This window comes from Cryptomeria japonica, chromosome 11 (genome assembly GCF_030272615.1).
Source record: "Cryptomeria japonica chromosome 11, Sugi_1.0, whole genome shotgun sequence".
Classification (NCBI taxonomy): domain Eukaryota; kingdom Viridiplantae; phylum Streptophyta; class Pinopsida; order Cupressales; family Cupressaceae; genus Cryptomeria; species Cryptomeria japonica.
In genome coordinates this window covers 213,536,207-213,608,295 of record NC_081415.1, presented here as the reverse complement: position 1 = coordinate 213,608,295, position 72,089 = coordinate 213,536,207, and the positions used below count along the sequence as shown (strand labels likewise).

Sequence of the window (72,089 nt, the reverse complement as noted above, 5' to 3'; positions counted from 1 at the left end):
AAACATAGCATTTCACATTCATTTTGCAGTTTTCTGAATTATGACCAATTTTGTTGCATTTGGAACATTGACCGGTGGGTGAGTTCATATTCTGATTATTTATAAATCTACACTGATTTTCTTTATGACCAAACTTATTGCAATTGAAACATTTTCCATTAAATTTATAAGCATTGGGTTGTCTTACCGGTTTGTTCTAATCTTGATTGTTTGCAGTACCAAAATTTTCTCTAACTTCAAATCCAATTCCATTAGCATCTCCATTATGTTTCTGACTTTTTAGCATGTCATCAAGCTCCTCTGAACTTTTCTTGAATTTGTCTTTGTGTTTATTTGTAGTAGCCAACTCATTTTCCAGAATTCCAACTTGTCTCATAAGCTCAATTTTATCATGTTGCATGTGAATCAAGTTTGTCTTCAACATATCATTTTCATGACTAGGTCTTAGATTTTCATTTCCAACATCATTAAGTCTCCTAGTCAAGTCTTCTTCATTCTTCTTCATGTCTTCAATATCTTTACATAACCTCCTAGTCATATCTTGCATTTCATTCTTCATATTATAGTTTTCTTGTCTCAACTTGTTTGCAATGTCTTTAAGAGTTTCTTTTTCATCATCATCATTCTGCATCTTCTCATGAAGTTCTTTTATTTTATTTTGTGATATAGCAAAGTTCTCCTAGAGTCCTTTAATGAATTCTTGTGCAATCCTTAGATCATCTTCAAGTTTGATATTCTTCAATTTCTCTGCATCAAAATCTCAACATCTTCAAGAGCTCCTTCCAACTCTTTTCTTAAGTTCTCCATCTGTATCGGTGTCAGAATCTTCCTCAAGCTGTTAGACTTTTAAAAAAAGAGGCCTAGTCTCTAATACCAATTGTTAGATTTAATGACAATCCCAAAGACACTGAGAGAGGGGAGGGGGAGGGGTGTGGGTGAATCAGTGTCTAACCGGTTAGCAGAATATTTAAACTTATTAATAACTATGCATCCCAAAATAGTGTACCGGTATATAAGAATTAATGCAGCAAATAAGAACAATAGAGATAGCATAGAAAACACACCATAACACAATATATTTAATGAGGAAACCCGGTGTGGGAAAAACCTCGATGGGATTTGTGACCCACAATATTTACTCACTAGCCAATGAATAAATACTACTTACAATGAGGTGCATGTACATGCAGGGAGGCCAATAGCCTAGAGCTCACTGCTCAATCACAAAATAGGAGTCACACTGACTACAAAATACATTATCAAATCCAATACATGTATTGCTCAAAACAGCATCTCATATGCCAGGTTTAGTACCAGTTGTCGATGTCAGTGAAGTGCCTGCCGGTGTATGTAGAAATCTATTGCCGGTGCCGGTATCTACCAGTTGGTTGCCATAAATGACAACTTCAACTATTCTCATAAGAGTATAGAATGCCAACAGACTCAGCACATATCAAATCATCTTATCCTCAAACTTAGGCATCTCCAGAATGTCGGTGAAACCTTGATCCTTCAGAATTTGAAATTTTGATTTAGGCAATCCATCCTTCTTCAGCAAAGTAGATAGATACATTGATTTAATTTCTTATGAACCCAAATCCTCCAGAGTGCAATGTATATATATGCTCTCACATCTTCAACATAAACAATTCTGTTGGGAACCCTAGAAAATGCGCTGATAGAGTCCTCGACCTTTACAATTTGAGGGCATTGTTTGAATTCTGGATGTGGATGATCCTTAATATCCACCACAACAGGGACATCCACATCTGCCAGAGCAGGAGCAGATCCAAAAGCCATTCTGATTTCAAAAAAGTAGCTTAAAAACAAGGAAAATACCTCACAACCAAAGCCAATGAAAACCTTTGATAAATCCACACAGAGAATACTGCAAATAGCTGGAAAATGCTCTTAATCACCTTGATCACCTTAAACTCGCTCTACTTCGCTTTGAGTGATGTGTGATTAGAAATGAAGCAACTTATCCTTTTTATTCTGTGAAACCCTAATTCCCATTGACATTATTGAATACCGACATATGATACCGGAAACAAAATCCATTATCTCAGAGCCGATGAATCTCTAGACTGTCTTCACCAAGATCTTAAACAAGCTTTTAGACCACTAACGGGGGCAATGTAGGATCTGACATTAATTTACCTCCCCCTAAGCCCAAAGCCTTGGTTACTGGACAAGTTTCCTGTCGGTGCAGGAACATTCTGCTCTGCTTGTTGGGTAACCAAATAATTTACCTCTATCGATTGACCTTCAAACATCCTAATCCATTGTTTAGCATGAGCTTGGCGGATCTCATCAACCTTTTTCTTTCCTTTCTCATTTGATGTGCCATTCCCTTCTGGTGCATTCTTGCTTCTGCAATATTTGGCAATATGTCCTATTTTATTGCATGCATAGCAAGTAACATTGTTCTTTTGAATTGCCTTATTGAGTCCTTGACCATTCCTCGACCTACATTGATTAGCCATATGTTCAAACTTTCCACATGCATGACATCTCACATTCATTCTATAATCTTTTGTCCTATGACCATACTTATTACACTTTGAACACTAACCAGGAACAACATTATTCTGATATGCTCTATTTCTGCATTGACTTGCTCTATGACCAAACTTATTACAAACAAAGAATCTACCATTAAATTTATGTGCATTGGGTTGCCTTACCGATGATTTCTGATTCCGATTGTCTAGTGGATGCCCTTGATTTGCAGTACTAGAGATTTCTCCATGCTCAAATCCAAGACCTCTAGTGTCTCCAATGTCTCTTTGATCCTTTAAAATTCATCAAGCCTTGGAGAGCTGACCTTGAACTTTTCTTTGTATTCATTTGCAGCATCCATATCACTTCTTAGGATTGACATCATTCTTTCCAACTCTTGCTCATTGTTTTGTGATTGCACCAACTCAGTTCTCAACACATCATTCTCATGCACCAACCTAATGCATTCCTCAGATCTATCTTTCAAATATATAACAAGATTTTCTTCATTCTTCTGATGGTATTCAATCTCCTTGGGACATCCTCACGGTCATGGCTTGAATTTCATTCTTCATGACACCATTCTCCCGACTCAGCTTTTGACAAAATTCCTTAAGGGCATTCTTCTCTTCATCATTTGGATTTTATAAAATTTCATTCCTTTTAGCTTGAGAAGATGATAACCTCTCCTGCAAGGTAATAATGAATTCCTTTGTAGAATTCAACTCATCTTGCAGCTTCAAGTTCTTCAACCTTTCAACATCATAGTCCTCAAGTACTACTTTAAGTTCCTTCTATAGACTCATCTCCATGGATTCCGGATTCAAGATCTTCCTCAAGCTATTAGACTTAATCTGAGGCACAAGGCTCTCATACCAATTGTTGGAATCCAAGAACACCAAGAGGGGAGGGGTGAATCGGTGTTCTATCGGATAGAGTGATTTTAACCTTATTAATAAATCCATTTATTAAACAGTATGCATAAAAGAAAGTAACAACAAGTAATATCAATGCAACCACATGAGTCAACACCATAACATAGATATTTATACAAGGAAAACCTCAAAGAGAAAAAACCATGGTGGGATTGATGACCCACAATATCTATCCACTAGCCAAATGAATAAATATTACAAGAGGGGCCTACACATGCGGGAAGGCACACTACCTAGAGCACACTGCTCATCACAAAAGGAGCCTCACTGAATACAGATCCAAATACTGTATTACAAATAAAAACTTAACTTAGAATGTGCATCTGCTATGCTGGATGAGTTGTGGTTAAAGCACTATCTGTACTGGTTAAACTGTAACCTCCCTTACCGATATCTTAGATCACTTCCCAATTTTGTAGACCAATAATCAAGACCGATTGCATATCTTTACATTCAAATTCTATCAATCAGGATAACATCATAAAACCTTTCGCATCACTTATCTCCCATATATCCACATCATTATTTAATGACCTAACCCGGACTGACTTATATACCCATTTACATGAATAAACACAAATACCTTATGTCGGCTTACAAACATATCACAAATGATAAGAAACATGTTGGCCTAGATAAAATATAAACATAAAACAATATGACTGTTGTCACTTCCATGCTTGCCGAATCAATCTCCTATGTCGGCCTTAGAATACTGGTTCCAAGTTTGTCGGTTCCCTAACTATCGGTGAAGTGAATGTTGGTTACCTTGATTGTCAGATCTCCCATGAAGTGTGTTGCCATCAATGACAACTATTAGCAATTGACACTCTATTGGTTGGTTTCACTATGTTGTCATTGATGGTAACATGATTTTGGGTTTCAACTTCATATGGTGTACCAGCAGGCACTTTAGAGATTCTACACTGGCACCGACACTGGTAGGATAGAAAGATTTATTTGGTCATCGGAAATGGAAGCCGACATGGTATAGTAAAGGTTATCGATATTGGAGGCCAACTTATCTTGGATTCAGCATCGACAACTTGTTTTAATGTTTATTCATTTATGTTATTTGGCTGACATGTAATCTGATATTGTGTATATCTTTGTAAGCCAACATAAGGCATAAATTTGTATAGGGTATATAGGGCAGATTGATTAGATCATTTTGATAAGGATAGAGACATGGTGATGGATATATAAATGTAATATGATACGAAATATATCGGAGAGATTATGTATGTGAGGAATTTATTGTAAGGGTTATTCTGGTAAAGGATTTTAGGGTTTCAACTAGAACAGATAGAGCTTAAACTGGAACTTTATTCTGGCATAGAAGATGCTATCTTAGTAGTTCACACTTCTCCGGATTGTTGTCTAGAATTTTATGTAGTCAGTGAGGCTCCTATTATGATTGAGCAGTGTGCTCTAGGCTGTAAGCCTTCCTGCAAGTGCAGGCCCATCATATAATGTAATATCTCTTCATATGGCTAGTTGATTGATATTGTGGATCACAAATCTCACCATGTTTTTTCCTCATTGAGGTTTTCCATGTATAAATCTATGTGTTATGGTTCTCATTTATGTGTTTGGCTTATTGGTTGCTTTACTTCTTTCAATTCTATTTATACCGGTATACCGATTGGTGTATGAATGTTTTGTTAAGGCTAAAATATACTATTCTTGTATAACACTAATTAACCCCCCCCCCCCCCCCCCTCTCAATGTTATTGGTTTCCAACAATTGGTATCAAAGCCTTGTGCCTCAGAGGAAGTTTAACAACTTGAGGAAGATACTGAAACCGGAATCATTGAATATGGCTTTGGAGAAGCAGCTTGAGATGGCACTTGAAGATTATGTTGCTGAAAGATTGAAGAACTTAAAGCTACAAGGTGAGTTGAATTCTACTAAGGAATTCATTCTCGTCCTACAAGAGAGGCTATCATTTGTTCAAGCTAGGAAGAAGGACATTTTGCAAAATCAAGATGATGAAGAGAAAAAATGCACTTAAGGAACATTGTCAGAAATTGAATCAGTAGAACATGGCTATGAAGAATGAAATGCAAGTTATAACTATGAGGATGTCTAAGGAGATTGAGGATAGAAAGAAAAAGGAAGAAAATCTTGTTGTATCCCTGAAGAACAAGTTTGAAGAATGTGGTAGGTTGGCTCAAGAAAATGATATGTTGAGAACTGATTTGGTACAATCCCATAGCAATGAGAAAGAGCTTGAGAGACAAATGATAATACTAAGAGAAGATTTAACTACTGCAAGTGAGTACAAAGAAAAATTCAAGATCAGCTCAGCACAACTTGATGAATTATTGAAGAGACAGAGGCAGATTGGAGATTCCAGTGGACTTGAGCAAGGACAGAGTTTTGGTACTGCTAATGAAGATCAAAACCATAAGGCACCGGTAAGACAATTCAATGCTTATAAATTCAATGGTAGATATTTTGTTTGCAATAGATTTGGTCACATGGCTAGGCAATGTAGAAACAGAGCAAATCAGAACCCTGATTCTGCTCCCAGTAAATGTTCTAAATGCAATAAAATTGGTCATAAGACAAAAGATTGTAGAATGAATGTAAAATGCTATGCTTGTAGAAAAATTGGAAATATGGCTAATTAGTGCAGGTCAAGCAATTTCACTAGTCTTAGCAAAGCAATTCATATGTAATGAAATTGGACATATTGCTAAGTTCTGTAGAAGCAAAAATCCACCAGTTAGTAATGGAGGATCAAATGAAAAAGAAAAAGAGAAGGTTAATGAAATCCGACAAGATCATACCCAAAGATGGGTTAGGAAGACTGAAGAGCAATCATTAGATGGGAATATCCTGGTTACCTATCTGGCAGAAGAGGCTACTCCAACACCGACAGTGAGCTCATCTGGTAACTAAGGCAGATGCTTTAGGGGTAGGAAAAATTCATGAAGATGTTGCATATGCCCTAAGAAGAGGTTCTAGAAGAGGTTCCAGATATTGGAGAGGATTATCCAACATGGATATATTATGAGCAAGATCTGATATCTTTCACTGACAGTCATTTATGTCAATGGAAGATTAGGGTTTTTGTCGAAGGGTAAAAGGTTGAATACACTTCATTGTTAATCACCATGCATTCAGAGCAATTTCAGAGCGATTCAGAGTTATTCAGAGTGACTAAGTGCAATCAGAGGCAATCAGATTTCCTCTTGACCGATCACATCGGCATCTAGAAGAATTTGTTGGAGGTTTCTACCGAGAGCGAGAAAAAGGTATTTTTCTTGAAACATGGAAGCAGGACCATCTTCTATTCCTATTTTTATTGCAAATCCAGCTGTAGTGGAGGTTAAGGACCACCCCAGGCCAATTTTCAAATGGTATCCACATGTGGCTACCAAGGAAGATTTGGTTGGAGCGTTTTCTCGCATTTCGAAGGGAGTGGTGTATGTAGAAGATGTTAGGGCATACATTCACTGTCATATAGAGGACTTAGGAACTTCAGAGATCAAGGGGATGTATATGAATGAACTAAGGGGAGAATATGGAAAGATTAAACCGACATATCTACACATTGAATATCTAGGGTTTACAGATATTTTGGATATTCAAGAGTTTGAGGCTGAAATAATCAGATATGTACTAAGAAGAGTACATGGGGAATTCATATGGTTGGACAGACCTTATAAAATCACTAAGGAAGCCATCTGGGCAATTACTGGTTTGCCATTGATAGGGCAACATCTGGATAAGAAAGTGTCAAATGACTTTGTGAGGCAGATCACCAGCACCACATCTGACAAGAGATCGATGAAAGTGAGCACTATCATTGACATTGACATCAAGTTAGGAAGCATGGTTATAGGATACAAGGTAACTCAGTCAAACCGACTAAATTATGTTTCCAGCTCATGTATTTTGGCTGCATATATGATGATGAGAGAAAATGTAAAGTTAGATCTTTGTGGTTGGATTCTTGAAGAATTATTGATCAACTTACGAAAGATTAAAGGTGAGAAGAAGGGCACCTTCCGGTATGGAAATTTGTTATTTTGCTTAATGTTATACTTTCTGAATGATACACCCAGTTCTGGTAGGAAGCAATGGGCTTTTGATATTCTAGTAGGAAGACAGTTGAAACAATAAATTGTTGCATTAGGAAGTCAAAGAGATGATAAGATATGGGGTTATTTCAAGGCTTTTCAAAAATCTATGAGGTCTAAAATAAGAATACCTAAGCATATAGTAGAGAAATACTCTACCGACATATGTTTTATGGTTAAGAAGGATGTGACTCTCATGGAGGCAGTCAAGACTCAAAAGATTTGGATAGAGGAAATGGGCTATGAGGTAGATGCATTAATCCTTGATGCCTATGCAAAATTTTTAATTGATGTAGAAATTGATGAGGCTGAGAAGCCCTATTGAATTGCATAGCAAAAGACTCTATAGGTTGAAACAAAGTTCAACCAGAAGAGAAGGGAAAAAAAAGAAGGAAAGCAAATTTGTATAGGAGATCTCAAAGGACATAAAGACACTTATTGATGTTGTCCTAGAGAAAGGGAGAAAGAGGAAGGATCTGGTAGTTCACATTGAACCTGTAACTACAGATTCTGAATCAGAGGATAACACAACATTAGCCTTCAAGAGGGTTATTAGGAAGAAACTGGAAGAACCTAAGGTAGAAGCAAAGAAGCAACCCATTAGAAAGGTCACAATCAAGTTACTGACTCAGAAGCAAGCACCTAAGGCTACACCTACAACTACATCTAGTACTGTCAAGAGGAATAAGAAGGATGACACTGATTCTGGTAAGGTTACACCTAAAACTTGTGCAAAGATTGTTGATGAAATAACTAAAGATGGCATGTTGAAGAATGCTAATTTTTATTATGACAAATTTGAGGCCGATGAGCAAAGAGAGGTAGAGGAAGGAGTCTCGTTATACTTGGATATTTATAAGAAAGAATTAATAGAGATAGAAAATCAAATGCCAGTTGAGTTATATAACATGTTAGATGCTAGAAGATTATCTACTATGCAAGAGGATAAACACATTAAAATGCAAGAAATTTTAGCTATCTGTGTTAGTATAACTCCAGAAGAAATGGATAAGACAATTGAAGTTGCAGATAGAAAGGTTTTCAATAGCAAACATAGGATAACTAATCTGATGCTAGGAAGAATGAATGAAGTAATAAAGGAAACTTAGAAAGCTTGGATCAAATTTTTGGGAGAACACAGAGGATTCTTTACTTCATCGCAAACCAAAACCAGCATTGTAGATACCCCAATTGAAGGGAAAGGAAAGGGGATCATGGGTACTCCACCCTCAATTTTGAAAAATATCAAGATAGTGGAAATTGAGCCATCGATAAACACAAATGTACAGACAAATACTGAAACACTGGTTAATACTAAGAACATTGTACATGATGCTAACATTGAGGACAATTATCCTCCAGATACTAATGTGTTCGCATTTTTGATGTTCATATTGTGATTGTCATTGATGGACACACACTTGCATTAAGATCCTCTTCATATGTGTGAGTTAGAGCACAACCGGTATTTGTTCCAACCGGTATGTTGTATTATAGTCTTTAGACTATTGATGTTTTGCAGAATGTGTTTACCGGTCTGAAGCGGCATGTTGACCTCAAGCGGTTCGTGGATACCAAGCGGTACGAGGGATTAAAGCGGCATAACACATTTTTACTAGTCTTCATTTTGACAAACCGGCAACCGGTATTTTGTATGAACCAGTAATACTCTGTGATGAGTTACCAATCGGCATTTTGTGATGAGTTACCATCCACTGATCGTTTGATGGTGCTTTTTGTGTCATGTTACCAGATATGTCTAGATGCATTTAACCTAGGAAATTGTATTGTAATCCTATTGGACCTACATGAAATCAGATTCCTTTATAAGGACATCATGTCTAGGGTTCTAAGGTTGTTGTTGTTGTTGAGGTTGATGTTGTTTCTAGGGTTCAAGGTAACTGAAGAGTTAGAGAGAGTATGAATGTGTAGAAGACTAAAGTAATGCTGTAATGCATTAAGATTGAGCTATCAAGGATCTAACCAAGCAATCTGTGCTATTTGCTAGATCACTCACTTGTTGATTACTCACATCTTCGACAAGTCTATAGCCCTTAACTGGGTAGGCCCAAAAGCCTCTTCTAAATCCTCTAACAAGGTGGTTCACATCTGTGGATCTAAAATCCTCCAGCAAGGTAGTCTTTAATCAGACTTATCTCCTAATAGAGATTGAGATTCCTGACAGGATCTGTTCTGGTAAAGAACGTTGTAAGACCTTAATCGGTCTGACCTTAACCGATCTAGTTTCTATTCTGCAGATAGTTACTTGTGAGTCCCATCTCACCGTGGTTTTTCCCATTTGGGTTTCCATGTCAAAATCTCTTGTGTTATGGTGTTTGTGCTTTTGTGGGTGAATGCATTATTAGCTATTTGGTTTGCATTTTTGTTAACCAGTTTGTCTGCTAAATTGTTCTACCAGTTTACTGTTAGTCTTTCAAAGTGTTTAAGTGCAAATATTTTTGGTATACTAATTCACCCACCCCTCCCCCCTCTTAGTATTCATCATAATGTACAAGTTGAGGATACTATTCCTAGAGAGGAACCGGTAGTTACATAGATTGCACCAAGTGGCAAAGCCACCGATGCAAGTGAGGAGGTAATAAAAGATAAATCATCAAAGAAAACAGGGGAATCTGAAAAGGAACTAGTTGTTGGCACATCATTATTGATAATTGACACTTCTCTAGTAGAAAATAAAACCATCACAGAGATGAGTCCCACTAAACTAATGATGATGGCTGCTCAGAAATTGATGGAGGGAACCACATATAAGGGGATTATAGATCAATCAATCACTGTTCTACACAGATTGGTCCCGGAGTGTAAGATTAAAAATGAAGCAAGCCCTTCCAGCAAGCTTAAGGTAATCATTGAGCACATATCAAAAGACTTTCAATCCTTACAACAGATCTCAAACTGGCAAGCACTTGAAAGATTCACTCAGGCTAAGAGAGTTGCTTTTGATCATATCATTGAGAGAGAGAAGAAAAAGATTAAGGAGAAATTAATTCTAATTGAAAATTTTGTGAAACAATGTACAAACATATATAGGGTATGTTGCAATACTGATATACTTACAACAAATGTAGATAAAAAGATAAAAGAGATACAACTGAAAAATTACTGGTATTGCTAACTCTTTTGATGGATTAATTTCATTGACAACATCAATTGATGGTCAAATTTTGACTTTGGAGGACCAAATTTATGCTCTTGAAAAGGAAAGAGATTAAATCATTTGAAGAGATAGAAGTCTGAGAGGTTTAGTGAGTCCAATATTGGATTCACTTTGTGTACATAAGAAAGAATGCATGGATATGCTGGGAAAGCCCACACCAATAGAGGTAAATGAGAAAGAATCTTTTTCATATTTATTGAGTGGACTTGTATCTATCTCTGGCACATTCAAAACTGGCTAGGATACTTATGTGGAATTATTGGAGAAATCTTATCCAAAAATATTGAAACTAGTCAAGCTTCAGTAAGACACTTTTGGAGGTAATTAGTGTACAGTACTTATTCTTTGACATTCTATTTTTTTGTGCATTGATGTCAAAGGGGGAGTAGTATAGATGTGAAAAAGGATAAAAGGGTTGCATACATTAGGGGGAGTTACAGATTTTTTGGAATTTTGGAGATATGGAGTATTTTGCATATTCAGCTAAGGGGGAGCAGGGCAGGATGAAACCGGCATATGAAACCATGACCATTTTTCACATGAGTGTTGCCATCAATGCCAAAGGGGGAGATTGTTGGCAATTGACACTCTATTAGTTGGTTTCACTATGTTGTCATTGATGGCAACATGATTTTGGGTTTTGGCTTCATATGGTGTATCGATAGGCACTTCATAGATTCTACACCGGCACCAACACCGGCAGGACATAAAGATTTCTTTGGTCACCAACAATGTAGGCCGACATGGTATAGTAAAGGTTATCGGTATTGGAGGCCGACTTATCTTGGATCCAACATCGACAACTTGTTTTAATGTTTATTCATTTATGTTATTTGGCCAACATGTAATATGATATTGTGTATATCTTTGTAAGCCGACATAAGGCATAAATTTGTATAGGGTATATAGGGTAGATTGATTAGATTATTTTGATAAGGATAGAGACATGGTGATGGATATATAAATGTAATATGATGTGAAATATATCAAAGAGATTATGTATGTGAGGAATTTATTGTAAGGGTTATTTTGGTAAAGGAGTTTAAGGTTTCAACCAGAACTGTATTATGGCATAGAAGATACTATCTTAGTAGTTCACACTTCTCCGGATTGTTATCTAGAATTTTATATAGTCAATGAGGCTCCTATTGTGATTGAGCAGTGTGCTCTAGGCTGTAAGCCTTCCTGCAAGTGTAGGCCCATCATATATTGTAATATCTCTTCATATGGCCAGTTGATTGATATTGTGGGTCACAAATCCCACTGTGGTTTTTCCTCATTGAGGTTTTCCACATATAAATCTATGTGTTATGGTTCTCATTTATGTTTTTGGCTTATTGGTTGCTTTACTTCTTTCAATTATGTTTATACCGGTTGGTGTATGAATGTTTTGTTAAGGCTAAAATCTAGTATTTCAGTATAACATTGATTCACCCCCCCTCCCTAAACACTAAGGAACTATCTTTCCCATCTTCTTCATTGAATTTTTGAATTCTATGGTGACCATGTTCATTGAGAAGTTTGTTGAAATGCAAAAATTATATTTTCCATTGTTAGCAGCAATCAAGAAGGAAGACTGAGAGGGTGGGGTGAATTAGCCTTCACCGGATCACAGCAAATTAAACTTCAAAACATAAACTAATAGACTGCATCAATAACATATAAGCAAATTAACAACACACCACACAACACCAAGATTTTTGACGTGGAAAACCCGGTTAAGGGAAAAACCACGGTGGGAACCTACCCACTGTAAGATGATACTCTGCAGTAGTATGTGAAAATATTACAATAGGGAATGCACATCCATTTATGCACACTTCCTAGAGCTCATTGCTCAAAATATATATTCCTAGAATGCTACAACCCTCAAGGAAGTCTCACTGACATACAATATGATTTGAACTACAATTCAAAAGGAATGAACTGTAATGATAGCATCTACAAATACCTAATGACAATTTCGGTTAAGCACAATTGTCCGCTCTGCAACACCAACCTCACCTCAATACTTCACCAAATGATAGCTCTCTTTTTCGCACAATCACCTCTCTCTAATAATGTAGACATGATACCAACACCTAAATTACATAAGCATCTCACCTATATATACAAATCATGAACCTTGATAACAAGGTCGGATAAACCCTCAACTCACAATTATAAAAATTACATTTCATGATACAAAGATCGACCACTAGACCAATATTATTATTTACATTACATAGCATGGACCTTATTCAAATTCTCAAATGATACATCCACCGAAAATATCACCAAGATCAATCGCAACACGCTACACCACCAGAAATACCACATAACACAAAAATCATCACCGAATCATAGTAATCACCAAAAAATCACACAAGGATCAATGCGGATTGCCAAAACAAATATGACACGACTAGGAAATACCAACAAGAATGTTAGAATCATCCAGAACAGCTGCACCAACACCTCTTTTCAAATCTTCATCGATCAACATCTCAAAGTTCAAGAACACAACCAATCAACAAGTGTCATGAGGAAAGATAACTTGCGGGGCACCAAATCATGAACCATCTAAAATAAAGATACACAAGATCATCTCAAACAATAATCCAAAGTCCCAGCACAAGATCTGATCACACCGAAATATATCGGATTCTGCAAAATAGTGATTAGCAAAACCAAACTACAAAACTGGATCAGGAACTCTTCCCAAAATCACCGAAATAGACCATAGGAGTATGTTGACATCAATGGAAACAACATATCCTAGCAGCAACAATGATCAACCAAATCCAACAACCACCATACAATGCTAAAGTGGTTTCATTCTAAAATCAAAGCTTGTCTCAAAAAATTCCTTATTGACTAAGAAAGTTGATGGTAAGGATATTATCTTAACAAAAATAAAGAATTTCAAGTGCAACCACTAGGATCTCTTGGAGGAAAATAATCATTTGAAAGCAAATATCACTGTGCAAAGGCTAATTCAAGAAAGGTGGCTGATATGAGTAGAACCATTGTGCAAAATTAGTTTATGTAATTTAAATTTTATGGTCATGCATGACAAAACATCAATTCAAGAACCCTTATAGATATGAATATAATTAATTACAAGAACCATATTCAAGAATACCACAATGAAGCCAACTAAGATAACCAATACACTACTATTTGTATATTAGACCAAGATCACGTCAAGAAGACATATTATCAACATGGAAAAAAATCAACTCTATAACCACACCTCATGATAGAATATACTTAATAATGCTAGCATTATAAATATGATAAATTACATATATAATTTTTCAATATTTATTTCCATATTAGGAATACACCATACTATAGTAAAATTACTAGAACAATCTTAGAATTCATCTAATTAGTAGCATAATAACAAAGAATACACTTGGGGACCTATTCATAACCCCCAAAATTAGAATTTTTAATGCAATACTTTTTCTTTCACATGCTAACATGCATAATTTGAATGATGACAAATATATGCTCTCAACAACACAATGCAAAATTTTAGTGTATATGATGCAGACAAGATTGGGGGGTCCTATCAAACTACCCGATCTTGTAGCCTTAACATTCCAAGCAATCCACTATGTGGGAATAAAAACTGAAACATATATTTATTTTAAACTTAATATATACATTCATACAATAAAATTCCTCAAGAAAAATAACATCTATGAAGGATTTCAATGATAAACATAATTAAGAAATTTTACAAAGTTTTCTAGACACATCTTGCCTACAAGTCTTCGAATCCTCGTGTCTTCACACCTTCTTGAAATGTGATTTTACCCTTCATGTTACAGCTCTCATGACTACCTTTAATACCTACAACACACCTGAAAATTCCTCTTTCTCTTCTTTTATTCTTCTCCTCTTGGCAAGCTGATTTCTTACACTATTTCTTATGCAATTCTTTAGAATAACTTGCAAGTTCTTTCTCTAACATTTATGTTGTTGAGTTTTTATTCTTAACACAATTAAAGGCCACATTTTATAGAGTTTAAAACATTTTAGATACAGAAAAAAGAGGCACCCAAATCTTCTCTTTCATTTCCCATAACTTGACCCTTGAAATTCCTTAAAAAAGAATGGAATAAAAACATAGTTTTTCTTCCAAAATGGGCTGTCAATGTTGTTTCACTATATACAACGTCTTGATACTATATTTGAATATGAAAAATGAATAAAATACTAAACCAAGTCTTTCTTCTTTGGTAATTGAAGAGTTATTGATTTTTTTTCCAAATTTCACTTGTTTTTCCCTCCATTTTGGCAAGGAATTTAAAGAATAAGGAAAGAATGGAATGTCAAAAGTCACTTCTCTTATGAAAACTTATCTAGATATCAAAATTGATAAAATAAATATAAATTCATGTTTACAAGTTTCTTCAAACATACCAACAGACCCTTCAATCCTTCAAACCTTGAAAATATTCGATACAATAATTCTAAAATCACATAAACACCCTATTTTCATTTTATTTTTTAAACGGGAGCCAAGTATTGTTGTGATTACAAAACTCTACAAGATTCTCTTGAAGTACGAACCTACACTAAAAATACAAAAATTAAACATGCAAAGTTTTTTGTTTTTTTTTGTGATGCATGATTTCACGTGAGCCTGTATGCTCCATCATCAATATACAAAGCATTCTAAGGTATATCTTGATCATGTAAATCTTCTAGATGCAATTTTTTTAATATAAAATAAGAGTGTCTACAATGTTTTCATAAGTAATGCATGTAATATAATCAATATGAGACCTCATTAATTATTCAATATGTAGAATCAACATTAATGTAGATAAGCTATTACTCAATATTTAAAATCTAATACATAATCTATCTATGTTAGAGGTATTCAAGGAAGTACTATCTAAGTAAACATGCGAGGATTTAATCTTATAGTAGTTATTATTTTATGAGTGTATTGTCAAAGTAGTTATGCTAAAGTATTCATGGTCACACAAAGGCCACTCAATCGCTTACACATATAAAGCATTCTTCTCAAGAAACCAAGGCATACAAAAGAAACACCATTCTCTTGAGATAACATAATTTTAAGGAAGCTAAGGTCAAGTATGTTGATTCATATGCACTAAACCTTGAGAGGAGAATATGTAAATCTCTAAAAATTGATTTTAAATTGCTAAAAAAATAATGTAGAAACACACACACACACACACACACAAAATTGAAATAACAAATATACCACAACATAATGACTTATGTGGGTAAACCCTTTCGAGAGAAAAGTTTCATGCACTCTAAAGCAACTCAATATTTTAATGAATAATTCTCAATGTTACAATATATTTACAAAGAAAGCCTTCATAAGAGTATTCACCAATGCACAATTCAAGGGAATTTTGATAACATTCTAGCAGAGCTTCAGTATCCACATATTCAACATAATAATGTCTCCATCTCAAGCCCTCAATATAGAGGCTCATGGAGGCTCAAAATACCACCATAAAGCATTATCATGGGCCCAAATGAGGTTCCAAAATATCATGGTAAAAATCCATTCAAACCCTACATACTAAAATAGTTTCTTACAACTTGTCATAATTTTATTATAGTTGGCCATCTAATTTGGACACACATGTTTGCTAAAATAGACAATCTAAAATGAGTCCCTTATAGATTTCTTGTGCATCTTACAACTAGTAATCACATCCAAAGTAACCTCCCCTATTTTAGCCCTTATAGTTGTCATAGAATCTATCATAGCATCCCTTAGAATAGACCTTCCATAATACCACTAAGTGGGAATCTTTTGACAACTAATAACTCATTTTTCAAGGCATTGACATGTGACAAAAGTGTCAACTCAAATTCTCATGCCCCTTTTCGGGAGCATAAATATTTAATAATATGCATACTAAATAATATTAAATAGTTACGAGAAAATATTAAATAATAAATAAATAAATTTAGGAATTGTCAAAGTTGAGACACCTTAATTCTCAACAATAATAACGATAATGGGCCAATATTTCCCACACTATTTACCTCCACGTCCAACATACAACCACATGTATCACATAAGAGTACACAACTAAAGATCTACCTAACACATACACACTCAAAGCACCTAGTGTTGCTACCTTGGCTAAGTGAGTTTTGAAAAACTATTATAACCTCACTACTCACTTTTTCATTTTGTTGAAATTAGTTATTTGTACATGTTGATAAACTATTGCCATTGAGTTAAAGTGTTGATTTCTTCATATGATTTATGATTTGAGATATCATTGTTAATGCCTTATGTGGTGGATTTCTTAACTCACATTGATTTTGTAATTAATTTCAGGGCTCAACTATCTTTCTAAAAAAGGTTCTTGTTTATTGATCTAGGAGTTGGCCTATAAATTGTTGAATCTCCCTCGATTTATTAGGCTTACTATTAGTTTCAAACCCTACTTTACCATGTCTTATTGATATAATTTATAGGTTTGTTGCTGAGAAAATTCTTCCATCATTTATGGCACTGTGATGAATAGTGGTAAGGAATTATAAATGTGTGATTTTATATGTGTGAAAGTTAGGTCTAATGTAAATTCTATTTTAGAATTCTCTTTTGAGTCTTGTGTGGACCTTATATGGGTTCTTGTATTGGTGAAAACCCTTGCGGATACTATTAGTGAATGCATTTGTAATATAGACCCATGACTCCTCTCTATGACATGAGGATGCCTAGAGTAGCATGGAGCTACCACATGCACTAGATGATGATATTATAGTTGGGTGGTAGCTAACTTACCACATCTTCAACTTTGGAGCATGATGATGTTTTTAGTTTATTCTTTATCATGTGGATCTTGGTAAAAGATTCTTGAATTATTAATTTATATATACTTTTAGCTATAGTACTGATGTATATCTATTTTAGTATGCATTTTATTTCAATATGGTGACCTATCACCTCTTAATTATGTTCGATTCTTGAACCTATGAATAATATACTTATAAATATTAATTCAAGAACCCCTATGTTATAATCCAATTATTAATAAGTAGATTTATATTTGGAATTAAAATTTCATAAATATAGGATGTTGATTGCATGCTTCCTCATTTAATCTTAATTTGATTTATGCCAGTATTCCACATAAAACCACTCATTCACAATAGCAAATCTTTTTAAAATATTTATGAGTTTAATTACCTTTAATTTTATTTTAGCTTTCCATATCATTTTAAAATAACAATTTCATTATGTGCATTTGTTATCTCACATAACTCATTTTGTAGATTGACATTGTATAATTATGTTGATCTTTTTCATAAATCCAATTAACAATATTTAATAGATTATTATAATGTTTGAGATTCAAAATTAATTATATGTTTTTGCAAAAGCCATGAAATATTTAAGAAAAAAATAATATGAAATAATAGATGCCTTACATCAAGCTAGATTAAACACTCTCTCTCTCTCTCTCTCTCTCTCTCTCTCTCTCTCTCTCTCCTAATTTTTTAGTACTTGTTACTTAAAGCAAATAATTACTTTTTTATAAATATGGTAGATTAGTGTTGTAAGGAATCTTGATCATTAATGTGTGGATGAAAAAATATTTCTTTATAATATCTTTAATCTCTTAAGTGATATAATGATAGTTATGTATGAAATTATTTATTAATATATTGTCCTATGTTAAATGATCTATATGTAAATGACAAGTCTAATGAATATATTTTCATGGTACCTCTTCCTTCTCTGTGATATCACTTTAGTAATTAGAATATGGTCAATATGGTTGATATCGTGTCACTTGCAATAACATGACTAACTCTATTCATGTGAGACCTTTAGACGATAAAAATGAACTTTCCATTGCATCATACTATGTCAAGAAATGTTTTATATGCTCATTCTTGCTTCGTAGTTTGGGTTAATATAATAAATGTTGAATGCAATTTCCTATTAACATATTCTTGTATCATGCAAGTGGATGCTTTAGTATCTCAATGATTCACATTACTGCACCTTCTTATTATGACATTTACTTATTGTTATTAAAAGCATTTAGATAGGTTGTATTATGTAATTTTTCTTTCACACCTGTGTGAATTTCATCAATGGGTAGAAAGAAAATGAATAAACCTTATTGTGATAGGTAGTTAATTCTCTCTTATTTTTGTTAATGGTTCCAAAAATTAATGGAACTAGGGAGAAATAATAGTTATTGACTCCTATTGTTGGTTAATTAAAAGTTACACATGCCTTCTTTTATTATTGTTATCCACTTGTGTTTGTAACAATTCAAAATCTACATGCACTAGCTATTGTCTAATTCCAAAATTGATAGGTGTGCTTGAGTTTATACAATGTTCCTTGAAAGAAAACTATGTGCATATTATTCTTGTACCCTTGCTGAGAGGTTTATGATTTAGGTATCATGTGAGTTGCTAGTAGAGGTAATGGATTAATAGTTGTATTAAATATATGATTGTTTGGTCTCCTTATTCTAATTTTATAAAATGGAATAGAATTACACTATTTCAAGTTGAACACCAATCCATATTTTTATTGCAATTAATGGATCGAAGAAAAGAATTGGTTGTTGTCATCTTTTTATACTAAGTCTTCCCCTATTAGAGGTGGTTCGCCATAGAGTGAATGTATGTTGCCTAGTAGATGGAGTTGATATATACTTGTTTATGTGGTTTTCCATATTGTGAATCCACTTTGGATAGTATCTTACCTTGGTTGATTGCCACTCTTGCCTTGTGGGAGAATATGGTCTCCTTGTGATGATGTGCCACCTATATTCTTATTACACATGTAACATTGCTTTTGCTAGTGTTGTCAAGTAATTGACAACACTTATGCATGTTGTGTGCAAGGTAAATGTTTCATTGTTGTGATTGTTAAAAAAAAAAAATTATTAGCTATTTTTCCACATGATCATGTTCAGTGTTAAGTTGGGCATCACATGCTCAGAATGTTTGTTCTACTATTAGACTAAATTTGTGCTTGTAATTTGGTCCTCTTAGTATGATTTTGTACTTTTCTATTCTACTTTTCATAAGATGAGCACTCGTGTCTCTAAATATGAGTGGTGCTAAGAAGCACCTTGAGGAGACTACTAGTGTGTAGAGGGGAAGTATGAAACTTCCTTGGTAACTAATTAGTCCTTAGTGCTAATAAACAAGATCAAATACATGCCACATAGAAATGCAAGATGTTTGGGAAATGAGTCAATTATATAGTATCCACATATGTAAATGTTAATGCAATGAATGCAAGATCATAATGCTCTTTTATCCAATGTTTTTGTGATCTATTGATGATTTACAATAACCAAGGCTTGTCTTTAAATATAAGATCCTTGGTGCTTAAGTTGAAGTATTTAGTGTGCAAGCCGATAAAGTAATAGTTAAGACATTTAAAAGGCCCAACTTTAGAACAATTAGAGGATAAGGCTATAATGACCATTTTGTCTTCACGATAGATTTGCACTTCGATTGTATTTTAAAGAATGATGATGGATATAAGATTGGTCTGTATCATTTGAAATTGGTATAGATCAATAGATGTCAAGTTTGAATCAAATTATACAACAAAAAAGAACAAATTAAATATTAAAATATAACTCAAAAAAAAATATAAAACAACAAATAAAAACAAAATATACATCTTTATCTTGTACAAAAAAAATGAAATTAGGTAGACAGAGATGTCTCTTCTTCATGATCCTTTTGTACTTATTCGATTTACTGGTTATTGATGGGTCCTGTAAGCTGTTCGACCTCGTGAACATCATTAAAAACATTCATTCATTCCTGAAATTATTCAAATAATATTCTAAATGCATCTACCATGATGTTGTTGAATATCATCTTTTGAACATATTTTGACTGTAAAAGATGCATGTAGACCTTTTACAGGAGGGAATACATTTAACTGAGACAAAATTGTAAAACATCATTAAAAACATTCATTCATTCCTGAAATTATTCAAATAATATTTTAAATGTGTCTACCATGATGTTGCTGAACATCAACTTTTGAACATATTTTGACTGTAAAAAGATCCATGTAGAAGGGAATACATTTAACGGAAACAGAATTGTAACCACTTAATGCAAATAAAAATAACTCCAAAAAGTGACTCGATTAACTGGTATATGGGAAGTGAGAGGGATTAGACTCATTCAAAATAGCATTCAGTGTAGGTATCTATTGTGGGGTTACTTGTTTCATAGTGCTCTTGTGGGGCTACTTGTAACAGTGTGTCATTCAGCATTACATACTTAAAAATATGCTTAATACATAAAGTGGCGGAATTTCCCAAACGTGAAAGGTGCAGATGCAATCTAGAGAGCTTGGTGTGCATTCCATAGAGCACGGAGTGCACAACTTTAGGCTATTTTAATATGAAATACTAGTAATAGACGTTTAGAATTTTATTTCCTTTTCAAGATAAACAAAATCTTTTACAGTGTCATGAATTGAAAGAAGAAAAAAATGGGCAGTGTGGTAAGCATCCAAAAGATGTCTGAGGAGTTGGACTTTCCTATTTCAGAGCAGACACCCTAAAAATAACATGCTTTTGCTGATTTGTGTACCTTTGAACAGAGCTCAATAGGAAACAAATGACAGAGTAGTACAATGTGTGGAAAATTTGGGAAGTGGATTGCCAAGTGAGAACAGACGGTTGGTGACAGAACTAATCAGACTAAAGGTACAAATTTGATTCTCTTAAATATAGGGAAAAAATCTAGACCGTGAATTTGTAAGGGGCACTTGTGGGATTCTGTCATGGAGGTGATGTGTGCAACATCTCAGAATCCACCATCAATTTTTTGCATGTGATTGATTTGACTAACAAATATCATCACGTGCTGAGATGAGATGAGATTAATCTTATCAAGGCGTCTGTGATAATTGTGGTGATGGGACACTAGAAGTTGATTTTCATTTTCGACTTCTTATAGAGGTGTAACAACTGTTCGTGGTCAGTAAAGTTGTAAGCCTCCCACTGTAAATTGTTTACTTAATTAGGCAATGGTTGTTCACAATCTATATATACGTGCGATCAGCAGCAGAGTTTTCCACTGATTTTTTTGAGGGAGCCAAAATGGAGTGATCCCCTCCACGCCAAGATCCACCAAGCAGTTACATAACCCACATATGAATTTAAGGTATTCTAGATAACAATTACAGAAATGGGTTATTACAGAGCATTTTTGCTGAGGTGGATACTGTTTAATACACTGTGGGTGGGGGTCTTGCCGGGCACAGACAAGGATTGCTCCCTTGGGGATGTGGAGTTCCTGGCCAACAATTTTGGGTACCCATATGGATCCCCAATTGATCAGTATGCAGTTGCAGAAGCCACAGATGATGTGGGTGCTCATGTGTCTCAGGAGATTCTGGAGGCTGCCAATTTGCCCACAAATGTTGAATGGCTCAAAGGCATTAGGAGGAAGATACATGAGCACCCGGAGCTTGCTTACGAGGAATTTGAAACCAGTAAGCTCATTAGGCAGGAGCTTGATGGTATGAACATTAGCTATAGGTACCCTATGGCCAAAACAGGTGTGGTGGCCTCCATTGGCACTGGGAATCCTCCCTTTGTAGCACTTCGAGCAGACATGGATGCTTTGCCAATCCAGGTCTGTTTTTTTCACCCCACAATATTAAATTTCCCGTTTCCTCTACCTAGCCCCATTTGAAGTACAACACTCTTTACAGTAAAGTGAGTCAGCCAAAGTTGCCTTGAATCAGTTTTAGGAGACATGTTCTTTTACATTCTTCCTATTGGCGGACAAATCAATTAGACTTGGGGCAATTTCCATTAGCTTAAGTTCCACTCAAAGGATATCTTGCATTTAAACCTTATCACATCAACCGTACAAGTTTCTGCTGTACTTGTAAAATAGGATTTGCTCCATGGTTGTAGTGTATTTTGCATTGTGGATATCCTACTTATCGCTGCCACTTTTTCATTCATGAGACCAATCCATTTTGTCAAGATATGCCGAAGAATTGGAGTAATATCTGCAAGTTTTTCCTTTATTGTGAAGTACCATGGGCTACAGTAATGATATTGGTTTATTAATTTGTTGCCCTAATTTAATTTATCTGAAAATAACAATATCGATAAACATGTACATCCAGAATCGCCCCTATTCTGGAATACTATTCTATATATATTACACAGCTCTGCTTCAGTTGTTTTGACTAAGAGGCACTGCTAAAGTAGGGGCCACTTCCCACTGCTTTTAGATCAAGATGGAGCTTCTTTGATTTACATGCTACTTCTCATGGGATTCTTTTAACCAGTTCTAAGAAGTACAACCGGACATGCCCACGTGGTTGAACTCAGGCTATTATCCTTGCAGGCGATCTAGCTGCAATATTTATAATACAATTTACTGAGTGATAAAATATAAGAAATTTTTTCCATTACCACAAAGTAAGCTCAGTCCTGCAACTCCATTAAGTGTGATCTGATTCTTAAGTAATTTAAGAATAATTATTCATTCACCAGAGCCTAGAACAGTTTCCTAACATAATGCAATATATCTAGTGTTTCAGTAGGTACTTAAGTCCGCTTGAGTTTGTCTAACAGGATGAAAAGGAATGTTTTTCTAGAGCGCACTCCCATGAGATGTTTTGAGTTATTGAGAGTTTTTGGAAATTTAATTTGCGAGAGAGGTATATGATTTATTCAGCCAAATGCATCACCCAACAGTCTAATAGTCTTCGGGTTGGATTTCTAGAGTTAATATGTTAAATATTTAATTTTCCAAAGGATTCGTGCAAACCTACATGATATTACCTAGATACGAAGATTTGTTTAATCAAACTAGTAATATTGAATAATGAGCAACTTTCTGAAATTGGATTATATGTTATGCTTATCTGGACTCTGCAGGAAGCTGTTGAGTGGAAACACAAAAGCAAAATTCCTGGTAAAATGCATGCTTGTGGACATGATGCACATGTTACCATGCTTGTTGGCGCTGCAAAGATTTTGCAACAGCGTCGCCATTATTTACAGGTCTATACCAATCTCATTAGCATTCCTTCAATTAAAAAGCCAATTGTTGTAGAGCTCCAAAGATGGATAATTTGCATTTCTATTATATTTATGTGTGGAGATTGTTTCTTTTGGTTGTGTGCTGTGGTGGGGTCTGACAGCTCAAAAGACTTACATTTTTTAAACCTTATTATGTTTTCTTTTGAGTTTTTGGCCTGATTTTCTTGTTCATAGTTTGAATCTCCGAAACGCATTACATTTACATAGAAATTAAATCTCAGATAAGTTGCACAGCCAATTTTCTCATTGAAAAATAAAAATTAAATCCAAGATAAGTTGCGCAGCCAGTTTTCTCATTGATTTTTGAATATACAAAAATTGCATGCACTTGACAATTGTGGAGTATATGAACAATGTGGGGGGTGGAATATGGAAATGAAATTTTATAATTAAATCTATTCAGATACTTTATCATTAATATGCAAGTCATAGATGATTGACATTAAGATCCATTTGTTGTTGATAATGGTACTTGTATCTTCAAGCAGCTGTTTAATCCCAACTCTGTTGGCATTTTAAATCTTTTTCTGAGTTCATAATAGGATCTGGATTAAGTGATCTTGATAATTGCCTATAGTAATATTTTTGTTCTCTTATTTTTCCACGTGACTATAAAGTTATGTTTTCAGAGTCATCCTGCTCTAGATTTTAATGCTTTTGACTGTTCATGTTTTATACATACTTTTTGTTGATTTTGGAGGTTACTGATTCCAAACTTTCATTCTATGCTGAATTCAAAGCCTCTGCTTAACCATGGGAAAAAAGGAAAACAATTTTTCTTTATTAGAACAAATGTTATTTTTGTCTGTGTGGCTTCTGTCTCAAGATGAATAGCTGTGCTTACAGATGCGTTGTTCCTATGTCTGTGTAAAATGTAAAGGATAGTTTTGACGCTTCTAAATTCAGAAGGGGCACTGTGCATGAAAAAACCTGAAGTAGCTGCCATCTGTTCAAGCCAGATATCCGTAAGGGCAGTATAGATTAGTTTTTTGTCTTCAAAGCTAATTCAATGGTTTGTGGGGTACCTTTCCTTGGTTTTCAAATTGTATCTCATAGGATACCCTCGTGAATACTTTTCTTGAATTCACAAAATGTTCGTATTATGATTTTCTAGTAGTGAAAATTTCCTAATCAAATATTCCTATCTCATTTGCTTTTACCTAACATCAAATGGTTGTTTTAATTGTTTACTTATACCAACTTTGCATGCGGTGTTAGATCTGTAACATTCTTGAGGGAACCGTGCAGTCTTGGCTTTATCTTCAAAGCAAACATGCTATCCACCCTGATAAAACTTTGCATTTAAATAAAGGTCCTATTCATTCATGTCCATGGCGGTTTAACTGCTTCAATACGGTTGTCTGATATTTATACAGACATAATTACTTTACTATTTGTGAAGTATTCCATGATTGGTAAAGCCAAAGCTGGCAATGTTCTTCCCTCCTTAACGAATCCATTTGTTTTGTTTATGAACTGTAGTTAATCTAATATTTACAAATTGTCTATGATCACATATTTCCTTGTAACAAGTTGCTTCAGATTTACAAACCATGTTCTCTTAGGCTTCTATTAGTGCAACTATTGTTATTGGAGCAGAAATTTCTTCATTTTGGAAATTTTTTCATCTATTAGTTTTTACGTCTCTGTCAAGTTGGTTTTTGTAATCAGTTGCATCAATGCTAGAAGGTGAAGATTCACAATTCAAGCCTCGATGCATTTGAATTTTTATTTTTTCTCATTTGTAATCTACCCACATAAATTAGTCTTTCTTAAACTACAAGTCTTATGTGATATCTTTCAGCATAAGGGCATTGAAATTTCACATGTAAAAATGCTGAGAGGAAACATAATTGATTCTTAAAATTGAAAATCTGTTGATAGAAGAAAAATATTTTGACTGGCACATAAGTGCCACAAGAATCAAATTCTAGAATAAACCCTCTTTTGGACTTTTTGGCTGTTCTCAAGTGTTTAGATTGTTTTTGGGGTATGTAATGTTCCGTCTTTAACCTGCCTCTCCTCCAACCAACTGGTCAAAGAGAAAGAGGGAGAATCAATTAAACTTGTTCCTATAGCTAGTCAAACAACTAGTTGGATCTCACCCACCTGCAGCAAACCAAAGCCCTATTATCTTCCATTAATAGATTAATGACAAGGCTCTGCCCTGAACCACATCTCCTTTCTGTAGCTGGGCTAGAGAAGGTGACTTTCTAGATCAGGGCCTTTCTAGATTTGGCCCTCCCCTACCTCTATATTGGCACTCCATAAACCAAGATAGAGGTATGACTATAGTTGATAGTAGGGCTTTCATTCATTTCAGTTTGACCCACCCCCTATGAGGATTATCTGTACCTCCTAGCCTAGTCTGGAACCTTCCTTATTGGAGTTGCATATTCCCTTAGTACTGTCCAGTCAACTAGTTTCTTATCCCTATGAAAGGCACATCAGCATGGTTTACCAATACACCTTTCCTTGTTCGTAAAGGCTCCTGTTTAATGCTGTGAACATGAAGACTTAAAGCCAGCTGGATTGATTCTGCAAATCCATGAGGAACATTCACCTTATGATTACAGGTGATGCAACTAACAAATGAAAGCCGAAACACAACTATCATTAGGGATCATATGTGCTCCTCTCAAGGTAAGGACCGTACTTATTAATTTATAGGGAGATGAGAAACAGCAGCATTCTGATTTTCTCTCTGGGCATGTTGGAATGCATCTAGTTTTGACTACTTGGCATAAACATCATACTCCTACTACAGACTTGCAATAAATGTAATAAAGTTCCATCCAGTCTAGTGAAAGACAATAGATACTGTTTTGAATTGTAAATAATGACAATTTGTTGTTCTGAAACATTTCTAGCTGGCGACTTTTAGGATTTTCTTCCATTTTAAGAGAGCACTTCTTTTCAGGACAAAATTGACTAACCTATGAATAAACTCCTAAAAACTAACAGGGGTATAAATAGAAGAACTGCTATTTGCTGATGGTGGGATCCATTTGTGGGCATGGCGTCTTATGCACCTGCATTAATGCTAACCATTCTTTTAAATAATTTCTCACCAGGATCTACATAGTACAAATTCATAGGAAAATGAAAGATGACTAACAATGTCAAGTGAAATTCCATGGTCAAGAATTATTTGTTTATTGTAGTATAGTTATGAGTAAATTAGCTGCACTAGAAGTAGATGGGAATAGTTTCCATGGCTTTCTTATAAGTTCTAAACAACTTTTTAATTTTAAGTGGTTCACAAGAAAATCCAATTTCTTTGTTAGCTTCATAGCATTGACGAATGAGCACATACTCAACTTTAACATCGGTTATTGCAGAATTGAACTGCCTTTCAACTTGGTGATTTACTGTTAACTCTTAAACCTCTTGGCATAATATGTGTATCAATCTGGTCTACTGTAATTATAGATCCTTGAATAGCAGTCAAATCACTACAAAAATATCATATACATCACCTTGAGTGAAAGTTACTATCCATGAGTCAGTTTCTTCTTCTCAGATATCTCTCTTTGCATGTAGGAATTTCTTGTTAATACTTTTTCTTGTCCAGCCTTCATAAACTCAGGGTGAACCAAATTTGGTATAGCTTGTTTTTTTTGTAATATTCAAATTCAGTCATATGGCAATGTTGCCACCATTGTTTTTTATACAAACTTTTCTTTGATGTCTGCAGATTATATCCCAAGGTACAGAAAAGGACATTATGATGATGTTTCCCATTGAACTAGGTGCCTCCTTTGGGATATGAAAATGGGTTATAACTACCTTATTAACCTCAAAAACATGACAAGTACCTGTATATTTATATCCATTTTACCAAATATTGTATCAAAACTTGTCTCAGATGCTGCTATATACTTATTTTACCTAAAATGAAACATGATAAATGTTGAATTATCTTTGTGTGACAAAGCAAATTGAAACTATGTCCTTAGTGTCCAGACTAAAATAGGATGCAACATTGACAACCCTACACATATTGTAAGATATATAATTGAAAATAGAACGACATAGACAATTATACTTGGTCAATAAGGATTTAGAAAAGATAGTTTTGAAGTGATTTTGGGAAGTCTGTTATATATTTTTACTTAGTTGAATTGAATGTTTTGTTCAGAGAATTATTGGATCCTTTTTAAATAAGTTTAATATGTCAATGTATTTCTCCTGAATTACACCTTTTGAATTCAATACAAGTCATGTCTAAGTACTAAAATTATTTGTACCATTTTGAAGTTTTTATTTTAACTTGTTTCATTGTTGCAATGGGTATGTTTTCCTCGTTGTTTGTTAATCTTTGCAGGGAACTGTCGTCTTAATCTTCCAGCCTGCTGAAGAATCAGGTGCGGGGTCCAAAAAAATGATAGAAGAGAGGGCATTGGAAAATGTAGAGGCTATATTTGCAATGCATGTTTCCAACTTTTACCCTACAAATACTATTGGTTCAAAACCTGGGCCTTTACTTGCTGGATGTGGCTTCTTCAAGGCAGTAATAACTGGAAAAGGAGGCCATGCGGCAATTCCACAACATTCAATTGATCCTGTTTTAGCAGGTTCTGCTTCTGTTGTTAGTTTGCAACATCTTGTTTCCCGTGAAGCCAATCCCTTGGATTCTCAGGTACCTCACACATCACGTAATGCATCTTAGTGGAGGCTCATATTTTGCTTAGTTGAAGTGTTAACTATAGAAAGAAAAATTTTACATAAGAATTATATGTACTCTAGGCAGGTTATGTGCACCAGTATTATTTCTTCTCAATAACAGTTACATCATTCAGAAATTAGTTTAGCATGTATTTACTATTGTAGAAATTAGTTATTTGCATCCGTATTATTTCTCACAAGCAGAATCTGTTGCAGAAGAGGTGGATTATTTGGCTAACAATCTGAGGATTGCATAATGCCTCATTGTTAGGAAAGAATGGATCCTACAGAGATGTTAGTGAAGTAGAATCCTCAGTTTCCTTGATAAATGTAGGTGAAGGAATGAGCTTGGATGTGTAGACAGAACCAAGTTGCTAGTAGAACCATAGTGAAGATGTATGGTTCAGTGTGACGTTAACTGATTAACTCAAACATGCTCATCACTTGTTGCATAAGTTGGAATTGGATGGATTATCTTTGTTGCTGTTGATTGTCAAGCTTCTAGGTGACCAGGTGGACTGAACTGATGTTCTGGGCAGTGCTTTGGGGACCTGAACTCTCCATCAAATAAAAATGACAGGATACAAGTAAATAAAACTTGAAATCAGTAAAGCAATCAGCTTGTCAGTAGAAATCTTCAATCCAAGATTTAATAGCGAGAAATCCGTGGTGCCAAATATACAATTTGTGTATTAAAGACTAGAACCCTCTCCCATGTGCAATAGATAAATGGTGAATTATAAATCAGGAACTTGAGATTAGAAATTTGATAATAGAAATCCAAAATCAGAAGTTTTAATAGTAATGGAATTAGGTTATCAAATATGCAATAAGTGTATTAAAGGAAAGAATCAGTGTTGATATTCATTGTAAAATCAACATTTAGAAATCTGAAAGTTGAAAATAAACAAATTAGTCATGAATAGGGAGGGCTTGATATTCAGGCCCTGATACTATGCTGCTATGTTGGGTTCACCCTGGGGTTGGGATTCAGCAGGTTGCAGATTTTTTGCTTCCTGGATAAGATATGGCTGAGTTCAGGTGCACAATATATATATCTGTGTGTGTGTGCGTGCGTGTGTGTGTGTGTGTACACACACACACACACACACACACACACACACACACACATATATATAAAATATAACTGATAATTGATAATTCAATGTCGATTGCCAAATGTTAAAAGATAGATCAAAATGGCTTACATTAGTGCAATAACACATGGAGAATAATAGGAGCCATCATATTACTCTTCATTGAGAGCATCAATGTCATTGGCTAGTTTGTTGGAACGACAAGCAGCACTATTGCCATTCCCACTAGCAGTACTGCAAGTGACCCTGTGGAGAAGCCTCATGCCCCTCATCCGCAATTGAGATTGAGGAAAGCTATTAGTTAGGGGTTTTTAAATTATTTTTGCCTTTTTCATTAAAAATTAACTTCTTTTTTTTAGAGGTTTCCCATGGATTTTAATTGGGGTTTCCCAGATTCTTGCTTCCATCCTTTGAATCCAATCCAGTTACTTGCGTTTACTTCTGAGGCAAGCCCTCAAGACCAGATTGGGTTCAGCCAGTGTAATAGCTCTGATACTAACTGATATGAATCATATTTCAAAAATCCAATTACATAAGAGAAGCTTGTATACATGGGCTAAAAATCTTAAAATGACATTCTATTTTTCTAGCTGTGCACCTCCCTTTAATTTATGTCCATCTGCATTTTCCATCTATTCTAGTTGTTTGCCTACTTTTATTTTATATCTATCTACCCTTTCAATAATTTTACCAACCCACTTGCACAGTGATTTGATTGATCTAGATTATTTAATTATGCACAAATACTGCATATTACAGAAATCTTAATCATTCAAACATTATCAGGGTCATTGGATCTTTTATCATCATCATCTTTAATATTCTTCATTTCTTTCTTTCAGCTATTCTCATTGATCTTCTAAGAGTAGCCACCTTCTATGAACTTCTTTTCACGATAGGAATTATGCAATTTCTATACATTCTACACTTGAGGTTCATAAATCCTCTCAATGACATCACACTCATTTTCTTCATGCAGTCTTCATACTGATTGCAGATATGTTTATTCTTTTCCTATTACTTTTTCTTCTTCCGATGCCTTTTCAAGTTCTAATATAAACAATCAAGATAAGTTGGCAGATGATATGCATACACTTGACAATACATTCACCACAAATTGGATAACTTGGGTGAGGAAATCTCTATTATCTTAGACCTCAAGAGGGAGAAGCTGTTTCTGACTAGGCTGTAGACCAGAATGAGATTTGCCACCAACTCTTCTTCCTTTTTGTAAGCTTCACTCCCTTCTGCTTTGTATGTCCTTTTTTTGATTTTATCTCAGTTTTTGCTTTACAAGATGGCATGTCAATTGATTATTCACACATGTGGTTCCCAAGAACAGCTATTTAGTATTTACACATGGACTAGGCAGGATTTGTTAATCAGAAATAGCACCAAAAAATGTAGGGTCTAAGGTCAACAACAATGAATGCAAAAATGTAATGGTACACATTATTATATATAATTATCATGTCACATGGAGAATAGAATATACAGAAATACTGTCTTTATTCACAATAATCATAGTGTAGACTATTTGGACCCGAACTATAATAGATGCCAATAGAAATCCCTATTGAGTCCAATAAATGAAGCTCACACCTTACTTTGACAGGCAGGTACCATTTTTGTGGACGACTATTGATACAAGCTCATTTATGTAATGAAAAATTAAAACGATCCACAAGTACATCATCAACCTTTAATTTGACTCTTTATTAGCCTAACATTTTACTTGATCAACTGTATGAAATGTTCATGTTTTTCTCTTAGAGAGGTGCTTGTTTACCACTTCAACTGGTAAATTAAATATAGAAAATAACAATGTACATGACAATGCATACCAGACCCAGCAGTAAAATATATCTTTATTCGCACATGCAATTTTTACAGAGAAGAAGACCAGAGATGGTCAGCCAAGGATTACAATAGATCCGACTATACCGTACTACCTTCCTTGGTGGTACACAATATATTTAAAGAACCCGACGGTTGCCGAGAGGTACACAACCATCAACCAATTGACACATAACTACCGAGAGTGACAACCACTTAATAAAATTAATTAATACAATGTTAGATAACAAATATTATCAAACATAACAATAGGCAATTTATGCCGACAACATCATCCCCCCAAAAGAAAAAGTCGTCTTCCAGACGACAAGCAAACATCAAGTAATATTCGGGAAGACTAACGACAAATAGTGACTTCGACTGGACAACCCCAACTTGTAGTGTACCTGCCAAATCAAATGGGGGTTTGGGGGCAATGCCCCTTGCGGGGTCGAGGGGCAGCGCCCCTCGCAGGGTCCCGAGGCAGCAAACATGGGGCCGCCAACACCAAATTACAACCTTCAAAACCCCACGAAACTCCATGGCGCACATGATTTTTGTGATTTTTTAAGACGTCAAAAACAATGCTAATGAAGCCAAAAAAGAGCTTTAAACAACATCTGCAACATGTCATGAAGAAACCACTATGCTGTATGAAACGATGGCATTGAGGGGATTGTACCATATATGACACGATGAGAACTCCACACGCAAGCTGAGGTTGATGATATACAGCTGATTGGTGTTCCTGTACAGGATGCAACCACCGTAGAAATGCTTTGGCCGTACGGTGTCAACAATAGGCCGTGTCCGTACGAGATGAAGTATCCTTTGTACGGTGTGGGCAATATGATCTGTCTGTACGTGACAGAATTGACGTACGGCAATAACTCCTTGGAACTTCGAAATGTGTATTGGCAGTAAGGAATGATGCACTAGGTTCCGTACGGAATGAATGCACCTATAATACCGTACGAGATGAATGAACTTGCCATGCTGTACGGAATGAGCTGAAAGCCGTACAATACAAAGCAATGACTGTCATGAAGTCCGTACGATTATTCCACAATTATGTCGTACAATTGGATGTACAATGTACATGGCAAGGAGAAGCTAGCTGTACGGTGGTGATTCCCTCATGGCAGTTTGATGTCCGTACGATGATTCCCTCCTGGCAGTTTGATGCTCGTACGATGGTAATTTCCTCCTGGCAGTTTGATGTGATGTCATCTTGGTCTTTACTTGCCTTCGTGTCTCCTTCTGTACGGACTCCTTTGTACGGGTTGAGCCTTATTCCCTTCGTCCAACCCCGGACCTTGCCAATGTATGGTTTGTCTGTGTGGCTTTTCTGAATTTCACCTCTGTACGGATTTGTGGTATGGAACTCTTCTGACCCCAAGTCTTTACTCCTTGTTTGGGTAGTATTCCACAGGGCGTACGGATCCTTTTGAGGTAAATGGTGTGCTTCCAAATTCTGTACGAATTTGTTGTACTGATGATGTGCTTTCAACTTGTACAACCTTCTCTCGTACAACCCCCCTATAGCATACATGACGTGCTTCATTATTCCTGCAACTGTTTTTCTCCTTCTCATACCGCCTAACCCCATACAATTCCTTTGATCCTATTGGACTTTGCACTTCCTCAATTTCACCAATCTGTAGCATGTTATAGTCGGGGTGGAAGACTTCATAATCCTCCATCTGCTAGTGAAATAATCCATTAACAGAACTCGTCTCATCCTTGAAGCAATCTTCCAGTTCGAGCACCCCTTCATCGTTGGGTTTCATGCCTTTCCTACCTCCTTCCATACCTAACTGTCCACCCTCAGACTCAGAGTCCGAGGGTGCCAGTTCTTCACTCACCACCTGGTTCCTCAAGTCAATGACTTGCTTCCTCTCGTCACTCTCGATTGAGAGTGTGTTTCGCTTCCAGTTATGATTCGCATTGGCATTAACCAACCATCCCCTCCCGAGGAGTGCATCGTATGCCTTCTTCTGTAACTGGATGACTACAAAGTCCAAGAAAAAATGTTGTGTCTCAATCATTACTTTTTGTGCCATCAATGTTCTTAACAGTTGGATGTCGTGTTGGTCGGCACCTACCAAGTGGAAGCTTGGCGGCCAAAGATTCGGCTTCCCCAGACATTTCCACGTGTCTTCTGGTAGTACGTTTACTCCCGAGCCTCCATCAACAATGGTGTTTGTCAACTTCTTCCCCATTATTTCCATCTCGACGACCACCAGCTTCCTCCTGATGCTCACTGTCAGCAACATTGGATCACTGGGTTCATTCCCTTCCGGTGATGGTTTTCCCGTCAGTTCCTCCTCGTGTGGCTTACATTGTTTCTGGATGACTATGTTGTCATTGACTGTATTGGCAATTGCCATTCTCAATTGTGGCATAGGTTGAAGAGGGTATGCCACCTTGATGGGTACGGTTGTTTGTAGCACCTGCTGGACTATGTTCTTCTCTGAATCCCGCAATGACATACTTGCAGTTCCATTGGAAGTTACTTGTTCCTTTGCCAACACTCTTTCTATTTTCTCTTGATTTTTAGGCTGTTCATGATCTTAGGTTGTACCACTAGAAGACATTTAATTCCTAGATGACTGTATTCATGGCACCCTCTACTTCTAGAGGGCATGCATTCATTTTCAATGAGCCTGGTTCACTCTTTGCCCATCTACTTTGAGAGTTGATTCTTTTAGGGAGAGGTTGATCTAATTTAAACTCAATATTTTGTCATCTTGTGATTCTTTTAAGGTTTCTACTTGATGTTCCCGTTTCTTATAACTAGTTTATGCTATGTTCCATGGCATTTTGGGGATAGGGACAATAGGATGGTATGGGATGTGTTTCAAGGATGTTAGGCCAAGAGCCATTTTTTAGGGATGATATATATATATGATTTTTTAAAAATGTTTATACATCTATAGAGAGAGAGAGACAAATTTCCACAAGTTAATGGACAACAGTATAACAACAACAATATAACATGACACTATCATAGATGCAAAACTTGTAGTACTCATAAGTCAGATTACTAGGCAAATTACTCGCCCAACAACCCGCCATTGGGTTTTTGTAAAACTTGTGGATTTTTCCATGTAGAACTTGTGAGTCAATGAAAAAAATCACGATTTTTTGGTTAATAACTCGTCCATTTCTTGCCTATAGTTAAAAATTGTGGCAATTTCTTGCCCGTAGTTAAAAATGTTGGTGTTAGAAATAAGCCACACCCGGACCGGCGATGGACTGGTCCAAGAGGGACTAGTAGCTCAGTGGTAGATCACTCCAGCAGCATATGGAAGGTCCTAGGTTTGAGTCCTAGCTGGTCCATGTCTCAACATGGTATCAGAGCCAGGTCTAGGCTAGGAGCCCCAAGCACACGAGAGGTGTACCTTAAGGGGGGGTGTTGGTGTTGGAAATAAGCCACACCCGGACTGACGATGGACTGGTCCAAGAGGGGCCAATAGCTCAGTGGTAGAGCACTCCAACAGCGTATGGAAGGTCCTAGGTGGTCCATGTCTCAACAAAAAACTCAATGATTTCTTGCCTGGAATTAAAAAAATTGTGATTTTCACTTCATTTTCACATGTGATTGGTGATTTAGGGCACACAGCGACACAGGGATTGGCAATGACGATTTGCTTTTTCAAAGGCCTTAATTTGGGCTTGGTAGCAAGGGCTTTGCTCCTCAACCTCACTTTTTATTGTGATAGGGATCTCACGAGGGGTGCTGCTCCTTGACTCTATTGGGGGCATTGCCTCCAAATACCCAAAATGGGTGCTGCCCCTTGATCCCGTTGTGGGTGTTGCCCCTAGACCCCAATGAGAACATTGCCCCTCAACCCCATTGGGGTTGCCACTCCCAAATCCCCATTAACTATTGGGATCTCTTGTTAGATTACAATGAGGGGGGTGACAAGGAATTGGGATATAATGCTTGAGTGTGCTAACTTAGACATTAATATCACAGAACTTGCCAAAAACCTCTTTAGATGAGGCAACTTCTACATTTGACATGGCTAGATGAAATGGTATTGTAACACAGATAAGAGGTTGAACTCATTTTTTGGTCCTATATATATATATAACTCTAATTCTGATTGAAATCCGTACTATGCTCTACAAATTTTAGTAATATGTCTGCTTTTGAAGAATTTATTTAAAAAATGATGTAGTTTAAAAATGTTCAATAAAATTGCCGATTTTTTCCCCAATTTTTTGCTGAGCCCTGAGTTTTTTAATTTTGGGGCCTGCTGAGTCCAAGTTTTTCAACTATGGTTAAAACAATTCTGGAAGATGTCTGCAGAAAATTGCACACAATCACAGTCCAAAAAAATTTGTTTACCTGCAATTCTCACAATACCACACTGTAGCAGACAATGGCCAATGCACATTTAATCTCTTTTGAAACTGACAATAAGAACTGACTCGAAGACCATAATTTACTTTTAGAATTTGAGACTGATTTAAAGTTTGAACGATGAAACCAGAAATTAAAATTATTGCTGTTAGTGTTCTGTTATATAACTGATATCATTGGCTATGATTCTGAATCATGATATATTTATTGCTGTTATACTGCTGTTGCTCTTGTCACTGCTGTCATGATTGATTTTATTGCTGTTATACTGCTGTCATGATATATTTATTGCTGCCTTTATAATGTTGTCATGATATATTTAACAGTCTTTTATTAATGTCTTGAATGATTTTTTTAAAACTTTATAAAAACTTGCCTTGTCATAGGGGACACTTGGCTGAGGGATGTCCAGACATTCCCAGCCGTCTTGGAAATGATCAAATGTCCCATGCCATTTCCTATTACTGGAACATGTTTTGAAAATGTTTTGAAGATTCAAAGATTTTTGGGGATGGCCAGGGGATGATCCTTGCCATTGTGCCATACTCGAAATGTCATTGGGCATGGGGATGGCAGTTTGAGGACCAAGGACACATCCCCATGGAACACAGTTTTCATGTCATAATAGATTCTTTCGTTGAACAAAAGCATTACAAACATTATACATGGTCATTTCTAGTGTGCATGCTTATTTCTTAAGCTCTTGCTGCTGGTTACTCTTTATTTTTTATTTCTTATATTATTATTTCTTTCATTCGTAGCTCAAGAATCACCTAGAGGATTTTAGAGTTTTATTTATTTAACTTGCAATGCTTTCAACCTTACATTGGATTTGCTAGAAATAATCGTAAAAATAAATTTAAAAACATCAATTTTTGTTTCTCCATTCTTTTCTGTCAATTTTACAATTAGATTTAGTTCCTCCACATTGATTGATTGAATGCCTTTAACTTTGCATGCAACCAATTGCATTGGTGTTGTTAGCTGTCCTATCTGTTAAAATGAATACCTGAAATAGTGAACAGAATTAGCAATGCATACCAGATAGAGAAGTAAAAGTACCAGAGATGGTCGGCCGAGGATCTAAGTTGATTAGACTAGATCATATTGCTTTCCTTGATGATACAAAATCTATTTAAATGACTTTGCATTGTCAAGAGGAACATGACTGTCGACTAACTGACTCTTATAACTACCTGAAAGTTGGCAAACAGCTAATAAATAGTTGGATAAATCATATTATCGGACATAATAATGCATAGTTGGATAACCCATATTATTGGAACATAATAATAGGCATTATGCCTTGACCATATTAGCTACACAATTATTACCCACATATGATGGTATTGCTAGCTACACAATTACTATCCATATGGCATATGAAGTAAAGAGACTTGTGGTTGAATGAATTCTCATTAAAAAATTGGCAAATTAATCGTACATTCCTTCATGTTTCTGGTATGCATTGCTATTTCTATATTTAAAACAAGTATCAATTTTATCAATTAGTAGAGAACAAACTTTTAGCATCATTGTCATAATAGAAATCAGGTCAGATATAAGAGATTAATGCACTTAGATCCCAATAAAGGCGGGAAAAGGCTACAATGTGATCAAGATCAAGAGATCACACAATCACTTAGATTGATAGAGAAAAGAGAACAAAGAAAAATACTATGAGAAATAGCCGAAGACACTCTAATGATACAAGTTCAAAGTCCGAACCCATCCTAAGAAAGAAGTTGAAGTTGGAGTGTGAGCTGTAGCTGGAGTCAATAGTTGGAAAAAACAAAAAATGTTTCCACAAAGAATCATATGAGGGCAGAGTGGGAGGAGATAACAAGGCACTTAGCACTACTCAACGAAGTGTGGGTTGATCTTTCTGACCAAGTAGAAAAGTCGAACAGTCACCATTAGATGAGGAAGAATGTGACATAGAAGTGTATGAGAATAACCTTCAATGCATCAAAGAGTTGTTGATTGAAGAGGAACAGTCACCATTAGATGAGGAAGAATGTGAGATAGAAGTGTATGAAAGTAACCTTCAATGCATCAAAGAGTTTTTGATTGAAGAGGAATAATTGAAGGAATCAAGCCAAAAATCCAAGGCCAAGAGTGTATGAAAGAGAACTTGAAGTTAACGTGAGTGTTTATAACATTGAAGCAAAATGGGTTGAGGATTTTCATATAGATAAAAGTGCTAGAGAAGCTCTAGAATGTCTGATTCAAGAGTCTCCGATGAGTAATTTCTAGGCACTAGGGTTGCATCGGAAGAAGAATATGGCGACTCCACAATCAAGCCCTAGCATTGAGAGGTAGAAACAATCCAAATTCATAGGCAATGGATTAGAAGATCCAGTGAGGCATTGCAAGATTTGTAAAACAATTTGGGTAATGATGCCCAAGATGGTAGAGCATATTAGCTACGTTCTTTTCTAGCTACCTTATTGGCTACAATATTGTCCAACCACCTAGCAGGGTGAGCCATTGAGTGGTATACAAAGATTGAACCAAGGGAGGGTTTCAAAGTGTATGGAGGTGATAATGAAAGAAGTAACAAAAATTTAGAATACAAGATAACGTAAGCATGAAAATGTAAGAGCTTATCATTGTAGGCTCAAGGAACTCCTAATAAAACTAGAAAGAGAATTGGCCGATATTCTCAAGCAAATATGGTTCATTGAAGACCATATTCCTTCATTAAGGACAAGGATGAAGGTAGTACCACCTTCTTCCTATGCAAATGCGTATGGTCAGGTAATGGACATAGAGAGTGAAAACAAAATGTCCTCTTGTGATAAAAGAATAAGAGGACTATGAAAGTTAAGATTGTTAAATAATGTTCAATTTACATTCAATATGCAAGTTATATTCTAGTTGATAATATCTTGTTTTTATGGATTACTGATTTAAAATATAAATCTGACTATCTTCTTTTGTATGGCAGGTGAGAGGAGCATTTATTAATTTCGATGTCCTTTCTCACAAATGCTATTTGATATATATATAGCAAGCTGGGTACGATCAAGCAATGCCTTGACCAGTCATGACCGATCAAGACATTGCTTGATCATGCCCCTTTGCTAATTAATAACAAATGGTGTATATTTACAATCGATGCCAACTGGTATATGTTTACCTTAACAATCGATAACTATCGGTGTATGCTTAACTTTAACAGCTCGAAAGCAATCGGTGCTTCTTTACTTTGCCACCCGATATTAATCAGTGCACATATAACCTGATATTAATCGGTGTCAGTATATATTAACACCCGATACTAATCGGTGTTTGGTTAATTTGATAATCATTTGTTTACTATTAAATATGTTAACCGATATAAATCGGATTGCATTGGTTAGCCCAATTTAGTAATCGGTGAACACAAATAATGCTGTGGGATGATTATCGATATTAAGCATTTGATCGAACTAAGTATATTAATTATATACAAATGAAGAATGGTTATCAAGTGAAGGATTAATTGCTTGAAGGTTTTTATCATAATTATCAATAGGATAAATGATTGAATGAGAGACTTCATTTATCTCTCATTCAATCATTTATCTTACCTAAGCTATCATGCATTAACACTCCCTCTTAGCATGGTAAGATAAATGCAAACAATATTTCAAACATCACAATTCAAATGATAGTTAGCATTCTTCACTCAATCTGACTCTCTAGAAAATCATATCACCTAATCACATGATATGAAGTATCACCTAAACACGTAATACAAATGTCCATCACGTCAATCTTGTGATGACAGGATATCACCTAAGCATGTGATATCAGTATTGCCTAAACACGCAATACTTAAGGATGATCATATGACAAGGATTAAATTCTCATCTTCTCCAAGTTGTGATACGTGCACTAACACTTTATACAAATGTTTTATCACAACACAATCATGGCACATCCATGACACACCAGAGATCCAACATGATAACTAGTTTGGACATCATAAGATCGTCACCTTATAATGTCTACATACAAGCGTTCATTATCTTGAGAGATCGTCACCTCTTAGATATGAACCCAAGGGATAAAATCCAAAAATGTCCTATCATGACAAAGAAGTTTACACATTAAACATCTTATAGAGATGCAAATACGGATTACAAAGCAAATTACCTTTCTATCATACCTAAACCTTTTCTGAAGTGATCAACCTTCACTTTGGAAAGAGGTTTGGTCAGAATATCTGCAGTTTGATCTCTAGTACAAACATATTCTAATTGGATCGCATTCCTGTCTACCATATCTCACACATAGTGGTATGGAATCTCAATATGCTTGGATATGTCATGGGACACTAGATTTACTGAGAGTTTTATGCAGCTCTGGTTGTCTCAATGTATAACAGTGGGTTTCATAGGTTCTCCAAACAACCCCACAAGCAACTTCCTAAGCCATACTGCCTCTCGGGCAGCCATAGAAGTTGCAATGTATTCTGCCTCGGTGGAGCTTTGAGCTACAGAAGATTGCTTCCTGCTGATCCAAGATATCACAGCTGAACCTAGACTGAAGCAACACCCTGAAGTGCTTTTTCTGTTAGTCACACTTCCAGCCCAATCTGAATCTGTAAATCCATGTAGGTCTATATCAACTTTCTCATATTTGAGATCAAGGTTTAGGGTACCTTGTAGGTATCTCATAATGTGTTTTACTGCAACCAGGTGTATCTCCTTCGGTTCACACATAAACTGACTTAGAGCATTAACTGCATAACAGATATCTGGTCTTGTATTTACCAAGTACATCAGGGACCCAATCATTTGTCTATATTGAGTAGGGTCAGTGGGTTGTGGCTCTGTTGCTGCTTCTTTAAGTTTATGTAAATAGGTTTCCATAGGAGAGGTCATGGGTCTACAGTTTAGCATTCCGAATCTCTTCAAAATTTCCAAGGTATACTTTCCTTGGTTTAGTATAATGTTGTCAGAATTCTGCCATACTTCCAATCCTAGGAAGTAATGAAGGAGTCCCAAATCCTTCATATCAAATTATTTGGATAGATCTTTCTTGCATTGATCTATAAGGTGATCATTTCCTATGATTAGTAAGTCATCAACATATAAAATCAATATTAACATATCACCTTTATTTCTTTTGTAGTAGAGATTGGGATCTGCATCATTTTTGGAGAAGCCTAGTCCTAAGAGATAGGTGTCAATACTTTCATACCAAGCCCTGGGAGCCTGTTTAAGCCCATAGAGAGCTTTCTTGAGTCTACACACATGAGACTCTGCATCATGAATTTCAAACCCTTCAGGTTGCTCTAGGTAGACTTCTTCTGAGATCTCACCATTTAGAGAAGTTGTCTTAACATCCATCTGGTGTACCTTCCACCCCTTTGTTGTTGCAATGGCTAATACAACTCTTACTGATGTATACCTAGCAACAGGTGCAAAAGTTTCTTCATAATCTATTCCTTCCCTTTGTGAGAACCCTCTAGCTACAAATCTGGCCTTGTGTTTTTCAATACTGCCGTCTGCAACATGTTTGATCTTGAAAAGCCATTTAGATGAAACCACAGATTTCCTAGTTGGCCTAGGAACAATCTCCCAAACATCATTTTTCATAATGGACTGATACTCTTCAGACATGGCATCCTTCCATACTTGATGTTCAAGTGCATCTGATACATTGTTTGGTTCGGCTTTAGAGAGATCATTCATAAGGGCAACATAGCTAGTGAATTTATTAGGCCTTTTGCTTTCCCTGAAGGTTCCTAAAGGAGCAACAAACTTCTGAGCTTCTTCTACAGTCTTGGTGGCCCATAGTGGTCTTTTCTTAAGGTTTTCTCTAGGTGGATTTTGAATTTCACTTATAGTTTCCTCAGGATTCTCCCTTTGAAGCTCAAGAGTAGGATCTCTATCTATGCTAGGGGTGGGGATATAGACTTCAGGGTCTAGAGAGCTTTGGGCTCTTTTGAAGGCTAAGTCTTCTTCAAAGATCACATCCCTACTTAGTTCAATGTTCTTTTGACCAGGTATATAGATCCTATAGGCCTTGGAGGTTTCACTATATCCTACAAGGATTCCCCATTTTCCAGAAGGCTCTAATTTTAATCTTTTCTCCCTAGGTACATGAATATAGATAGGGCATCCAAATATCCTAAGGTGGCTAATATTAGGTTTTGATTTAGTAAAGACTTCCTTAGGGGTCTTATCTTCAAGATGAGAGTGAGGACATCTATTTTGAATATATACAACAATGCTAGTTGCTTCTGCCCAAAGATTGACATTTAGATTCTGATCAAGAATCATAGCTTTGGCAGTTTCAACGATTGTCCTATTTTTCCTCTCAGCTATCCCATTTTGTTGAGGGTTATAGGGTATTGTTAACTCCCTCTTAATCCGTGAATTTTTACATAACTCTTTAAATAATTCTGATGTGTATTCCCCCCCATTATCCGTTCTTAGGGTTTTAATTTTGTTACCAGAGTAGTTCTTTGTTAGTGATTTGAATTCTTTAAACCTATTAAGGATCTCTTCTGATTCTTTACATTTCAGAAAGTAGATCCAAGTTTTCCTAGAGTAGTCATCAACAAATATTACATGATACAAAAATCCCCCCAATGAAGGTACGGACATAGGTCCACATACATCAGAATGAACTAACTCTAAAATTTTACTTGTTTTCCTAGTACTATTCTGAAAAGCACCCTTAGTATTTTTACCTAGGGCACATCCTTTGCATGCCCCTGAATGATATTGCTTTAACTTAGGTAGACCTATGACAAGGTCTCCCATTGATGATAAAACTCTAAAATTTAGGTGGCCTAGTCTTCTATGCCATGACGACTTTTTCTCTTCCTGAATTGTTTCTGCTTACTTTTCTTGTTTGAGTTTGTATTTAGAACCTGGAGATCTTCATCTATATTCTTTTGCTTGACCCCTTTCTTATTTTGCCTTGATTCCTCCTGGAGATAGTCAGCCTTTAGCCTATCGAATTTTGGAAATTCATCCCTTGCACTAATGCATTGGACGAATGTTTCCCATATGCTAGGCAACTCATCTAGAGCAATGAGTGTTAATTCTTTGCTTTGGATCTGTTGTGACCATTTCACACATTACCCCATTAGAATGGGGACCCCCTCTTTTTTGCTTTTGTTTTGCCTGTTCTTCTCTCTGCTTTTAGGGTTTTGAGTGAGTGAGTGGTTTGTCTGGGCTAGGGCTAAGCCTTAGGGGTTTCTTCTGATGTTAGTCAAGCAGAGTCCAATCAAATTTTGAAAGTTATTAAGTGTCCTCCCGAAGAGTTGAGATTGTTGAAATAAGGTAAGTCTTCCAGGGGAGTTAAATAGGTCTCAGGTTAGGTTTAATCAGGGTTTTTGGGGGTGAAAATCCAAATTTTGTCTAAATGTTAGCATTTTGAAGGTGAAATTGTGTGTTCTTGCCTAGGTAAGTTTTGATCAAATTTTGGAGGTAAGATGATGCCTGAAACACAAAAATCGCTCCTGTCCCTTGCTGAGGGCCCAGGGCGAAATTCATCCTAAGTGCAATTTCTTGTTTTTGATAGGCTTGCTAACTGGTTCCTGGCCTTGAGAATGACCTAACTCTGCCTTGTGAAGTGATTGGAGACTTAAATTTTGGATGGATTAGCCAGAAAGGATAAAATTGCTCCTGTCCCTTGCTGAGGGTCCAGGGCGAAAATGTTATTGAAGGCATATTTGTCACTAACTTTTCTAAATTGTTTTGTGCAGGGTCTCCTGGAGGGACGATTGGACGTGGTTTGATGCTTTTGAAAATTTGAAGGCATGAAAATGGTGAATTTTGAAGGTTAAGGGAAAAATCGCTCCTGTCCCTTGCTGAGGGCCCAGGGCGAAATTTTGAATTCCCTCATCTTGCAGTGAAAAAGGACCAAGTGGTAAGCATGAATAGAAAACGAATGACTTTCTCCACCCGCCTGAAAGAGTTTTAACTCGAAATGATGGAGGATCTTGTTGGAATCTTCAAAATCGCTCCTGACCCTCTCTGAAGGTCCACGGCGAAAAAACTTATTTGAGTCATTCTGGGCCTTGTTTGATCAAATTGAGACATCAAAGGCATGGTAGAAGATGAAATAAGCATAATAAAGTATCCAAACTTGATCGAAGATGATGAATTGAAGGTGTTTTGCCCAAAAGGTGAAAAATCGCTCCTGACCCTCACTGAAGGTCCAGAGCGATTTTCTTTATATGTATCATCTTGTGACCTTTTGGGACATGAGAATTTATTCATAGCATGAAACAAGATAACATCTTCCTTGGCCAAGGAGTTTCGAGATGAAAAGTGAAACAATCTGATCATGATGGCAAAAGGCGCTCCTGACCCTCACTAAAGGTTCGGAGCTTGATTTTCAAACTTACACTATTCTTGCAGGATCAAAGTGATTTTATGATTGGAAGAGATCAAGGAAAGCATGTTCTATCCGTTGAATATAATTTGAGTGGTCAACAAAGGAGGAAATCAACCCAAAAAACAAAAGGCGCTCCTGACCCTCACTGAAGGCCCATGGCGTTTTTTCAAGATTCTCCTCTTTGTTTGAAATTTTGAGGCAAAACCTGACTTGGATAAGAGGAAGAGATGATGTTTTATACCTTAGAAGCAATTGGGAGTCTAAAGAACAAGGAAATATGCCAAGAAGCAAAGAAAGCACTCCTGGCCCTCACTGAAGGTCCAGAGCGATTTTCTTGGAAGACACATTATTTTATCACTTGTTTGGCTTAAAGATTTATTCATAGCATGAAAAGGAAAGTTCTTCCTTATCAAGGTGATTTCAAAGGGAAAGGTGAAAGAAAATAACTTAAGTTTGCAAAAGCGCTCCTGACCCTCACTGAAGGTCCGGAGCTAGATTCTAAAAGTGCAATTTTCTTGCAAGGACAAAACAAGTTTTGTGATTGAAATGAATGGAAGAAGGTGTGTTTTGCCCGTTGAAGATAATTTGGAGGGCTAACAAAGGATGGATAAGCTTGAAATTGCAAAATCGCTCTTGAACCTCTCTGAGGGACCAGGGCAAAAAACCTAATATCCATCCTTTTTCTTCAAAATTGGGGGAAGCTAAGCCTAGGCACAAGGTAGATGCGATGTTTGAAATGCCTTGGAGTGGAACTGAGATGAAAGGAGTGCAAATTTTGATGACAATAGGGAAAATCGCTCCTGACCCTCTCCAAGGGTCCAGGGCGAAATTTCCAAGTATGCCCATTTACCTTACATTTCGAGATGATATTTTTGTTTCTAAGACTCAAAAGGGAGTGAAGTATGATGTTCTACGCCTTGAGGGTAATTTGAAGTTGAAGAGATCAAGAATTTGTGCAAAAAGACTCAAGATCGCTCCTGACCCTCTCTGAAGGTCCAGGGCGAAATTTACAAAATCAACAACTTCCCCTCTAAGATTGTGCTAAGGCAAGGTTGTGCTAAGGTGGAAGAGTCCTCCAAAACGTGATGAACAAGGATTTGCCTCCAAAATTCGATGGTCCTAACCTAAATTGAAGAAATCGCTCCTGACCCTCTCTAAGGGTCCAGGGCGAAAAAGTCCTAAAGGCACTTTCCTCCTAGAGATCAAATGAAATCAAACTCACAACTCCAATTAGAAATGCCATTTAAATGCCTAGATGAAGTTTTGGGCAAGAAAAATGAGGAATGCAAGAGCAAAATTGAGAGTTCGCTCCTGACCCTTGCCAAGGGTCCAAGGCGAAGTTAGTAGCATCCTTTATTTTTACCATATTTGAGCATTAATATCCTCCAAATTGCATTAGATGTCAAAATTGCTAACTTCGAAGTATTTGAAAAAAAAAATAAATTAAATTGCCATTTAATAAAGGACATATTGGCATTTAATAAATTAATTTTGAGCCTTTAAAAAAAAAAAATCAAATTCTTATTGTAAAGGCATTTAAAATTAATTTTTTTTATTAAATTAAAATTGAAAATGGAGCGCTTGAGATCTTATTTTTATTTATTTTGCCAAGTCGGCCCCTCCTTTTTGCAATTTTATTTATTTTTTTTAGCCTATTTTGCCAAGTCGGCCTATGGGGAAGCAAAGTGGTGAGCGCCCTATATAATAGGGGTGCTTTGATCAAGTTTAATCAATCATTCACTCATTACTTCAAGTGCAAATTTGGAAAGCAAGAAGGAAGTGCGAAATCTGGTCTATTTGGGGCGAATTTATTTCAAGTGTTGGAGGCTAGAAGGAGGTGGGATTGATTCTTGTGAAAGCTAAAGGAGGCGCATTTTATTCAAGGAGAGCTTTGATCTACGTTTTCCCTAGCGAATTTCACCTATTTTTGCATCATTTCTTAGAGTTAGTACTCAAGAGGAGGTATGGCGAGATCATCCTATTCCATTGTTGAAGCTTTGAATTTTGAACTTTGTTTTGAAAATCCCAAGTTCGGTGTAGTTAATTAGGAAATGATAACTCAAGACCTATCATGAAGTTTCCTAAATTAATATCTTTTATCTTCCTTTTGGGAGTCTTAATTTCTACGCTTCAAGATATAATGCCTAAGAACTAATTGTGAAATGTTATATAGGTGTCAAGATGGCGACTCCAAAGGCGGGAGCATCTACTAGTCGTCCAGCTCTCATGAAGGAAGATCAGAAGAATGAAGAATTGGAGACCAGGATCGTGTCCAAATGGAGCAATATCGGAGATACCAACTTGGGAAACTTCAATGTGAAGAAGTTTCGAGAGGTCCCCTACATTGGCAAACCATCACCTGTCGCAAAGAGAATAATTGAAAGTGGCATCATCAAGGCGGCCGGTTTCCCTCCAGTAGTCCAGTGTCATGAGCTGATGATCGAGTGTGCCTGCCATTATGACTCACAATCAAGATCGATCATATCCAAGGAAGGGAACACCTTGGCTTACCTTTCAGAGGAGGCTATAAGTGAAGCTCTCCATCTTCCAGAGCATAAAGAAATGATTTACAAAAGCCTAGAAGGAGCTAGGTCAATGTATGAGGATGATCCCGACACTTGCCTGAATCTCATCAATAAGAATTGGTTGCTCAAAAGTCGTCCTCGCCTGAGCAAGATTCCCAACACACCACATAGGATCGACTTCCAGGAGGAGTACAGAGATTTGATAACTTTGCTAAATCGAGTTACAGGGGCTCCTCAAGCCTTCTATTTCGAGAAATGGATGTTCTACTTCATTCAAGTGATTGTCCAAGGGAAAGGAACGATTCATTGGGCCAGAATTATTAGCCATTGCCTGGATGTGCAGTTGAGGAGACTAAAGCCTACCAAGTCGTTCCACATGAGCTCATACGTCATATATGCCTTGATCAGGAGTTTCAAATATGCAGGGCTACCTCATAGAGTGATCAGAAGAGGACCCGGAGAAGTGAGAGTTTGTGGTTCTTATGTTCATTTGCATCATCCTCCTAGAGGCGACTACAAGTTAGTCAATGACACCTTCACGATGAACATCACTAGGATATTGCAAGGTGGGATTCACAATCGACTATCTCTGGATGCACAGGAGCTTGTGAAGAGGTATGGTGCTTGGTTCATCCAGTTTCAAAAGTTTACATATATCAGAGTTCATGGGTGTCCTTCACCTCCCTACATGTTGCCGAGGTATCCGACAAACAGGATAGTACTACTTGAGGTGACCAGACAATTGGCAGCTTATGGCAAGACATTCAGACACAAGCATGGAAATGGAGTTTCCGTGCCCATCATATTGGGGAATTCAGTTGAGGTATGTCCTAATACTCAAGCCTCGGAGGATGCAGAGAAGGAGCTGGCTTTATATTCATTCACATTCTTTGCCTCGAGGGAGAATTTTGATCCTCATGGTTATATGGAGGAGACAATTGGCAAGAAGTACAAACACGATTTTCAGGTAGAGGACTTTTGGATGAATCTCTCAAGTGATTTAGAAGTGAAAAGAAAGATGCATTCCAGATTACCTTTAGATTTCATTAGGAAATGCAAAGTTTACAGAGTAGCCGATCAAGCTCAGGACAGTGGCAGACATCTCCAGTCATCCTATGACAGAGAAGACAAAGCAGTGAAGATAGATTGGAGCGAGCCTGAGATTTCGGACTTGAGAGCTTTGATGGCCCCAGTTTTGTCATGTACTCGCAGATGGGTGGATGTGCAACATCAAAAGTTAAGAGAACAGAACATACCAATGACTTTTACTTTGGAGGAAAGACCAGAAGAAGGAGGAGCAAGCGCAAGTGAAGGCAATTCTCATCCTAGAGGCGCAAAGAGGAAAGAAAGACTTGAGAAAAGAGAACCTTCCAAGAAGAAGCAAGAGGCCAATCGAGATCGCTCATCAGGCACATCTTCTCGACATGGAAAAAAGACAAAGTCAAGTTGAGGGACAAGAGAAGACGGTGCCTGAGGTTGATGAATCTATGGAGTCGATGGTACAAAATGATAAACCTGAAAAGGGGCAGGCACTTCAGCATTCATCAAGTCAATCTCCCCAAGTTGATGAGCTACATGAAGAGAAGAATGATGATGAAGCAACATCCCCTCTCCGAGAAGATGGACCATTGCTTAAGGAAATACAAGTTAGAGAGACAAGATCCGCCATTCCGGATTGGTTAAAGGAGAGATTGACAAAGGTGATTGTGATTGAAGATGAAGAGGATGTGATTGACTTAGAGAGTCTTATAGGGAATTCTCAAGAGGTAACGGAGAAGAAGGCCACCAAGATGTCCAAAATGATCACAGACGAGGCAGGATCTAGGAAATTGCAGATAGCTACACCAGTAGTGGACAAGTATGAAGGTGAAATCCTTGCAGATGAGTATGATGTAGAAACATTTGAGCTTGGTCCCCTCACTGCTGAACAGGCACTGGATGAGGCAACCGATTCATTTGAAGCACTTAAAGACAAGCTTAAGGAAGAAATGGAAAAGAATAGAAAGCTTGAGAGAGAAGTCGGTGCTTGGAGAGGCTACTTTAGTCATCTCAATCAACCCTTGGGACGTCAGGATCCAGCAGTGTCTCCTGTGCAAGCACTTCCCCTCGAATCAGTTGGCGAGGCAGAAAGAGTCAAGAGCTTGGTCCAGCTTATGAGCTCTTGGATTGACAAATCCCACACGGTAGCTGTTGAATTTACAACAAGAATGATGAAGACAATCCACCGAGCTATCCAGGTCCTTGAGATCGTCCACAATCTAATGATAACTGTAGCCGCTTTCGCTCACACTAAAGATGTTATCATTCCTGTTCTACAAGTAATCAGGAAAACACCAAGGAAGATCCTAGCACAAGAAAAGATAATGGATGGAGGAGCTCATAATTTACTTTAGTGGTCAACTCTACTCCAGATGAAAGAGGTTCTTTTTGAGGACATCAGCACCAAATGCAATCAAGTTGAAGGTGTCATCCATCCAATTCAGGATAAGGTGTTTGAGGTGTTATGTACCATTCTTGGTAGGAGGATCGAAGTTGAGACGAATGTGTACCTCCAAGAGTTGGAAGAGAGAGTCAAGGTCATCTTTTGCAAAGATAAGAATGTCATCACAGATGAGCAACGAGATCTAATGTTCACTACTATGCACCTGATTGAGAAGATCAAAGAACTCGAACCTGGATGGGAAGCTGCTCTTCTCACTGCCTTTGATCAGGTTATCTACTTGGAGGAGCGAATGAGGAATCTTCCCGAGATTCCTATTGCTGAGATTGAAGGAATTGTGTCCAGATTCGTTGCGTATGCTAAGAAAGAACATTAGAAGGGGAATAAGGTTCTAGAAGAACGGTTGTTATAGAATGATGTGGCATCTTAATTAGCATTGGTCTATGTTTCCTCGATTTTTGTGCCAATTAAATATTTGGCTATGCATTTAATAGTGTTCAACTAAAAAGGGGACTTTTTGTAAAAAACCCTAATTAGGGTTTAGGTGTCAGAATCTTAGCCATTGATCTTCTTTTGATCTGGGCCGTTCATTGTAATTGAGGATGCTATATATATCCTCACTCATTTTCATTTTGTTATTAGATGATTAGAGATTAGATATTAAGGAGATAGATAGTTAGAGCTTTGGAGAGAAGAAAGTTATTTTGTAGCAAGATTAAGTAGTGAAGAAAGAATTTCAAACAATTGTTGTCTATTTTGGCTTTGAGATCAATAAAATATTGAAGTTATGGTGTTTTATTGCAATTCTTGTGGCTATCTTCATGGTTGTTTACTTTCTTGAATCATTCTCAGTCGAAGTAGTATTTAACTTCGAAGGACTAAGTGTTGTGCTTGATCTTTGGTGAGATTCACATTCCAAACCACTAGCTCCTTACTGATTGTGAGGACGCCTTGCGTGGTCAACTGGAGATATCTAGATTGCTTGAACCTTCAGTCATTATTGAACTATTGATATGTATCTTTATGGTAGTATCTATAATTCTTGATGATTTGAAAATCACTAATCACCTTAGAAGATCGCATCAATTCCAGTAGAGTTGTAATTCCTTGGCAATATTGAAATTGGTAGAATCTTACCAAGTCTAGTCTACATTGAGTCACTCTTAGGATTAGATTAGAATTCATCTCTTGCAAACCCTATCTTTTGATCTTTTTTGAGAACCTGTTAGCTTTAGGAAAATCCTATTCCTGCAGATCGAAAACGTAAGGCCCCTTGAAGAAACAACATTTGCAATGACCACTGGTGCTTATCCACACGTAGAGATCCTACAACGAAGAACCTTGAAGTCACCCTGATTGATCCTTTTTTGCGATATCTTTAGCATTCAGAGGCTTTACTCAAGAGAGGATAAGGTACCTTTGGGTATTTTATTCTGTGTTTGATAGTGTACAAAATACACGTCAACAGGATCTCACATCCAAGGGTTGCCAGTTCATCCCTTAGGGCAGATATTCGCATGAAGTAGGCATTGACTGATTCTCCTTTGATCATGGCTATGTGATTTATTTCTCTTTTTAAAGCCAAGGTTCTACTGGCATTAGATATCTCAAATGCATCTTCAAGTGCTTTGAACATGTTGAAGGCTGTTTCATGTTTCCTTATGATGGGCATAATATTGTTTCTTACCCCATCAACTATGATTTTAATAGCCTTTTCATTTCCCTCTCTCCAAGTTGTTTTGTCAAGTTCAGTCTCAGGTTCTGCAGTTTCAGTTTTTACAAATGATTCGACTTTATTTTCTTTTAGAATCATTTGAATTCTGAACTTCCATGCTGAGAAGTCATCACCTCCTTCAAGTCTGTCTTCAAATCTGATAGCGCTATCCATTGAAAGAATTGTGATGTTGAATATATGCTTGATTTGAATTTTCCGCAAAATTGAACAGCCTCAGGTTCGATTTAACTATAGCTCTGATACCATGTTAAATAATGTTCAATTTACATTCAATATGCAAGTTATATTCTAGTTGATAATATCTTGTTTTTATGTATTACTGATTTAAAATATAAATCTGACTATCTTCTTTTGTATGGCAGGTGAGAGGAGCATTTATTAATTTTGATGTCCTTTCTCACAAATGCCATTTGATATATATATAGCAAGCTGGGTACAATCAAGCAATGCCTTGACCGGTCATGACTGATCAAGACATTACTTGATCGTGCCCCTTTGCTAACTAATAACAAACGGTGTATATTAACAATTGATGCCAACCGGTATATGTTTATCTTAACAACCGATAACTATCGGTGTATGCTTAACTTTAACAGTCCGAAAGCAATCAGTGCTTCTTTACTTTGCCACCCGATATTAATCGGTGCACATATAACCCGATATTAATCGGTGTCAGTTTATATTAGCACCCGATACTAATCAGTGTTTGGTTAATTCGATAATCATTTGTTTACTATTAAATATGTTAACCGATATAAATCGGATTGCATTGGTTAGCCCGATTTAGTAATCGGTGAACACAAATAATGCTGTGGGATGATTATCGATATTAAGCATTTGATTGAAGTAAGTATATTAATTATATACAAATGAAGAATGGTTATCAAGTGAAGGATTAATTTCTTGAAGGTTTTTATCATAATTATCGATAGGATAAGTGATTGAATGAGAGACTTCATTTATCTCTCATTCAATCATTTATCTTACCGAAGCTATCATGCATTAACAAAGATGACAACAACAATAATGAATCTAAAACCATGCAAGCCTTGAGAAGCGATATGATGCGGATGGTGAAAGAATTAAAGGTAGAAAAAGAAACTGGTAGAGAGAACGAAGAGTTATGATGCATAGAATGCAAAGATGAAGGTCACAAAAAACAATTGCCCTAGAAAAATATTTTGTGATATTTGTTGGGTTGTGAGCCATTCAATCAAAGAGTAACCTTACAATTTGATGAGTAGGAGCATGTAAGTGCTCTCCACACAAGGAGAATAGTTCACCCCACCTAGCACTCCACAAAAGATGCATAATAATGCATTGCTAGGAAGCTACCAAAATCAAGAATGGGACATCGAATTTGGATACAATAACTCTAAAGGTTGTCCCATTGTACAATGTTGACAATGCTATAAAATGGGCACATTTTGCAAGAAACTACAAAAGGAATGCTATGGGATTACTATGCAAACAGTGCAGAACTAGAGACTATGAAGATGCTGAATGTTTAAAGAAGGCGGCTAGTATCAACATGATTGATGTAGAAAGGCATAATGAAGTATCGGCCTTGCTTGAGCCCAAGAAAAGAAGGCTATGTACTTAGATCCATATACAAAAAATGAAAGACTTCTTGAAGCAAGAATTGAAATGGAGAATGCTATGGCTAATGAACGATGCCTCTCAAATGCAAATGCAATTATGGTAACAAATCAATTACAATTTGGTACAAATATTACAAGGCAAGTACTTCAAACTACCATACTAGTTAAAGTAGTGGATTTGTTACAAAGCATTCCTAAACTTTGAAATGTTATGATCAATAATATATGTAGAAAGAATGAGACATTACATGATATGGCCCAATTATAATATAGAGAGAATGAAGATCTAATAACCTAATCTCCATTGCCAGGAGACCAAGTGACCAATCCTTTGTTATCAAAAGCTAACATAGCAAAGAACTGATGGTCGTGCACATTTATATCGTTGGAAGGAATTTCACTAATGCAATTGCTGATGGTGATTCTGCTGTGAACATACTCCTAAAGACACTTGGAGAAGTGTGGGCAAGCTAACCATTTGGCCTCTAACTTTTCAACTAGTGGGTGTTGATCAGCAAGATATCAAAGTGCTTGGAGTTTTCATGGTCCAAAAGATAATCATTGGAACTCAAAATGTTTTATAAATTTTTGTGGCAATCTCATTACCAAAAAAACCTTACGATGCATTGTTGGGTCGAATTTGGTTGGTAGCAGCAAGAACCAACCACAACTGAAAAATAATGCTCCATTGAAAACAATGGCCAGGAATATGTAATTGATTTGAAAAACCAAGCAATAATTGAGGAAGCAACTTCCATGGATTCCTTAGATTCATCAGATTCAGACTTTGAAGAAGTTTGGATAGAAAAGAAAGATCAAGGTTCAGTGGAGCCAAATGCCAAATGAATTTTGGAATTGCAGTGATGTTTGAAAGATAGAACGGATTCTCATTGTGGCTTGTTTCATTGGTAAATGGAGGACTGTGAAGTATTTCGATCTAATTTTAATTTATTAAAGCCATGAAGATCAGTGGAGAAAAGTCATTGAAAAACAATGTTGAAGAGTTGGATAGCTTATGCATGTTGGACACAGTACAAGATTTGTAAAAGTTGGTTGTTTTGGTTCTAGCAGAGGCATCCAATCCACGAAAAAATTCAAAATTAATGAAGGTACATCTTAAAATAATAATGTTAAAAAAATTTGACTTGGAGCATTCAAATATTTTTTTGTGATAATAAATGTTAGAAAGGACCATACTCATGTTGCATATTTTGACATGACATTGAAGTTAGATCAGAACATATATCATAGGAAATTTACAAAAAAATACGATATTGTAGGTCAAACAAAAAAAAGGAAAAAAGTTATTGCAAGTCAAAATGGAAAATAAAAAGTGGGGATCCACATAAAAAATAGAAAAATAATAATAAAAGTTAAAGCTTGTGTTGGGTTAAAAAGACAAATATTAGAAAATTATATATTAAAGATCCTCTTATGTCATCATACAACCCTCCTCTCCTATTAATGTTCATACCATACTACTAGTAGATAATATCTACAATAAATTTAAAACATCTGGTTTCTCCACCATACGACCTCCATTCATTGATGATGTATGATTTTTTTTCTACGTCTGTCATACATCTTCTCTCTTCTACCTCTTCCATATGATCTCCCTCATTGCACTCTACCATATGTCCAGAGTTGAATCGTTTTCATTGTACAACTAACGATAGTCCTCATATGATATGGTCATCAGACACAATCAGCCCCTCTTGATGGAAATTTCGCTATATGATTTGTAAGTTTTTTCAATCAACTATAATCTTTTCTTGCCATATGGCTTGTGTGTTTTTCTGTTAATACTGTATGACCTGTTCATGTTGTCCTTATCGTATGATCTACTGTTGGTATATGAATAGCTTAAACTTTCAATGCTTTAGTTTATATTTTCTAGGATGCAAACCATTTAGTTGTATGGTCATTATGGGCTACTATTTGTTCTTTTATAATTGGCTCTTCTTCAAAATTTCAAATGGGCAGAAAGAGAATCATTTCTACAAGTTGGTGAATTGGATGAAAGCACATTCATGGAGTATGGGGATCCTTAACAAAGATTTTTTGATGAGGCTTTCTTTCCAATACCTACAATACTAATTGGAAAAACGTCCAATTGGTTTGAAGCCTTTCTAGACTCCAATATACTTTCAAATGGGATTCCTTGTTGGTTTGGTCCTGTTGATGTGTATTTTGTACACGACCAAACACAAAATAAAATACCCAGAGGTACCTTATCCTCTCTTGAGTAAAGCTCCCGAATGTTGAAGATATCGCAGAAGGATCAATCGGAGAAGCTTCAAGGTTCTTGTATGTAGGTTCTCTACTCGTGGATAAGCTCTTTGTGGTATGATGTGATTTTGCTGGAATCACAAGGGGACTTACACTTGATGACCTGAACGTCTAATTTGCTGGAATCACAAGTCCTATTCACTAACTGGAAGACAAACAAATGGCAAAAGATGCAGGGTTCAGGAAGTCTACTCTACTATCTAGGATGCGAGAAGATGGATGAATGACTAGGTGGAGTCCTACTGGGCTGGGTCTCACCATCAGGTTGATCAATTCAACACCAACTCAATGCGATCTTCTAAGGGATGCTTCCAATATGTTCAAATCGTACACCATCTAACAATGATCACCATTCAAGATAATGCATGAACAATAGACGTGTAACGACTTAAGATTAAGCTCATTTTATGCCAGTTGACCACGCAGGGCGCACTTACCATCAGTAAGAGGCTAGTGGTATGGACTAGGCAGATTCCACACAGGTGCATTCAACAATTTTCTTCACTCAATCTAATCATCTATCATAAAAAATGAAGATTCAACAAGAGACCGTGCACATTGCAAAGAAACAACATATTCCACCATATCTTCAATGAAAAGAAGTCTTTACAATTAAGGCAACAATGTCTTGCCTTCTCTTCTTAATCTACTCTAATTGCTATTCTACTATTCTGGCCTCTATTACTAACTATTAACTATTAGCTATTATTCACTAACTATTAGCCTTTACAAATGAGGAGCTAGGGCTTATATAGTGCCCACAATACAATTCAATGGCTTAGATCAATTTGAGATCAATGGCCGAGATTTTATAATGAAAACCCTAATTAGGGTTTGTTACAACAAACTTAATTCTGACCAATGAAATAATTGCATTATTTGGACACATGTCTTCTCTGGAATATTCGACCAATGGATAGCCGGGGTAGGTACATCAAAGTTGGTGCCATCTCCCATGAGTCAGGTACATTGAATCTGGACATGCTGAGGTGGACCGATCCGACTGGAGGAGTGATGACTGGGATGCCACCTTGTCTGACACTTGTAACTTGGTAGATATTCAATTTGATGTTGCTGAGAAGCTAGCTTTAATTAACTCTTCTGAAACTGTCTGCTTCTTCAACGAACCCTTGCTTTAACTTCCTTTGTCTTCGATGTGCAGGATGGATGGTGTACCTTTCCTTCGAATGCTGGACTGGAAGAGGTCGTCCTTGATGATGCTAGGCTGGAGAAGGCCGTCCTTGATGATGCTGGGCTGGAGAAGGCCATCCTTGATGATGCCGGACTGGAGAAGGTCGTCCTTGTCTTGGTCTGGTCCTGTGGAGGTTGTCATTTGATACCTACACAAAAGCTTAAAGTTAGGGTTTGAGCATAATATCTTAAGGTATAGGATTCAAGACCTTTCAAGGAAATAACTAAATATTAATTTGAAAATGATGATAAATCTAAGAATTATGAATTTTCAAATTAAATTAAAATCAGATTGTACAAGACTTAAATTAAATTAAAATCAGATTGTACAAGACTTACATTTTCCAAAGGATTACTATGGAAAATCCAACTAAATTTTGAATAAAAATTTCAAGAATCTGATTCTTCATACCTCTTCCTTGAATTTTTAGCTATCAACCTTGGAAAATGAATGAAGGGAGATGAGAATTTGCTGGACAAGGACGTTTGATCTGAATTTCAGGTCCTCCTTTGGATGAATTAAGCTTCAATCAGCCTTCAAAAAGAATTTCGCCTTCAACTAGCTTCTCAAAATCTGGAAATTCGCCTTAAAACACCTTCCAAAATCTGGAAATTATCCTCCAACTTGCTCAATTTCGCACCTCCAAATCTGCTCTTCAAGTTCGCGTGAGAGATAATGAAAGAATGATTTGAATTTGTTAAAATACACCTCCCTTATATAGGGCACTCACCTTGATTTCCCTCAAGGCCGACTTGGCAAATAGGGAATAAAATAAAATAAAACTCCTCTCAAAGGATGGCCGACTTGTTTGTAAAGGCACAATAATGATTTTTGAGCGCTCAAGCATAATTTTTAATTTTTTAAATTAATTCCAAAGCTCAAAAGTGGATTTTTTCATTTATTTCAAGGCCTAAAAATTAATTAATCAAATTATGAATGCCTTAATTTATGCGAACTTGTTTTAGTCTTCCAAATGTCTTCTAATAGGCAAATTTAGTGAAAGACTATAGGCTAGTTTAGGGAATGTTAAAGCTTGATTAAGGCTTGATGAATCTTCATTTTCCTTAAGAATTAAAATATTCAAAGTGATAGAGGCTTAAATTATTTCAAGGCTTATTTGAACCTCTCATCTACGCTTGTTTGCTTCATGAATAAAAATCTTCACAACCTAGGTTTGCCATCACAATTTTGCAATTTGCCTTCAACTTAGCCTAAACAAGGTGAATAATAGGTGTTTTCAAGGATTTCGCCCTGGACCCTTTGGAAGGGTCAGGAGCGATTTTTCTAATTAAGACTTGAGTACCTTGTTTTCTTGACTCCAAAATCTTCCGGAAGGCGAGCTCATGTTTGTTTTGACCCAATCAAAGTCTTGCATTTCAAATTTTAGCATTTCACATGAGTAAATTAGGTGAAAAATGTGAATTTCGCCCTGGACCCTTTGGAAGGGTCAGGAGCGATTTTCTTTGCTTGGGCTTACTCCTCCTCCATTTTATCTTGAATCCACCTCTCAAGGCTAGGAAATAGTCCTCTTCTTTCACCCAATCCAAGTTTGATTTGTTTTTGCAAGGCAAAATAAGGGATTTTAGGATTTTCGCTCTGGACCCTTTGGAAGGGTCAAGAGCGAAAATCTTCCCCTGACCTAGAATCATCACTTTTGGAAGCCAACATCAACTCAAAGGTGGTCTCAAGGGCAATTTCTACCTTGGTCTAGTCTTGTCTTAGCATAAACTTGAAAGGAATACATAGGTTTTAGGATTTTCGCTCTGGACCCTTTGGAAGGGTCAGGAGTGAAAATCAGGTTTTAGGGCAATTTTCCCATCCTTTCATCTTCAAATCACCTCCAAGGCATAGAACATCTTGCCTCACTCCTCTCCAAGTCATGAAAACCAAAATCATGTCCTAAATTGCAAGGAAAAAGGAGAATTTAGAAATTTCGCTCTGGACCCTTTGGAAGGGTCAAGAGCGAAATTTTCATTAGGCTTCAAAACTTTCCTTCTTAGCAACCAAAATCCACTCTAAGGCAAACCAAATGCCTTCTCACACCCTTGTCTAAGTTTAGTTTTGTCCAAAATTTGGAAGAAAAGATGACTCTGAGGATTTTCGCTCTGGACCCTTTGGAAGGGTCAGGAGCGAAAATCTCTTCTAGGCTCAATTCCTTCATCTTTCATGATTTCTTGCAACTTCAAGTCACTCCCAGGGGCAATTCCTTCTTGATTTTACCTTATCCCACACTTGACTTAGCAAAACTTTGATAGCAAAAAGAAGTTTTGAGAAAATTCGCTCTGGACCCTTTTGGAAGGGTTAGGAGCGAAATTCTCAATCTTGACCAAAAATCTTCATTTTATCAACTTGAAACTTATTTGCAAGGTAGGATTTCATGTTTCACTATGCTAGGAATAAAGTTTCATGTCCAAGAAAGGCTAAAAATAGGTTTACAAGGAATTTCGCTCTGGACCCTTTGGAAGGGTCAGGAGCGAAATTTCCTTTCCTAGCCAGAATCCTTCATTTTCACAACTTCTAAACATGCCCAAGGATTTCAATATGTTCATTCTTCCTTTCATCATGTCTTGGACACCTCAATTTGACCAAACCAAGCAAGAAATGTCTCTTATAGAGATTTTCGCTCTGGACCCTTTGGAAGGGTCAGGAGCGAAAATCTCATTCTAGGCTAGATTACTCACTTTTCAAACTTCAAACCACTTCAAGAAGCAAACTTAGATCATTTTCCACCCGAGGAAGAAGGTTTCAAGGTCAAACAAGGTAGCAAATGAGGTTTATGATGAATTTCACTCTGGACCCTTTGGAAGGGTCAGGAGCGAAATTCTCCATTTGGCCAAAATCTTGTTCTTCAAAATCAATCAAACTCCCTCTGAAGGCAAAACATACCCATTCATCTCCCATCAAGCCAATGCCTAGCCAAAATAAGGAGGAAAACAAGAGTTATAAAGATTTTCGCTCTGGACCCTTTGGAAGGGTTAGGAGCGAAATTCCTAATCTTGGCTAAGATCCTGACTTCATTTTCACATTTCTTCACTCAAACAAGCGCATTTTCCTTCATTCAAGCCTGGGAATGCGTTAGTTCTAGGTTTTGGTCAAAGTAGAATGTCTTATGGAGAATTTCACTCTGGACCCTTTGGAAGGGTCAGCAGCGAAATTCGCTTTGGACCCTTTGGAAGGGTCAGGAGCGAAATTTGACTTTTTGAACTCTCCGTCAGGATCATTTTATGGAATATAACATTTAAGTATAAGTGACATTTCTTATACTTTAAGTTATATTCCATATATACTTTCAGGATGTTTGAGAGTGGTTTCGGACCTCCAAGAGTTATATTGCAAAATCTAGTTTTTGGAGGATTCTTCAGTTTTCCAGACTTCATCAAATTTCAGGATCAGGACATTCCAGACTTAGCCAAATTTCAAGATCAGAGCATTCCAGACTTAGCCAAATTTCAGGGCATTTGAAGATCAGGATGACATTCCAGACTTCATCACTCACCAACTCGACCTAACTCAAACCTTCAAGGATGATACCCACTCACAAAGCAAGACACAATTAGCAACAAGAGCAAAACCAAGCCCTAAAGAAGACTCTCAAAGAAACCCTAATTCTGGGGCACCTGCTGACTCTCTTGGCTCAAGCAAAGCCTACCATCCTATTGATCCCCTAACGACACTCAAAATGCAAAGGCTAACAGACAAACCCTAAACACCTAGAAAGCAAACCCCAGAAAGCAAAAAAAGTAGGGGTCCCCATTTGTAATGGGGCGATGTGTGAATACGTCACAACAGGTCCTTAGGCATAGTTTCTTAAAATATATGGGCATTGGTGAAGCATTCTCCTTACATTGGCATGTGTTCTGGATGTGTTGGTTCTATTTATGCTTTGCATGTAGTTCCAATTTTCTTCGTTAGTTGTTTGCTAGTGGGAAGCATGAACATCAAGGTTTGACATCATCTACAATTTAGTTTCACATTTGTAAAACCTTGCCTAATGTTACTTAATATTTACTTGTTTTCTTTGTTGTTTGGAAGATGACTTTTCTTTTGGGGGTGGGTTGCCAGGGCTAGGAGATGATATAGTCAACATACAATTATGTTTTTCTCATATGATTATATCCAACTATATATTAATCATTTGTTGACTTTCAGGTAGTTATAGGAGTCAGCCAGTAGACTCGTGTTCTACTTGACAACATCGAGTCATTTAAAAAGCCTTTGTGTAGTCAAGAAAAGTAGTCTAGCACTTGGTTGACCATCTCTAGACTAGTTCTATAATAACTTCATGTGTGAACAAAGATATACATTAATCTATCTCATATGCATTGTTATTTCTGTCATTAATTCAAGTATTAGTTCTATTATATGGTAGAGCAGCAAACACTGACCCTTCTCCCTCCTTTTCTCAGAGAGTGCTACCAGAACCCTTGGATTTTGGTTTTTGCCAAAATTGAGTGGTTTGGTGTTACCCACCTCTTGATTTAACTTTACTACCACTTTGTGAAAGCAAGAGGTTCAAGCAAAAATCAACCTTATGCCTCTCCCATCCATTATTACAAGAGAGTGCTGTTAGATGTGAGATCAAGTTTTACTTTTCCAAAATTGAAGGCATTGTTTAAGAAAGCAGGTTGAGACATCAAATGGCATCTTCATCACGTATACATGAAAGAGGCAACACAAGCAAAACACAAGAAGAAAAAATCTATATTTAACCATCACACGAATTTAATTCTTTTCATATCAATGTCTATACTACAGTCAAATCCTTTGTGAATTGATCTAAAATTTTGTAAGAAGAGCCTTATGAGAAGACTACCAATATCCCCAGTGGTATATAACATCATCCAAACTTTAGAGGGAGTTGCTCACCTAATGCTTCCTCAACCAACTATTCTTACTAATTCTCACTGTGCCACAAGGCTTGTTAAATAAAAAAGAGATTGGTGGTTAACTTAGTAAACTTTTCTACCCTGAGGTCTGTTAATCAGAAACTTCAAAATCCTATATTGCAGTCTCCTCATAACTCAATAAAACAAGCGAATGTACAATTCAAGAGAAAGAAACTTTGAAAGAATAGTATATAACATAAGCACAAGAGATATGAGACTACATGCCTACACCTTGAGAAAACATTTTAGGCCTTGGGAAAAAGGCACGTATGCACTGATAAGGGTCCATATTCAGTGGTATGGAATTTGGTGTATCCATCAGTTAAGGTGTCATGTCTGTGATAGAAGTCATTAAGTCCTTAACCATCATACATATACACCTTACTGCCTTGTATTTATATATCCATTGGACACGAGCATACAAGTTGGTCATTAGGGTGTATGTATCATTTTTAGCTTACAACCATGCCTTATGAATTCATGAACACAAAACATTAGGAATAATAGAATCAGAAAAACAATTTAAAACAACTAACAATTACATTAAGAATCAAGACTCAAGGGTACAAAGCAAATCAAGGGCCAAATTAGTCAAGTTTCTTACAAGGCCCATCCAAGATTGGAATCATGTATAGTAATGAACAACTGATTCCTTACTATCTTCAAACAGAATTATACATGGTTTGAATCTTTCCAGACTGCAGAAATAAACCATAAAAAAATTCAGCATCCCTTATACAAATCCAATTGATAGAAGTCTAAAAGCTTTTTCAAATCAATCACTGGCCTTTATAGGATTGGTGCCACATCTGTTTGATAACTTTACATGTAGAGCTTTTCAGTAAGATGTTAAAGTTATGACCAACTGAATATGAATTCCTTTGGAGGGATTTTTCTTTTAGTTTAATACATTACCACGCATCAAGTAGGCGCACTCTTCTGCTGGCAGACTCTATGTTGGCTTTTTAACCAGTTTGTCTACACACGTGATAACATAGATCAAAGTAGTTTTGTTTTGTAACTTCCTAAATGGCTTCTGATCCTCCAGTAGGATTCTTTTCAAATTTGAAACACATAAAAACGAGTTCTCTCAATAAATCATAGAAGTTAATATTTTGTAGAGAAATTAAAAGGAAATTATAGTCCCTTATTCCAAATCCTAAGCTAAAAGAAAAGCAGCAAGTGAAAAATCCTATCACATATCTAACTAAAGCAAGGCTAATAAACCCATGTATAGTTTCATTCAAGTCCCACTATTCACCTTAAAGAGAAGTTTGTGCTGAAGTTGTTCTTAAAGAAGGCCTGAACTCAAAACCGATGAGTAGCGACCAAGATTGAAACATGCTAAACTCTATACTTTTGGAAACAGAAATGGTTAATATGTGCTATATTCATGAGATGGATATGCTGTAACCATAAGCATTGCTCCCCACTGTTATTTTGCAATGGGTATTAGAAAATAAATGGGGCTCATCTCTACAATTGCTTTCCATTTGTTGATAACCTGAACAATCTAATTATATATTTCACTGCAACAAAAGATACAAGATCCCCACTTAGATTTCCACCATTGCCAAGTACATTTTCTAGGGAAGATCTGTGTCAAGCTGCCTCTTGCATGCTTTGCGAAAGTAACTTAGTTCACTGATTTCAGTATCCACTATTACACATATGAAGTGGCTTGATTTGAGTAGTTTGCTACTTGTAGGAACCATGCCATGAAATGTACATTACACATTCCTATTCATGAAATAGAGCAACATTATATTAGATTCCTCTGGTGTGGTTCAAGAAATATGGCAGTTAAGTTTCGCAAAGTTGTGAGATTTGATAATTAGAAAGCTAGATTGGAACTTAAGAATAACTTTTAATTGAATTTGTGTTCCATGTTACAGGTAGTATCTGTCGCTGCATTTAATGGAGGTGGTGCACTCAATGTTATTCCGGATTCTGTTACTATTGGTGGTACATTTCGGGCTTTCTCAAATGATAGCTTTTACAAACTCAGACAGAGAATAGAAGAGGTGTGTGCTCATGATATCACTCTCAAAAACAATGTATAGAATCCTACAAGTCTATGTCTGTATTTTGTTGCGACTAGCTTTGGAAGACCTGTCCAAAATGGTTATTTTGTGCAATATCTTATTGTTTCCTCGTTTTTACAGATCAGCAATGATGCAGTGATGCTGAAATATGCTAATGAATATATGTTTAGTGAATAATTTGATTTCCAAATTTGGCTCAAGCTTCAATAATTTCTTTATTTCATTCCTAATATGGACCTGATCGATTTTGTGATAACAGGTTATTTTAGGACAGGCTGCTGTCCATAGGTGCACTGCAGTTGTAGATTTCTTTGAAAAGGAAGATCAATTTTATCCTCCAACTGTCAACGACAAAAGAATGAACAATCATGTATTCAGAGTTGCTGCTGATATTGTAGGTCCGCAGAATATAAAGTTAGTGGCCCCAATGATGGGAGCAGAAGACTTTGCTTTCTACACAGAAGTTATTCCTGCTGCATTCTTTTATATAGGAATGAGGAATGAGACAATTGGATCAATTCATTCAGGACATTCCCCTTACTTTATGATTGATGAAAATGTTCTCCCAATTGGTGCTGCAATGCATGCTGCAATAGCGGAAAGATACCTTAATGAACATAAAACAAGGACAAAACAGTTTAGCTAGTCCAATGGAATCATGTTTAATGCCATTTTGTATAGTTTTTTCTCTAAATGAAAGGTGGATCTTAGAGATGCTGTTTCTGAGTTCCAACTACAGAAACTAGTGCACCAATCTGTTTTCACATTTTATAGGATGTGTGCAAGTTCATAACTGGTTTGAAACTCCAGATTGATATAGATTAAATATCTTTTAGTAATCTGAGATAATTCACCCGAGGAAAAAATTCTTCTTCTTGGTAACTAATTTCATATTGAACTGTTAAATGTTATTCTGAAGTCTCAGATTATGGTCAGTTTGTCAGTTACCATTTGTAGTTATCCAATACAGGCTATAATTGAAGAATGTATAGTTTCAGCTGTCTGGATTCACTTTCCCAATGAAGTTTACTATTTGGGCTACCTTGTATGTTTTCTAAAATTGTTTTTCTTACCAAGCTGATTATGTATAGCAAATGCAATGAATAGATAGCAGAAAGTACAATGGTCACAGCCTGTGGAGATGCTTTTTTGCAAATTGGAATGGATGGAGTCTTATCATCTGATCCAATGATTTAGTTCTATTAAAAACCACAAACAAGTACAGCACATATGGACATAAATCTTGATATACTAAATCTGGGATTGAATTATATTCATGAGACAAATTAAGAAATATACTTGAAACTATTTTGCAAGCGTTTAGGTTCAGTTATCCAATTATTGCAAAAAACTTACTTTGTATCACCACCCCTGTTATTCCTAAAATTTGTACCCCTCCTTTTTCAGTAATTTTACCTCTTGATCCGTTCAATGCAGTTTTGTCATGCTTGGAGACTTCTAAGTTACTGAATCATGGGGTTTTCCGGGCGATTCTGGGTAAGAAACGTAGCGGAACCGGATTCTGAAACGAATCTCCTGTGGATACATCCAGGGTTCACATTTTTAGATGCCGAAATGTTTCTGAAATGTTTAGTGATTCGAGTTTGAGCTTTTTGATATTCTTAAGACCTACAGTGCTGATTAGTGAACTCAAAACTTATCTGTCATTAGATTCTACTTTGATCTTTTTGATATTGAAAACTGAATTTAAATTAGTATGTTATGTTTCAAAATTTGAAATTTGTAATGGTTTGACATTCTAAACTTAATTCTATTTTTTAGCTACATATATATATATATATATATATATATATATATATATATATATATTCTAGATACATACAATAAATGTACCGAAAACATATCCAACCCCCAAAACAATTTCTGCCATACCGGCATTTCGTACACACGTACCCATACCCAATTCAGCAACTTAGCTTGGAGTTTGTTAATTCTTTCTTATGCTTTGTTCAGGTAGTTTAAGTGCTTGTTTGAGATTTTTTGTTGCTTGGATGACCAATTCACTGATTTGCTTGAAATGTTATCGTTCGTCTTTGACTATAATCAATTTTTGGTGCCATGGCTACTCTGTTAGTTTTGTTTAACATAGGATAAACATGTAGATTGGGTTTAGAACAAGATGCTAGACTGGGATTTGTTAAATGGATGGATTGTCACCACGGATTTAGTTTGCATATCAAATATACAAAATTTTACCCTCAACGAAGTCGATACCTTTATTCTCTTTTCTCCCTTGTTAAATTTCATGTGTGGTGAGATTTTAGGATCAAATAGGTAGTGTAAAAGTAATGTTTGAAGAGCAGTGCAAAGTTCTTAATCACACTGCTATGGAAACCTAAGACTTTTAAAAGGCGAATAATTTGAGCTTAACTATTTGGCTTTAGTATTTCTATTTGATAATTTGACAATGGGTAAGGCAAATGGTTTGTGTATGTGAAAGAGATCCATGGAAACCAAAAGGTGAATAATTTGAGCTTAACTATTTGGCTTTAGTATTTCTATTTGATAATTTGACAATGGGTAAGGCAAATGGTTTGTGTATGTGAAAAGAGATCCATGGAAACCAAAAGGTGAATAATTTGAGCTTAACTATTTGACTTTAGTATTTCTATTTGATAATTTGACAATGGGTAAGGTAAATGGTTTGTGTATGTGAAATGAGATCTTTGGCAGATTTTAAATAATATTCTATAGACTAATATGGTTTTAATTTTCAACTGATAATAATTCATCAAACATAGTGGCAAGTTTCATACGGAATAACCCATGGTGGTTGGTTGTTTCTATCAAAGTCAAACTATATCATTTGATATGTTTTCAAGCCATTAGAATATTCACCCAGCGTTTAATGCCCCTCATTTCAAATTGGTGTTGGCAGCATATGGTTAAGTGTGCAAATGCATTTTTTGGATCTAAATTGATATTTAAGGTATCATTTGCTAGCAACCTAACATTTTTGGATGTGGCAGGGCCTATTAAATAACATATGGGAGTAGAGGAAGGTAAAAACGTGCTTATCAAGGAAAGCAGACAGGCAATGTGTAAGGTATATATCTGTTCTAGTGAGCTGGAGAAGTATCAAAGTCATCTCATTCAACCCATTCAATATATCTGCTGAATTTTTGAAATATTAGTTGCCAAGAAATAAATTTGTATCTTTAACAACATGAAATTTTCAGAGTACATGATAGTAACGTGATGATATTTCTAGATTTTAACTGTGTGATAATTTTTTAAATCAATGTTTTGGATCATACTCCATGATCCATCATCAGGATGAGTTGTCAAGTCAAAGAACAATGTAGCCTTTGTTTACTTACAATCAGTTGCTCAACAATGATGTGACCTTTGCTTACTTGAAACGAAACCATTCACTTATTATTATGATAGAAAGCTTTTTGGGCATGCTAGTATACTTTTAACATAGCAAAAGCTTATGTGACAACATATAACACAATAGTGCACTAATTTTTAACTGCCATAATCTTTTTTATTTATGATGCAAGTTAAGGTCATTATAGAGTTATTAGAAAATTGAAATTGACAAGGATGTGATAGCTTATAGTTTGAAATATCTCACATTTAATACCTCAAAATTGGCAAAGCTTGTTTGAAAAGCCAACAAACCTTGAAATCCTAAGCTATAATTTTATTCTTGGCAACTAAAGCCATAAGTAGATGTAACTTGGCAATTTCAAGGTGGATAGTGGTTTCCTTTTGTTTGAGCTTAAAATGTAGGAACCAGTGATTCAATTAAAGTTGGTATCTAGAGTCTCCATCTTCAATTTATGGCATTTGAGCTTAGAGGAACTTCAGTCCTTCACTCCATTATCAGAGCATTTTAAAGATCTTTGGGCTTAGTTGTGTAGAAATTATTTCTTTGATGGGTGTAGCTTATAATCTATCTCAGCATTTGCCTCACTCTAACGGAGTGGAAAAGAGGTAAAGCTTGTTTTCTGTGTTCAGTTACTGTCTCATGTTGCCTTGATGAGACTCATTCATTTTCCCTATTTGGAGTCTACTGAAGACACAATTTATGTTTTAACCTTTATCAGTCTAGTTTGATGCTTTATATGGTATGGTTATAGTAGCTTTGAATATGTTAAATGTGATATTGTGTTTGAGTTTATGTCCATTTGGTCTTAGATATTAAAATCCTCTAAAGTCTCTCTAATTTTGGGTGAAATAATTTGTTGGGCAGCTTTTACACTCTAAAATAGTTTAGAGGGTCTTTAGTCATCTGAGCATTTATAAAGTAGTTTTATCTTTTTTTTTTCATCTTTGCTAGAGTTTCTTGTCCATATGAGTTTTGATGACGAAGGTCTTGTAAATTTGAAGAAGTTTTGGTATATATTGTAATTTCTTGTTAGTTTTTACAGTCAAAGTCTTCTATATGTTGCCATTGCTGTCTTTTGCTATTTTTTCTTACATCTATAAGAAATAAATCAACTTGCCTTGCCATTTTATTTGATGACAAAGTTATTTTAATTTTGAAGTTTGGAAAATATTGTAATTTCTAGTCATTTTTTACAACCAAACCTCTTCTATGTGCTACCATTGTTGTCTTTTGCTACTTTGGCTTAACTTTGTAAGAATTGTCTGCTTTGTCGACCTGTTTTGGAATTTATCTTAATTAAACTATATATTTTATGATGATGTGTTCCATGTTTTAATGTATTGAGTTGTAAATCAATTAAAAGAGAGATTGGGGAGTTGTAAACACATGTTTTCAGTTTGTTATATATGTAGAATGATTTCCTTATTGAAATACCATATCAAATGCTTCACTTTAAATAGGTGCATATCAATTAAATGATGTTGCTGAAGCCAATCAGTTATTTTTAGTTTCGTTGATTTGGGTTTGTCAAAATTCATATTACATGAAAGGATATAATTGAAAGGTAAAGTAAATGTTCATTACAGTATTGAATGATGATATACACTATTGAAAATTGATGAAAAAATTAACTATATGGTGAAAATATCAGTAAGCAATAATTTTCCTTCTTGACAATTATGTAATATACTCAAGAAGAATCAACAATTTAATCAGAGTGGATAATGTGATGAACATCGTTTTAATTGAAACATATGTAATTCAATTTGTACTTGACCATAAAAACCTCTCAAGTTAGTTGAAGAAGACATTTGAAGGAATTGATAAATAATTTTATGATCATAAATTGTTTCCCTCCCTGTACATGCCAATAATTAATATTTTTCTAAGTTATATTTTTGTAAACATAAATTATGATGATTCTTGATGGCATAAAATTATGCTTATTTGATCTTGTTTCAGCTTCATATGATATTTGAAATGCGGAGATGAAAGTGTTCAAAGTGTTTGATATTTTCTATGACATTGTGGAGAAGATATAATTTCATTTATTAGAGATATGATATAGTGGAAGATGTTTTAGTATGGACAAATGAGAGTTATTTTTTATCAATGCAATTAGTGTTTAAATGATGGTGAACATTTATATTTCCCTCAACACTTAGTGCAAATTATAGGTAGAACTTAGTATATTGATATTTTCTATGACATTGTGGAGAAGATATAATTTCATTTATTAGAGAAATGATATAGTGGAAGATGTTTTAGTATGGACAAATGAGAGTTATTTTTTATCAATGCAATTGGTGTTTAAATGATGGTGAACATTTATATTTCCCTCAACACTTAGTGCAAATTATAGGTAGAACTTAGTATAAAATATAGGTAGAATGGGTCCCCCATTCATAGAATTATTTATTGACATACCTTTTTATTTTCAAGTGATATTTCTCCACAAGTGTACATAATATTTAAGTAGTTATTTAAGATATTTTATAAAATAATGTATATATAAGTCACATAAGTTAATATTGTTATAAAAAATACCTTATAAAGTGTGACTTGAGTTACTTTCAAAGTTTTGAGTTAGTTTTAAAATGTACGCAACTCAATTAATTTTTTTCTTTTAAAGATATTTAAGATTTGAACTTAAGGATAATATATAGGTACAATTGCAATTTGTTACCATCTTGAAATATTTTTATATGAGATGGATTATCTTGAGTTAGGAAAATTATATATAGGAGGTTTATAATGATATAGTTTTGAGGAATTAAGCATCTACTCTTGTGAATCAAGATAATTACTTATTAGTCATCAATCAATTCAATTATTTGATATTACTTAATTTTTGTAATTGCTAATTGTATAATGTTATGGCTCTATGTAGCAGCAATCATAGTTTTCCTTCCAATAGAAATGATTACATTCAAAGCGTAACAATTTGTTGTAGTTTACTTATATTCTACTTTATATTTTCAAATATGGCTTGTAATGACATTCTTATATTCTTTAGGGCTTTGCTAAATTATAAACTTGTTTATTGGTTTTTAAATAACATTTAGTTAGTATTTTGGTCTCAAATGAATTTCTTTTTTTTTGCACTTTATAATGGTTGCCTATTGTAACAATAGTATCCTCTATTTATTGAATTAGATTCATTTTTGTGTTCTTAATTCAATTGTGCACTTTATTTTTAAGTTTAGTTTGTTTCTTTTTTGACATCAATCATAATAAGCAAATTATATTAGCTTACTATCTTAAATTTTAGTTATTCCATTTATGTTGTTTTAAGTAGTAATTTGTGTCAGATATTTTAGATAACAACATAGTTAATTACTTTTTTTTTGACAAAGCACTAATTTTGCGCATGGGCAATGTAATTTAAATAAAGAAAGGTCTCTTATAATTTAAAGTGCAAAGTATGATTGACTTGAAATCTTCCAAACTTTGTAGGTTGACACACACAACAAACATGCTCATAGTTTTTTCTTTATTATTGCACCAATGTAGTTCTTTAGCTTAAGGTGTCCCTCGTGATTAGACTAGAAAGATTTTGATGCAACTTTTACAATAAGCAAAAATATTGATTCATTGACCGAGTACACTTTTTTTTTATATTGAACAAAACTATTAAATAAATAATACAATAGAGGATGCACTTTTTTATGTAAACAAAAATGACAACTTTTCTAAGATTTTTTTCTTAGATCAAGTTCATCTTATAGAGATTTGTCTCTCACAACCAATGAGCATCATAGTTGCTTGATTGTTTGATGAAACACCACTAGTCACTTGATCTCATATTGAATGGTCCTAGAGGGAAAAAAATGTCAATGAATTTGATGAAACGATTAATTGTTTTGGCCTATAATTTTTTTAAAGAAAGTGGGTTCCAAAGTTCAAGTATCAAATACTTCTATTCAAAGTGTTACATTTTAAAAACTATTCAAAAAACTGGTAATGAATTGGTTATCATTATGCAACAATTTCAAAATTTTAAAAACTATTCAAAATTTTCTTCTTCACAAACCAAGGATTTCAATGCTTTGAAATGTACAATTAAAGTTGCATAATGCTACAATAGTGGGTTACAAACTTTGTACATCCTAATTTTCACTTGAAATCACAAATTTTTTAGAAAATATAATGATTTAAGCGTAGATAGGTTCCATTTGAAGGAACTAATTGAAGAGGGTTAGATCAATCCCTTATATCAAAGCCCCTTGGACAAAACTCCTCTAGTCATAAAACACACCTACAATGAAGTCTCCTTGGCACCTATCAAAATGCTAACAAAAAACTACTTTTACTTTACCTTTTGGGAGGACAAAAAAATTCATTTAGAAGTTACATTGTGTAAGTATGTAGTCCTTATTATAAGCTTTCCAAAAAATATAATTTTGAATATATTCAATTTCATTAATAAATTTATTTATTTATTTATTTATTGTGAATGTAAGTTTTTCATCAAACATTAAGGTCTTCTTTTCACATGTGAAAAAATAGGAAAATAGAAAAAAGATTTGTAAAAAATATCTTTTCCCTAGGTATTGATATCTTCATTTAAACACAAAAAGAAGAAGTTAATTTAAATGTATACAAAAAAGTTATGCATGATGACATACACCTCTATCCAAATTACAGTTTCTATAACTTCAAAAATTAACTTTAAAAACATATGCAAGAAAAAACCATGAAAAAATATCCATACACTAGATATTGGTGTGACAAATCTATATTTTAAAAATTAGACTTTTATTCTTTCTATAAAAATTTTAATGCACGACGACATAAATGCCACTTCTAAAAAATGTTGATTACTATTAAAAATAAGTTATTAAAAGTTACGTAAAAATATGCATAGATTATTTCTAATGTCAATCTATTTTACAATGGACAAAAAGTGTAGCCCATTATTGTGGGATTCTTGATTGATAAAAATGTATTTTACAATATTTATGGGCTCAGTCATGATTGTGATACTTTTGAAGGAGTTGTGGAATGAGGTTCACTAGTCTAAACATGCAAACTAGGAATCAAACCTATTCACATCAACAATATATTAGCCCAACTACAAACACTTGGGAGAGCTAGGCACTAAGGTTGATTATTCATTTTTTATTCTTGCAATGATTGTGATATGACAAAATGATAGAATACAATAACTAGGTCTAAAGATACAAAAATGACAATAATCAACATAAACAATAAGCTATATAATAGACATGCAAACTTTGAGAACAAATTTGTAAATAGGAATTAGAGAGGAACCTATGTTTGCAATTTGAGCCCAAAAGTGTCGTTTTATGTCAATAGACGCTAATGACCTAAAGGTGTTAGATGCAAATATCATGAATAGATTCTAGATCAGGATGTTACATAGATTATCTCCTTGAAATTTCATCTGAAAAGTGTTGAACATTGATAACAATTGTCACTAACCAAGGTTTTCTGCCTCTTTAAAGTCTAGATCTCTTTGCCTTAATTTGCACTTCCTAAATCGACATTTATGAGTCTTGCAACCACAAGAGAGAGAAAGGTGTTGGGTTGTATGGGGGCTTGCTTAGGTCAAACCCCGAGTTCGAATTAACCTTACAAAAATGATGATTAGAAGAAGAGAGCTTACCCTTGTAGAGAAGAGGCTAAATCTGGAGTAAAATATTGAATTGACAAGATCATACCTCAAGCTTGATGATGTTGATGATGATGTTGTTGGCAACAATGCAATAAACTGAGAGGAGGGGGGGGTGAATCAGTTTGCAACTTAAACCACAAAACAGATCTGATAATTAACAGTTAAAGCATGAAACAACACCGCATCAATAACACACATAACACCAAGATTTTGATGTGGAAAACTTGGTTAAGAGAAAAACCACAGTGGGAACCTACCCACAATGAGGTAATGCC

The 72,089-nt window shown here is 35.6% G+C and overlaps 1 protein-coding gene across 1 annotated transcript; it reads left to right on the top strand.

The window, feature by feature from the left end:
- The first annotated feature begins 21,115 nt into the window (after window positions 1-21,115).
- LOC131068772 (IAA-amino acid hydrolase ILR1-like 1) lies at window positions 21,116-63,709 on the top strand. The gene is made up of 5 exons (XM_058004035.2): window positions 21,116-22,353; window positions 23,619-23,744; window positions 28,111-28,425; window positions 62,669-62,797; window positions 63,078-63,709. Exons 1-5 carry the CDS (start codon window positions 21,904-21,906, stop codon window positions 63,462-63,464), a joined length of 1,407 nt encoding a protein of 468 aa, XP_057860018.2. The 5' UTR covers window positions 21,116-21,903; the 3' UTR covers window positions 63,465-63,709.
- Window positions 63,710-72,089: the final 8,380 nt, after the last annotated feature.

Bases quoted from the DNA above. Each gene is read 5' to 3' on its own strand.
- LOC131068772 (XM_058004035.2), top strand. From the start codon at position 21,904: ATGGGTTATTACAGAGCATTTTTGCTGAGGTGGATACTGTTTAATACA. The intron at 22,354-23,618 runs GTCTGTTTTTTT...TGGACTCTGCAG, and splicing joins TGGATGCTTTGCCAATCCAG to GAAGCTGTTGAGTGGAAACA. The intron at 28,426-62,668 runs GTACCTCACACA...TCCATGTTACAG, and splicing joins CCAATCCCTTGGATTCTCAG to GTAGTATCTGTCGCTGCATT.